The following is a 61,955-nucleotide window of genomic DNA, read 5'->3' on the forward strand; positions in this document are numbered from 1 at the left end:
TATATATAATGTCATAAGATATTATATATATACATAAGATATGATACACACACACACACAATGGAATACTACTCAGCGATCAAAAAGGGTGAAATCTTACCATTTGCAACAACATGAATGGAACTAGAGTGTATTATGCTGAGCAAAATAAGTCAGAGAAACACAAATATCCTATGATTTCATGCATATGTGGAATTTAAGATACAAAACAGATGAACATAAGGGAAGGGAAGCAAAAATAAGATAAAAACAGAGAGGGAGGCAAACCATAAGAGACTCTCTTAAGTACAGAGAACAAACTGAGGGTTGCTAGAGGGGTATTGGGTGGGGGATGGGCTCAATGCGTGATGGGGCATTAAGGAGGACACTTGTTGGGATGAGCACTGGGGGTTATATGTAAGTGATGAATCACTAAATTTTATTCCTAAAATCAGTATTATACTATATGTTCACTAACGTGGATGTAAATTGCAAAAAAAAAAAAAAAAAAGATATGTAACATTGGCCAACTTGCATGGCTACCAGCAGTTGCCAACTTATGAAATTCCAGAATATTTAACAATCAACTTGCAATAGTCAGTGTGATCCAACCTGAACATACCACTGGGTCACCTGGAATGCAAGAGAGAGAGACGGAACCAAATTACGAGGGTCAGGGCCTTCCAGGGAAAGTGGAATTTAAGCTGAGGCGAGCAGTAGTTAGCCACAGAGAGAATGGAGCAAATACTTTCCAGGCAGAAGGAATCCCTCGGGCAAAGACCCTGAAGTTTGAAGTAACAGGAGAAGACATGTGGCAGAGCCTGGTAGGCCCTCAGACCGGACGAAGCACACACTATTCTCCTTATCCCCATTTTAGACATAAGGAAACAGAGTTTCAGATGAGATAAGTAAGCACGTAAACTGCTCAAGGTCGTGTCACTGCAAAGTGGTAGGGGATGGAGTTGAATCCATTAAAAGCTGCCATATTACGCCCTCTTTCTGCTGCCCTTCAGCTGAGGCTGGAGGGATAGGCAAGGTCCAAATTATGCAGCAGCTAGTGAAATTTGGAGGTCACTTCTAGGAGGAGCAATGTCAAATCCACGTCCTTAAGACACTGCTCTAGGCTGGCAGTTCTTAACTCCTTTGGTTAAAAAACCATTGGGGGGGCACCTGGGTGGCTCAGTCGGTTGAGCGGCCGACTTCGGCTCAGGTCATGATCTCGCGGTCTGTGAGTTCGAGCCCCGCATCGGGCTCTGTGCTGGCAGCTCAGAGCCTGGAGCCTGCTTTCGATTCTGTGTCTCCCTCTCTCTCTGCCCCTCCCCTGCTCATGCTCTGTCTCTCTCTCTCTCTGTCAAAAATAAATAAACATTAAAGAAAAAATTAAAAAAAAAAACATTGGGAAAGCTGATGTAAAGTACAGACACCCTCATCGTAATGAATGTGTTCATACACATACACAATTTACATGTGGTTTCTAAGGGTTCACAGACACCTGAAGTCTATTTATAATCTCTGTAGTGGCCCAAAGACCAAAGAAGAACCTTTCTAGGCTCTACCTCCCCCCACCCTGCTCACCTGTTGCCTGCTTTCTGTCTTAGGTACTTGTTTGGATCGAATTCTTTTTATATGCCTGCCATCTTACAGAAATACTCCTAGATTCTCTTGCTGTTCCTGGAACAAAAGATTTCATCTTATATTGGAGCCCTGGAGCCATGTCATTTAAAACATCTCTAGCAAGAATGTGGGGCTGAGAGTAGAGAGATGCTGATTCTTGCTTTTCATCTCAATCTGCTTCCTGGCAATTACCCCATCATGATGTGGAAATGTGTTAGCATCCATGTTTAACGCTCTCCTCAAAGACCCATCCCCATCCCTTTGTCAAAAACATGCCATAAAAATGTCCATCTGTGTGTGTCAATAATTCGATTTCCAAGAAGTCCACTTGACATGAATTGAATGGTATTTCGGAGTAAAATTCTACTATAATTACATTTTGCTCTGCCTTCTTCAGTAAATACTTTTGAACTCAAAACAGATACTTAGAAAAGCGTTGTGAGACCGTGGGAAAGAAAGCATCATTTATATGCAGAACATTACAATTATAATAATAATTGTGTCGCTGCTGTTCTACCACGGATGCTGACATTGTCCTTTCTATCACTTCCGCCCAGCAATTTTCCTCCTGCCATCCCAAACAAGGAAAGACAGCTTTAAGTGAGCTAAAGACAGAACAATAGATCTTTGGGGTGCTGCCTGCCATGACAGCTTTATGAGGTAGAAGATAGCTTTTGGATGCTGTCTCACATAAATACAATGGCTCACACCGGCTCCTGAACACTGATGTTTGAATATTCTGGAATTTTGTGAGCTGACAACAGTTTCAGATGACAAAAACCAATAGGATGCAAATGTCCTGATTTCTTTCTGAGTTCTTGCTATAAGGAAGACACGGAACTGGATGCTCTTGGGCAAGCCAGATGCCTGTTTGTCCTACATAAACATATGGTCTGAACAGACCATCTGGGAGGATTTGAGCCCCCTGACGGGTATAACACTGATAAGCCCTTGTCATACCTTGGGCCACTGTAAGATATGAATAAAGCAAGTGTTTGTTGAGTGAACAGGTAAGTGGGCAAATGGTGAAGGCACAGTGCTTCTTAGCTTGGGAAGATCACTTTCGTGAGAATTCTCGCCACTCGTGTCCACTTTAGGAGAAAGGAAAGGTCTCTGCGATGACCCTTTGGGAAGTGAAATATAAGAAGCAAGAGCTAACAGATCCATAGTTGTGTTTTCTTCTCTTCTTTCGGCCTTTGCCTCTGCCTCTCTGGCTTCTCCTCTTAATGTACTAGAACATAAGTCATGTAAAATATTGCTCAATGGATGTTCTTGCCTCCTTTGTCATAGATTAATTGGCCATATAGGTGTGGCTTTATTTCTGGACTCTCTATACCAGATAATTTCACCATATGTGGCATCTAAAAAACAAAACAAATGAGAAAACAAACAAAAAGCAAATAGACTCTTCAATGCAGAGAGCAAACCTGTGGTTGCTAGAAGAGAGGGCTGGGTGAGGAAATGAGGGAAACAGATAAAGGAGATTAAGAGGTACAGACTCTCAGTTAGAAAATAAGTAAGTCATGGAGATGCAAAATACAGCACAGGGAATACAGTAACTAATATTGTAACATTGTGTAGTGACTACACTTTCGGGGACCAGCGTTGAGTAATGTATAGAATTGTCCAATCAATATGTACACCTGAAACTAATGTAACATTGTGTGCCAATTACACTTCGATTAAAAAAATCATAAATGAAAGTATTAGTCCGTGGGTCCCCCAGTGATTTAGCAGATGTAGGAAAACTGAAATCATTTTCTTACAAAAAGTCTCATCTGGGGCGCCCGGGTGACTCAGTCAGTTAAGCATCCGACTCCAGCTCAGGTCATGATCTCGCGGTCTGTGAGTTCGAGCCCCGCGTTGGGCTCTGTGCTGATGGCTCAGAGCCTGGAGCCTGCTTCGGATTCTGTGTCTCCCTCTCTCTCTGCCCTTCCCCTGCTCGCACTCTGTCTCTCCCTCTCTCTCTCAAAAATAAGGAAACATTAAAAAAAAATTAAAAAAAAAACCTCTCATCTAGAGAAGTAACATTTATCCGTCTTCTAGATTTGTGTTAGGACCACACTAGGTGCTTTGCCCACATTCATTCAATTCATTCTTACAACCACGTGAAGTAGGAAACTAAGACTCAGAGATGTTAAATGAGTTGGTCAATGTCACACAGGACTTCTGACTTCTAGGCCTAAGTAATTTTTTTTTTTTAATTTTTTTTTCAACGTTTTTTATTTATTTTTGGGACAGAGAGAGACAGAGCATGAACGGGGGAGGGGCAGAGAGAGAGGGAGACACAGAATCGGAAACAGGCTCCAGGCTCCGAGCCATCAGCCCAGAGCCTGACGCGGGGCTCGAACTCATGGACCTCGAGATCGTGACCTGGCTGAAGTCGGACGCTTAACCGACTGCGCCACCCAGGCGCCCCAGGCCTAAGTAATTTTTACTACACAAGAGGAGTCCTTAAGAAAAAAAAAAAAAAATGTAGCGTTTGGTATTCCAGACCATTTCAGTTGACATTTGTCCTGAAGAGAACACACTTACCCTCTAAGATGAAAATAGTGGGGATGAAGAAAAAGATGACTCTTATCCTTTGAACTTAGGGTTTATCCACTCATAAAATAATTCAGAAGGAAACATAATTTAAACATTTCGTAAAGGGATTGTATGTCAAATATGTCTGCAGAGGGGTCAGCAGCCCCTTGAGAAACACCTCAACCTTATCCTGGCACCCAAGACAACTGATTTCTAGAGAATTCTCTTCAACCACATCTTCCCACTTACCCTCGCCACCCCCTCCCCCATACACTCCATTACGAAGGAGCACTGGTTTTAGTGAACAAGGAAACCTCGGAAACAAGGTGCTGAATGGTTCATGCGCTGACTGAATGAAAGGTACAGGGAAAGAGAAAAATAGAGTGTCCAGGGCCTTGGGTCTGAATACGTAAAGAGCCACTGATCAGAGAACAAATATCCTTTGGAAGTAGACTGAGATATAGCAAGTTTAACTCTTTTTTTTTTTTTAATTTTTTTTTTAACGTTTATTTATTTTTGAGACAGAGAGAGACAGAGCATGAATGGGGGAGGGTCAGAGAGAGGGAGACACAGAATCTGAAACAGGCTCTAGGCTCTGAGCTGTCAGCACAGAGCCCGACGCGGGGCTTGAACTCACGGACCGCGAGATCATGACCTGAGCCGAAGTCGGCCGCTTAACCGACTGAGCCACCCGGGCGCCCCTAGCAAGTTTAACTCTTAGCAAAAAGGATGAGAGAGAAATGAGAGAAGAAATAGAATGGAGGATATAGGGTCCAATTAGTAAATAGATAGACAATAGATAGATAGTGAATGAAATAAGATAGGAAACAAACATTCTGAATTTCTGAACTATTATGGGAAGGTTTCCTACTCTTCTCTAAATATGTCTATTTTCACTGGGACTCAGTAGCTGGCCAAAAGGGCAAGGAACCCCAAGGAACCAATCGTCTGCACTGCCAGCTATGGGGCCTGTAAGACATGCACACAGTCAGTGCTCTCCCTTATTCCTTGTCACTTACCATTTCCAGAAGAGGCCAGCCTATCTTTTAAATGCCGGGAACTGTGACTCTTTGCCCAAGGGCTTCCTCTGGTCCCTCTGCCTTCTATGACTAGAAGTGCTGGGTAATTGATGCCTCCTCCCCCACCCAACTAACCTTCATCTAAATTCACACACTCCTTCACTCCTTGGGAGGATAATTCTGAGTTTCATCTACCCCGGAGTTAAGCTCTACCACAATGACAACTATTGATAACTCATTCTTTATTGGCTTCTTTCCCTACCCCGTCTCCATTCCCCTCTCCCTTACTGGTTTTAGCAGAGATTACCTAACTGACTACTTGGTCTGGAATCCATCCTCGTGGTCTACTTCTGAGTAAACCAAAGATAAAGCAGAAACTATTTCCAAGATCCCACAGTTGGCCAATAAGAATCCAAGCACCGAGGCACAAAGGCTAAAAGTTCATGCTGTGGATAGCCAAGTGGGGCATCCATTCTCCCAGGGGTGAGGAGTCATTCCAAGTTCCAATACCAGGCCAGTAGTTCGGTCACTAATTCTTTAGACATTTTCTAATAGCACATAGAGATACAACAGATCTGTGGATTTTTTTTTTCCCTTGAGGAACATTCAGGTTTGTCTTTATAGTATATCAAGCTGAAGGGAGGAAAGGCAGTTCAGAGAATTAGCCATGAGTTATGGAATATAAAATTCCTCTCAAACCTGTCACTTCAAAAATGTATTATGTTGTAGAAGTTCTGCTCTGGGTGAAATAAGAATATGGTGGTTTAGTTCTTAGGAAACTGATACTCCTGTCAGAACCAGATGCACAAGCATCCACCAAATAGATCTCTGTCCTCCGGTGCCCTTTATCCCCATACCTCTGGGGTTTGGGTTTGGAGGACGGAAAAAGATAATCTTTGGGTCAAGAGTGGATTTCACATGTTAGCCTTGAACTCCAACACTATTTGAGGTACTTTAAGAAGGAAGTTAACGGCATTCCTCTCTTTACCGTCATTCACACATTACTGCCTCCTGCAGACTACTTTTCCATATACTGGCTTTATTGTGCAAGGAACAGTGATGGATTACAGATGGCTACAAATTCTTTGCCATTCTTCTCATTGAGAGATGGAGTATAATGCCTCTCTCCTTTAATCTGAACTCCTATTAGTGATTCACTGGGTAAATGGAATATGATAGAAGTGATATGGGACTTCTGAGTCTAGGTGACTTAGATGTTTTGCAGGTTTCCTCCAGGCCTCTTGAAGAAGGGCTGCCATGTTTTGAGGAAGCCCAAGTATCCCCATGGAGAGGTCCATGTGAGGAGAAGCCAAGATATCCAGTGGACAACCACGGCTGAGGTCCAAGCTAGCTATAAGAAATATTGGAGCACGACATCTTGGGAGTAGATTCTCCAACCCCAGATGACATTTCTTATCCTGATGAGTTCATCAGAGATGAGTTGTCTCTGTCGAACCTAGCCGAATTTCACATTAAGGAATAAAAAAATATATATACTTCCATTGTTTTAAGCCACTAAATTTTAGAGCACTTTGTTATACAGCCATCAGCTACATGCCAAAATAGTAAACAAAAAACAATATTAGACTCCCAAGGGGATTGTGGAGATTAGGGCCACCAACAAGGACTAAAAACAATGCAATGATGGTGATTCCTGCCATGTCCCCATTTATTCCTCATACTTGCTGTATGTAGAAAGCAGATGACTTTTGAAGAATGATAGTGGGTTTTAAGATCTCAGTCAGGTATTGGCTCCAATTAGAGCTGCTATTACCTGTGTGGTCTTTACTGATGGAAGAAACCAACACAGCTCCTGGCACCAGGCTAGGCATATTGATCTGACAGATGCGTATTTCTCTCTACCCATGAGTAAAGACCCGGAGCTGGCAAATTACGGCCCGTGGGCAAAATCTGGACTGCGGTGGTTGTTTCTGTTTTTGTTTTATAAATAAAGTTTTGTTAGAACACAGCTATATTCATTCATATATATATTGTCTCTGGCTCCTTTTGTGCTATAGCAACAGAGTTGAATAGTTACGACAGAAACGATACGCCCTGCAAAGTCTGAAATGTTTATTTTACGTGGACGAACAATCGCTGCTAAGCCTGCTAAAGACCATCAGAAGAAATTTGCTTTCAGCGGGCATAGTCAGTAATATACTCTCACTGTCCCACCTCAGAGCTAGTGTTATTCTATAGTAATCATAACTGTAATTTGTCATTATCTAGTCCACAGGAGCCATAAATGACTATCCATTCCACAAGGCATCATGCAGGTACATTATGTTAATGATATCATGCTGACTATACCTGGTAATGAGGATGAAATAACTATTCTAGATATGTTAAGATGCACACCTACCAGGGGATAAGAAATCAATCCCACAAAATGCAGAGGCATACAGCGAGTGAAATTTCTAGAGGTCTAGTGGTTTGGAGCATGCCAAGATATCACCTCATGGTGAAGGAGAAGTTGTTGCCCCTGACCCCTCCTATCACTAGGAAAAAGGCGCAATGTCTAACGGGCTTTGGGGGATCTTGGAGGAAACACTTACATCCTTGGGCATGCTAGCCCAATCCGTTTACAAGAACCCTGAAAGATCATTAATTTTGAGTGGGGTACAGAACAAGAAAAGTCTCCGCAATAGCTCAAGACTCTCATGCAAGCTGCTTTTCTATCTAGATCCAGTATATCCCACAGTGTTAGAAGTGTGTGTGTTAGACAGGGATCCTGTGTGGAGCATTCACCTGTTAGGTAAATCCTAGAGCATACCTTTAGGATCTTGGAGCTCAACTGTGATGCTTTCTTCAGAAAAACTATTCTCCTTTTGAATAGCAGTTTGAAACCGGAGGCTTGATCATGGACCATCAAGTTATAATGGACTCACCATGAAAAACTAAGTGTTGTCAGCCCACCAAACCTCTAAGCTGGGCGTGAACAACATGTCATTATTAAGTAGACACGGAATCTATGAGATCAGGTAGAAGTAGGTTGAACGAGCCAGTGATCCGGATACCCATGGTCTCTATTGTTGGAACTCACTCGTGGCTTCGTGAGATGTTCTCTGTGACCAGCAGACTCACAGAAAAAGATTTGACCTTGTTTCTAGAAAGTTTTATGTGATATCCTAGTTTTCATCCAAAACAAATGGCTATATCACTTCAGCCACACTCTGGCATGGCCCAGAAGAATAGTAATGGAGAATTTCCCCAGTGGGCAGAATGTCCAGCAGTGTCCCTGGTCATGCATTGTGTCTGGAAGGAGAGATAGCCAGAGGTATGAATCTATGTTGCCTCATGGGCAGTGGCAAATGGTTTAGATGATGATCAGGGACTTCAACATGACTGGAACACTGGTGATGAGAAAGTCTGGGGGAGAAGTAAGTGATGGAACTCTCTCGGTGAGCACAGCATGTCACATGCAAATACTCAGCAAAGCTCAGACTCAGCACAGAAGAATCTTGATAATGGTCGAGATGACACATTCCGTGGACCTGTCCGGTCCCTTTCTTTAGTCATTGTCTTTGACCAATGGGATCATGAACAAAGTAGCCATGGGGGCAGAGATGGAGAGTATGTTTGGGCTCAGCAACGTGAAATTCTACTCACCATGGCTGATCTGGCTCTAGCCACTGCTGAGTGTCCAACCCATCCAAAGCAGAGCCCCACACTGAGGCCCTAAAATAGCACCATTTCTAGGGAATCGCAGGCCTCTGATGGTGAGTTAATTACATCACATCACTTCTATCATGGAAGGGGAAGTCTCCTGTTCACACTCCATAGAAACTAACTTGTTACGTGGATTTGCCTTCCCTGAAGGCAAATGCCTGAAATGCTTTTGCCAAAGTCAGTATCTGCAAATGTGTAGAATTATTATGTCTTATTCACCATCATGGTATTTCATGATGCTTTGCTTCTGGCCAAGGAACTTATTTTACAGCAAATAAAGTGTGGCAACCAGCTCATGCGTGTGGAATTCACTAGTCTTACCATGTTATCCATCACTCTGAAGCAGTGGAACGGTCCTTTTGATAATTCAGTTACTGTGCTATGTGAATAAAAACACTCTTCAGGATAGGGATAATGTTCTGTAAGGTGCAGCAAATTCTCTAAATTGTCAACCAATAGATGTTGCTCCTTCTCCCTTATCCAGGATTGTGGGTCCCCAAATCAAGGGACAGAAATGGGAAAAGCTCCTCTCGATGCTACGCCTCATGATCCGTTTGTAAAATTCGTCCTACTTGTCCTGCAACTTTGGGTTCTGCCGGTCTAGGAGGCTTAGTTCTGAAGGGGCAGATGCTCCTTCTGGGAGATCCAGCAATAGTTCCATTACACTGAAAGCTGACGCTGCGTGCTGGCCATGCTGGGCTCCTCATACTAAAGAACCAGCCAACGAAGATGGGGTTCCCGAACTGGCTGGGATGATTGTGGCCACCAGAGGGAAATTGGATTACCACTAGACTATAGGAGTAGAAGTGTATCAGGATGAAGGGCAGCTTTTGTACTCTCACGTCCTGCAACCAAAGTGGAAAATGACCCAATGCACACAGGACAGCCTGAAGCTCAGATCTTTCAAAGGTGACGATGTCGTTCACCCCAAGAGGCAAAGAAGCATGACCAGGTGATGTACTTGCTGAGGGCAAAGGGTACATGGAATGGGTAGCGAAGGAAGGAGGCTATAAAATCAGCCAAGACCACATGATCAGTTGTAGAAATTCGGGTGATAAGAGTTACAAATATTTCTTACTTTCCTATAAATATATTTGATTCTGTGTTAACCAATTCTTGTTTTCTCCTCTAGCTCCCATCTAACATAGAACGTGGGAAAGGTAGTTATCCTTTGTTTTAGCTTTGTTGGGCTGCCATAACAAAGTCCCACACACTGGGTGGCTTAAAACAGCAGAAATGTATTCTCTAGAGTCTGGCTTCTAGGAGTCCAAAGTCAAGGTATCAACAGGGTTAGCCCCTTTTGGAAGCTCTGAGGGACAATCTGTCCCAAGCTTCTCTGGTGGAATCCAGAAACTTCTGATTATTTGGCTTGAGACATAGCTCTCCAATCGCTACCTCCCTCATCATGTGACATTTGTTCCTTTGTGTATGTCCAAATTTCCCTCTTTGTACGAGGATGCCAGTAATTGGATTCGCCTAATCCAGTATGACCTCCTTAAAACCTGATTACATCTGCAATGACCCTATTTCCAAATAAGATCACATTTATGAGGTCTGGGATTTAAAACTTCAAAAGCATATCTTTTTGGCATAAATCCATCTATAACATCCTTACATCTCAGCATTTAAACTAGAGGATATCAGGGGAGCCTGGGTGGTTCAGTTGGTTAATATGACTTTGGCTCAGGTCATGATCTCACGGTTTGTGAGTTTGAGCCCCGCGCTGGGCTCTGTGTTGACAGCTCAGAGCCTGCAGCCTGCTTTGGATTCTCTGTCTCCCTCTCTCTCTGCCCCTCCCTTGCTTGTGCTCTCTCTCTCTCTCTCTCTCTCAAAAATAAATAAACATTATAAGTGAATGAATGAATGAATGAATGAATTCGAGAATAGCAAAGAGAGAGTGGATCTCAACCACAGGAGGAACGAACATCGCCCAAAAATGGATAAAGTAACAACGCAGGGGGCTACGTAGCCTCTTTTGGAGACAGGGTTAGTGTGTTTTCAACTGTAGAAGTGTCAGTAGCATCTTCTTAGACAGAAACATCATCTTCTAACATCTTCGCTGGGAAGTTACGTAGAGTTAAAAGGAGTTGGCAAGGATGGACTGTGGCGGTTTCCTACAGTAGCAACTTAGCTGAATCGGAAACTGCGTTCTCCCTTCCTGTTTCACGCGGGGCTAGGGTTCCCCGGAAGAGAAATGTACATGAGACTTGCGAGGCAGAAGTGAAGCAGCCACCCGCTCGCTCTGCAGAGGGCACCGTTCTCAGGGATCTGGTGGCTCACCCCGGCTTCGGGCAGCAGCTGTGATTGCTGCCGATCCCCCCCTTCAGTTCTGCAACTCCTGAACCAGTCCGTGGTCAGCTCCCTGGCGAAGGGCCCCAGATCCTTCTCCAAGGTCACCCACATCATCAAGGTTGATAAAAGGCAAATGTGGGTTCCAGTTCTTCCTCCAGATTCCACTTGTTTGTCCTCCTCTACTTCATGGCCGGCTTTTCTCCCGGGCTGTTGGCTCCACTGACCCACAGGGACTTCAGCCTGTTATCAGACCTGGAGGCAACACACTCCCCTTGACTTCTTCACTAGACCCACGGCTAATTCCCCCCGACGAACCCCTCCTTTTCTCTCTCTCTGCACTTTGGCGTCTGATCGGACCTTGATACATGTGTCTTCCACTAAACATCGGCAAGGTTGTCACAGGAAAGGAAATCAGGAACCCTGGAAAACACCGGCATTCACAATCACCTCTGCACGGGCAGGCAGTCCTCTATGGACAGGTTTAACTTGGGACTTTTTATCTAAATACCTTATTCTTGCCCATTCTTCTGGGGGCCGGTGCTTAATACTCACTTTCTGCCCACATCCATACATAACGACTGTCTCCAGTTAGAGCTTGAAAGCAAACATCAACCCCCATTTCCTGAGACCGGATGTTGTATGTTTGGGGGCTAAACCATAAGTATAACGTGTTGTGGCTTATCTACAAAAGCCTGTTCACAAGCAAGGTGTTAGCCATATTGCTTATATCCATTCAATTTGGCTTGCCAGACATTTTACCTTCCAGGAGACCTAGTTAGAGCAATTTATCAGTGCTCTGTCTTAGTCAACTTCTGAAGTGTGATTCAGGTCTTAGTTCTTTAATATAGCTTTTCATTTTTGTTTTACTGTAACCTCCAATTTTCTCTTTCCCGTGCTTTATTACCTTTCCAGAAGGTCGCCTTTCCTCATTTACTGTCAACATGTGATTGCTGGGTTGTATATGTTTCTTCTTTCATATTTCTCCATCTGACAGCTTTCATGCCCCACCTCCCTCCTGCTTGTCCTGATCCCAAAGCAGTTAGCACAAGCTGATCATTGCAATGTGAGCTCCAGGGGCGCCTGGGTGGCTCAGTCCATTAAGCATAAGACTTTGGCTCAGGTCATGATCTCACAGTTCGTGGGTTTGAGCCCCGCATCGGGCTCTGTGCTGACAGCTCAGAACCTGGAGCCTGCTTCAAATTCTGTGTCTCCCTCTCTCTCTGCCCCTCCCCCCCACTGATGCTCTGTCTCTTAAGAATTAATAAACATTTAAAAAATTAAAAAAAGAAATGCAACCTCCATCTCTTGGTTAATATGCATTGATTGGAAAAGTATCAACTGTTGTAATAAATGTATATCGAGGGGCTAGACCCGTTGGGCTGTTCAACTAAAGGTTAACGATGGCAGCTGTATCTGCTGAATCTGTACATAACAGACTCCTGCTATTAAATCATTACACCCATTCAGCACAAAGCAACCCTTGCTGGATGCTGAGAATGACGCATGCACTGGTCGGTCAGAAGGTCTGCTTTCTCAGGAAGACAACACTCAATTCTTTCCCAGTCAGCTGAGGCACCTAGCAAGGCCCAGAAACCTGGGAAGTCTGGTTTTTAGAGCCATAGTTGGGTTAATCCACTTTATTTTCATGAAGTGGTTAACATTCCTCATGAAGAAATAGAGGCTAAGTGACTCAAAACAGATTAGCAAAAAAGTCCTGGGTCTCTCAGAATTCTTGGTATGTGGGTTGGCAGGATTCCTGTGGGCCCCAGGACAGTCTTTTTCTCAAAATCATCAAGTTCAAAGACCATCAATCATTTCCACGTAGCTAAAGAAGAGAAATTGTATTGATTCTTCTCCTTGTTTTGTTACAAAAAAAAGGGGGGGGGGGTGGAGAAAAGATAAAGAAATAAAGGGAAAAAAGCCTTACACTCTATCAGAAATTTAACTTTTGGATTTAGAGTAAACAAAAAGAAACGCCTAGGAAATCACCATGTATTTTAAATCACTAATTATATAACAACTTGACTCCTTAAATATGTTCTGACACCAAGAAAAGTACTAGTCTGAAGAAGAGAAAACACCAAAAGAGAAATTTACTTTTCACCTGATTAACACTTCGTAGTAAAAATAATTCAAACAGCTCTCAGCTAATTCCCATTAAATCCAGTGTTCACTTTCTTTTTCACTTCTAGTAGAAAAGCTATTTAAAAAAATAAATGGCAAAAATAGTTTGTTACAACAGTTCTAAGCAGTGTTCACAAAAATACGTCAAGCGTAGTCATCTAGAACAGGACATGGCAGGATTCTTCGATTCGGCGACTCACGCCAGGCATGTTTCCAATTTGCTGTGACTCTTCCCTATGGCCAGCTCCCTCTAGACATGTCTTTTAATAAAACGCAGAAAACCTTGAGATCGTGTTCTTCCCCTCCCCCGACACCCTCTTTTCTGTGAATTGGGAACCCCCAGGATACCAGCTATGGATTAACCAGGTGTGATGGGAAAGCCACTGTACCCAGGGAGCTGAGTTCAGTTTGCTGTCAAAAGAGCAGGAAATTGCACTTTGCTGCTCTGTACTCTCTGTGGTTAATGTTACCAAAGATGCCAAGTGAGAAAGTGGCAATGGGGCAGGGGAGGGACCGTCAAGACCCCTAAATGGCAGATGCTCACACATATTTATCAGATCGCCACTGCAAAAGATCACAGAATTCTAACTAATCAATCTAGCAGCGACCTGATCATCAAAACTCAAAGGCTGGAGTGGAACCCCCGCCCCCAAACCTCAAAGGTGACTTCACCTGACATTTCCCCTAATTTGGAGAGAATTTCGTTGGTAGAAGAGGGGGTGACGACTGGGCACGGCGGTGACCGGGGGTCTTTGGGTTCCTTGCTAATTCTCTGCGCTTCGCCCTGAGAACACAGAATGTTTTCCCTTCCTCATCTTTCTTTCCCCATATAAAAACATGTGTTTCTTTCCAAATTATGTTAAATACACAAGGTACCGGAGGTAAGAGATGCTTGAACCTGAGTTGAGGAAAAAAGACACATCCCCAAATGAGTTTCATTTATATAATGAAAATAAATTTTTACACAATCAACAGAAACACATCAAGTTTGTTTTGTTTTGTTTTTTGCGAAAAATATTTTTAAATAAATTTTTGTCTTTTTTTTTTTTTTTTACATTCTGATATACATATGTAACAAGGTTTATGGCACTGTAACCAGAATCAAATCCAAAAAATGATAATAATAATAATAATAAAGGAAAAAAGGTGGGGAGGAAAGTAACTGATTTTTATTGAATTCCTTTCTATCTCCAAGCTGGCAAATTTACACTATTTGCCTATTATTTGGCTGCCAGCTCTCACTGGTTTGCACACTCAAAACCCCGTATTATTGCACAAGAAGCCAGTAAAGGCTTATGGTAACATGGTCAGTCCCTTGCTATTTCAAAAAATCTCTTAAACCCAAGAGGGGGGGAAAAATAATCCAGAGTATGAAACACACAAAATCAACAGTATCTTTTGTCTCTTTAAAGAATGTGAAGGGTTCTTAGACCACTTAAGTTGCCCTGATTTTTCTCTTTGCACCAGTGAGCACGCCAGGGCTTGGTTTGATTGGGTGTTTGTTTTCTGCGTGGATGACCCAGACAGATGCCGGGCCTTTGTGATTCGATGTCTTTTTCTGCCGCTTCCTTTTGGTTCTTTTTAATTTGTTGCAATTGTAGTAGTATCTTCGGTCTATGAACCTGCACAGACTATTTAATCATAAACTCTACAAATAGCTTAAAAGGAAAAGGGGGAAGAAACAGCTTTTATTATATTTTTATTGTTGGCTTAAAAAAATTACTCCTTTAGCCTCCCTGCTTCGTCAGTTCATGGGAAGTAAATCTCAATGGGCATCAAAAGTTAAATTCTTCTCACACTTGTTAAAAATAAAGAGTTTTTAAACAAGTTTTGTTTCCATTCACAAACGTTACCCCCATCTAAAAAAAAAAAAAAAAAACGAGAAAGAAAGAAAGAAAAAGAGAGAAAAAGACAGAATCCATCCTCCTTTCTCTTCGTCTCCTAGTGGAGAACAGTAATCCTTTCCATCCAGACCTCTGTCACACCACCGTTTCCACACCCATCAGCTTTGGCGTAAGGATCCGTGGTGTTACACCGTTGTTCAGGTCTTCCTCAAACTCCAGTAACTGCCCCATGAAGTTAAGGTTTGGGGAAATAATTGGCCGTTTGCCTTTGACAAACTTATAAGCGTCAGTCATGGTCATCCGAGTGTGCTTCATCAAGTACGCGATGACGATGGTGGCGGACCGGGACACCCCCGCCTGGCAATGGATGAGAAGCCCCTTCCCACACTGGTGAGCTTCCTCTGGGAAAAGGGAGGGAGGCAACAGGTGCAGGAAAGAAGGGAGAGATGGGAAAAGAGAGATTAGCTTTTATCCAGACGTCACAAGGCTATATTTTGTCGAGAAAAGAATAAATTCCAGCGGTTGTAGAGCTCAGTTATAATTTGCTAGTTAATTGTGTGTGTTTATGGCACAACCTCCAGAACTGGCTGACAGCAATATGAACGTGAATAAGATGCCACACGTCTATACTTAAAGAGAGAACGAGTGGCTCAGCGGGTTAAGGGTCCGACTCCGGCTCGGGTTATGACTTCACAGTTCGTGGGTTCCAGCCCCACGCTGGATTCTGCACTGACGGAATGAAGCCTACTTGGGATTCTCTCTCTTGCTCTCTGCCCCTCCCTCACTTGTGCGCTCTCTCTCTCTCTCTCAGAATAAATACGTAAACTTAAAAAACAATAAATAAAGAGAGGACGAGGTAAAACAATCATTTAAAGGAACCGTTCACATCACAGGTGGTGACAACCTACTTACAGCCAGAGTCACAACACAGCTAACTTGCCCGTGAAGCAAGCCACTGATGAAGGACACCCTTTGGATCAAGGATGTTAATTCCGATCTCAAGGTTGTGTCGCTTTTCAACACTAGTGTTCTTAACAATGTCCGTCCCAGCTGTGACAGACAGGGGAAAAAAAAAAAAAAAAAAAAGCCCTGCATTTCTTTCTTTCTATTATAGGATTGATCTGTAGGAACTGGTGTTAAATCGATGAGGGTTTCCGTCCTGCTAAACTCCGAGGCCAAAGAAACAAAACGCAACGAGAAAGTTGCTATGTGCGGCTTCTTACCAGAAAAGTCTATTGTTGCAAATGTAGCTAAAGAGTTGCAGTGCTCGGGCACAGGGGGCATCACCTACGTGTGACTGTCCAATCCCTCCCCGCATCCATGTATGCTGTTCCAACATGGCGATGGGGAGCAAGATGGAGGAATTCTAGTGATGGTCCAGGACCCAGAACGATTGAAAGAAGCAATACTTTGTAAGTTTTCAGATATATTAGAAGCCTGGGAGAATAGCTTTGTGGGCACTGCCTACATGGATTCTTAATGACAATTCTAGACCAAAAGGCATCCCAAAGAAAGTTTCTCTGAAGGGATATCAATTAGATGAGGAGTAGAGGAGGGGTGTAAAGAGGAGTGATCTAACTTAAACCACTTTTTTTAAAAAAAAAAGTCTATTTATTTATGTAAGTAATCTCTACACCTGACATAGGGCTCGAACCCATAACCCCTAGACCAAGAGTGGCATGGTCTTCTGATTGAGCCAGCCAAGGCTCCCCTAATTTAAACCACTTCTATGGGTTACCCTCCGGCGAACTGCGAAAAGAAACCTCACACAAAATTCCATCTTAAACATCTATGAATGAAGCTTACTTCTCCTAGATGACAGTAGCTGAAGAAAGCAGCTCCCTTTTCTAGGTTCTGCTCCTCAGCACACGCTATTTATTCACCTCCACACCAAGACTGCGAAGCATGGTTGTAGGAAAATATGCTGCAAAGTGCTAGGTTTGACCACTGGTTTCACGGCATACTAGATGAACACCGCGTGTGAATCCCCTAACTCCCGAGAGCCTCAATCCTCCTGTCTGCGTAATGGGAATAATACTAACTAACAAGGCTCAGGGAATCTGGGAATAATATCCCCCAATTTAGGAATAAATAAGTTGGCACCGTGAAACCCTAAACTCTGCTCAGTTTATATGAGACTCTCAGTGAATGTTATTATGTTTATAAAGCCTATTGTTTTCCCCAAAGCAAGACTACACAATTTCAGGTTATCTAATGATACAAGGACAAAAATGAAATTGTGCCTCTGCAGGCTGTGATGCTGAGTTGTTCTTCAGGTTAAATGCTAGTTGTTATTTGCTTTGTTTTCCTTCTAAAAAATCAGATAAGCCTGAATAACCTGTAAGGAATGCAGGTGCTTGGATTGAAATCCTGTTGGAACAAGCATGTCTTATGCTACTCCTTAAATGGGAAACAATCTCTTAACTTCCCCCAACTGGAATTAAATCAGATAAAATTGCAGTCATAACACCATATATCAACCGGAAAGTTCCTCGTCAACTTGGTGACATACATTTCTTCCTCGGGTCTCAAGGTTTGACTCGAATATTATGAATAAAATATCTAAGACACCTTTGCATCCACAAGTGTTGCCATTCAGGAACCAATTGAGCAGTGGAAACATCGCCCTAGCATATTGTAGAAAGGCTCCTGCCTCAGCGTCAAGAGCCTTGCGTTCTGGTCCTTTCTTGGCCACTAAAATTCTTATAATCTTAGAGAAGTCACTTTACTTTTCTGAGTTCAGGGACCACTCAGAATTTCCTTCCAGACTGCATATTCCATGGTCCTGCATTGAAGGCACAATCGGCCAGGAAAACAGCTGGGTGATGTGGCCAGAACCGCCAAATCCACAGCAAACCTATCAGACCCAGGGCTTTTTTTTTCTGAAAAAGGATCACCAAATATGAGTGCATTCTTCCTGGGACAGAGGCCAGTAACAACCTGCTACAGTATTTAGGGAAAGAACTCAATCACCTTTTTGTGGTTAATGAAGGCTGGAGTCACTTGAAAAAAAATTGTTGGTTATGGGCTAGGTATTCCCCCAAATGATCATTAGAGCCTTAAAACAGTTCGAGGCTCTGGGAGCAGCAAAAGATTCCGTTGGGATCAGGGTGAGGCTGGCAATTACCTCCTTCTGGAGACTAAAGTCTGCTGTGGTTAGAATTCCCCTCCTTGGGAACTGCTTAGGCTACACAACCTGATCTTTCCTACTTTAGCGGGTTTGGGGTAAGCTGTCTCATGAAACCTAGTACCATTTTGCTAACATGTTCATACGCTTCCGCTACCCCGTGTCTACGAACTGACACAAAGCAAGTAGAAGGGGAAAAAAACCAACTCATCCCTCCGCTCTCCTCCCTCTCCTCCGCACCGATGTGATACCTGAGGATGTTCGCTACAGCACCGCTTTCCTGAAGAACATTCTTCAGAAGCGGCCTTTCAGCAAATGCTACCTGTGCCTCAACCTCATGTAGAGAAGCTATACCGACTGCAAATTCATTTAACCTGAGGTAAGGGAGGTGGGGGCGAGTTTGGAGGCGGTGTCATTTTCCTCGCACTTCCCGAAAGGCACCCACAGCCATGGTCGACCAGATGGCCATGGCAGCAGCTCTGTCCTCCTATGCTTTCCTCCCTGTTACTTCTTTTGAAATGACGTGCCAGAACCTACCTACGCCAAGCCCTACCGTCTTTTTCCTGGAGAACCACAAGGATGCAGCTTTCTGATTGACCAGATCCCGACCAAAGGGAATCACCGATTCGTTACAACCCATCCCAGGGGCTCCCATGCATTCCGTGGGCCATGACTTGGGAGAATACTTTGGCTGGTCCAGGTGGGGGAGGCCTGAAAACACCTCTGAGCCGCCTTTTTTTTTTTTTTTTTTTGCAGCCCAAGCATCAACCTTGGACTCGCTATCAAAGCGAAAGCTGGAGGGGGAAAGGAAGGCTGAAGACGAGCCGCCCCCGCGGGAGATAGTTACCAATGAACTCGAAAGCCTCTTCGAAGTACTGCCGCAGGTTCTGCTTATTGCTGTCGGTGGCCGGCAGCCGCTTGTAGTTGAACAGGCCTTTCTCGTAGTGGTAGAGGGGCAGGTGAGTGGTGACATTGATGACGTAGCCTATGTTCAGCCGCTGCATCGTGTCCAGGTCCTGAGCGTCCTGCTCGTTGCCGAGGAACAGGAAAGGCAGGATGGGCGTCAGCTCCGCGTTCTCGATGTCAGGGGTGGTGGGGAGAGACTGAGGTAGCACGCTGGACGCTGCAGACGCGCCGCCCCCCACCTCCCGGCACTCCTGGAGCTGGAGGGAGTTGTCACAGAGGTTTTCATGGTTCTGCTTAAAACTGCTAAGTCCACCTGGAGCAGACACACAGAAGGTGAGAGTGACCACTTCTAGAACTTCGGAGCCGGCGGAAAGAAGGTGCCACCGTCCCCCCCCTCCCCCTCCACCCCCCCCCCCGGGAAATAAACTATGCTTTGCTGCCTAGGCATCTCTTAGAAAATAAAATCGGACCCCAAGTGCCAGCCCGGGGGCGTCCCCAGTGGCTCAGCCGGTTGGGTGTCAGACTCTTGATTTGGGCTTGGGTCACGATCTCACCGTTCGTGGGTTCAAGCCCCCCACTGGGCTCTGCACTGACAGTGGGGAGCCTGCTTGGGATTCTCTCTCTCTCCTCCCTCTCTCTGTCCCTTCCCTGCCCATGTTCTCTCTCTCTCGCTCTCAAAATAAATAAACTTGAGAGAGAAAGAGAGAGAGAACAACAATGCGAGTCCTTTTGGAGATCCAGGACAAGCTTCAGATGATCCCATGGCAGGCAGTACTTTGGAAATGTGCTCTTTCTACAAACTGTGGCATGTTCCCCTGGAAAGAGTTCCGTGCAGCATCAGGCAATTTTATTGGCAGCAGATTTGATCTGCTTCAAAGAGCCATATGCTCAGTGGCCTACATAGAACCTTGTACTTCGAGAGCCAGGGAAAGCATGGCCGACCTCCCCAGGCACTGGAGGCACGTGCCTTGCACTCTTCCATATGCTTACCTAACCCAGAATGAGAAGTTTGCTCCCAACATGGCAAAGTGGCTATGAACAGGGACCTTGGAAGGCCCGGATTCCCTTGGCTATCATCCCAGTAACACAACTTCTTGGCTCTGTGACTTAGGCAAGTTAATTTCTCTCTCTGTGCCTTGGTTCCCTATCTGCAAACTGAGGGTAATGGCATCTACCCCCGAGCATGATTGGGGGTCTGGAATGAATGCACACGGGCAGTGTGCAAACGTCCCCATCAACAACTGCAGCGTCACTTATGGGAATGTATCTTAAGAAAATCACCTAACCAAACATATCCAGCTAGATGTGGCAAGACGTTGACCACAGCATTATTGTTTTATAGGAAAGGCCAGGAACCGAAACAAATTACAAAAAAAAAAAAAAAAAAAAAGGAAAAGTTAATATATTCATCCCAGGGAATGTGATGCAGCCATTGAAAGTTGTGAAAGGGATCTGAAAACAAAGAAATTGTTTCTGTTTAACGTTGAGCAAAACAAAACCAATCCAAAAACATTCACCATACACGTGAGGAAAAGCTAAAGGACCATGCAAAAAAGAATTTGAGTTAGGAAATGTATGGATCGCAGAGTATCGTTTAAGTTTTTCCTTTAATATTTGTTAGATACATCGCACACATGGTTAAGCCCAAAGGATTGTTACAACAGTCGAATTACATGATATACGTGTAAGGGCTATGAAACCTGAGTTGATATGATTACCGCCGTGTGGGCTCCCATTCTAATCAAACAACCAGATACCCTGGCCTTCCTTTTAAAAAGAGGGGGAAGTTAGAGACCTCCTAGAAGCTGAAAGCCTCCGGAACATGACATTTATGCCTCCTGATACAGGCCTTACATCTGTCTTGATAGTTTCAGGAGATAAGGCAGGAAACACAAAGCGTGAACAGGATACCGTTGTGTTGAAATAAACACAGGAAGTCTATCTGTCCTCTACTTTCTGAACCTAACATATGCCCTCCTCCATTTCAAGTCTCATCTTTGGCAACTAGGGCAGGGATCTCCAGGCCACAACCTAGACAGTCTCAGGTTGTTCTTGCCCCAAACACACACAGCCAGGCGTGACAACAGGCTAAGTCATATTTTCATCAAGGCCCAGCGATGACACAAAGATCATTCAAAGAGGGTAATATTATGGTCATTTCATTCATCTGTAAGTGTCAAAACCTATCTTTGTTTTTCAAAAAGGAAAACAGGGGCTACAGAGTCATTTTGGTGGATTTCTAGAATTAAACTCTGCCCTTACATATTATTAGCGTACTCTGCTACGAAATCATGATTAAAAAGTTTGGGCCCTAAGAGATTATTTGTCAACTAGACAGAGGAAATGGAAAGCCAGAAAGACTTCACTAGTGACAACTTAAAAAAAAAAAAAAAAAGCAAATTGAAATCACCCACTGTTACCATCACAAATGCCACGAAAGAGACTTTAAAGAGTTATTTTAAAATCTGCTCAGCTTTGCCTCCATAAAATCCAAGTAAATGATTTACACTGATTCTGTGATGGGAACCTAATTCACTTTGTTTTTCCCCTTAAGAAAAAGGCAGTCGTTACACTTTTTCATCTAAGATGAGAGGAAAGAACCAAATAAACTCAAAAGAAGTCTCGAAGGGGTGGGGAGGGGACTTTTCTCTGTTCTTATTTAGGGTTCTCAAGCTGTAATTTGTCTTAAAAGCGGCTAGTTTAAAAAAAAAAAAACGCATGCCAAAAAAGAAAAAAAAAAAAAAACCCACACACAGAAAAAAAGCACCGTACAGCTTTTTAAAATTCTGTCTCTATACCTCCTTTCCCAATGACATCAGCTGGAGGCTCCCCACCTGCCCAGTTGCCATAGCAGTTACACAAAGACATACAATGACATCAGTTGGCATGATATCAGCTCTTTGAGTACAAACAATACAAGAAGAACTACTTTGTTTAAGGCCTTTGGTGCAACTGTGTTCTGGGGAGCCAATGATGTAATGCTAACAGGTGGCATGGGCCTTGCATTTGCCTAATGGGGGAAAAAACCCATGGGGGAGGGGAGGAGGGAATGTGAGACAGACAGACACAGAAGGCTCCGACTCACAGGGGGTGCTCACGTGTAAAACTACGTGTATGTTGTATGTTGCAGCCATGTGGGGACTCCGTTCATAGAATATTGGAAGATGACGAGGCTAGAAAAGGAAACACCACGGACTCAAATACATTAGTTGGACAAGGGAATTCACATTGAGGGGTACGAAGAAATCGCCTCCTGTTCACTCGTCAGTCTGCTGACCAGCTTCAGCATCAGTCCCCCTATGGGTCATGCACATCCACATGCCGCAGTTACACAACTCTCCTGGGAGGGAGCTTCCGGCAAAATGAACGGGTCGAATCTCACCGTGGTGGTTCTTCAGAGAGATGTCTGCGGGGAGGATGGTTTTTCTTCTCTTAGGGAATTGGAATTGGAAGCCGGGGAAGGAGGAGAGGGAAGACTAAGGCTGATATGGTTTTCTCTTCCAACCACCTTCCCCGGACCCTACGCTACCATGTATCACTAGAGGCTGAACTGCCTGATCACCTAGTGAGGAGCTTTGATTCCATCCTGTTGGTCCTTCACTATGTAAGAACATTACAGCAGGATAACTGACAAGCAAAGTAGAGACAAAGTAGCTGGTGGTTAAGAGCAGTTGATAGAGGCAGACAGACCCAGGGTGTGATGTTGATTCTGCCCCATCAGAGCAGTGAGTCTTGATGCAAATCACTGCCCCTCATTAAGTTTCGGCTTACTGATCTGTAAAGTGGACATAATGTCACCTGCCCACAGGGCTGTGGTCTGAGCAGCCTAGGTAAGCATGTTGATATATAGCCAGGCATCTGATACGTAATGTCTTCTTACCCCACAATCATTACCCTCCTTGTCCTTATCTCCCTTTGATCGTCTGCACTGCATTTCGCGAGAACTCTAAGTGCTGTGTGTGGTCCTCAGGCCGGCCGCCTTGGGTCTGAGCGCCAGCACCGCCAACACTAGCTTCCGGACCCCGAGCAAATTTCTTTCCCCCAGATAGAAAACAGGGGCAATAAGAGTACCTCACACTACTGTTTTGAGGATTAAACTGCTTAGTAAAAATAAAGTACTTGAAAACAACTATCCATGGTAAGCACTTTTCTACATCTATTACTTTGGGAAACTGCCATTTTAAAGATCTTTAAAAAAATTTTTTTTAAATTTTTTAAAAGTTTATTCATTTTTGAGAGACAGAGCACTAGTGGGGGGTGGGGGAGCAGAGAGAGAGGGGGGGGGACACTGAATCCGAAGCAGGCTCCAGGCTCTGAGGTGTCAGCACAGAGCCCGACGCAGGGCTCGAACCCATGAACTGCGAGATCATGACCTGAGCCGAGGTTGGACTCTTACCCGACCCAGCCACCCAGGTGCCACCTCCCCCAAATTTCTTAATATAAAGATCCTACTGGGATGAGCACTGGGTGTTATAGGTAGCCAATTTGACAATAAATTATAATAAATTAAAAAAAAAAAAAGAAGACCCTAAACAACGATCAGGAAGCTAATATTCCAGAGCTTTTCCTTTTAAATTTTTACTTAAAAAGAACCAGGGACAAACATATCTGAGCAGTTTTAACACTGAAATAATATACTTTTATCATAAAGAAAACAAATAGCTCCCTATCCTGCCTAAACAAATATATCTGATTTCATTTGTTGGCCCTAGCTTTCCCAATAACGACTGCATAGTTTTTGACTTCCTGTTTGGTTTTATTTTATTTTTTCCAGAGGAGGATGGTGTTTTAAATAAAAGTGCTCTACACCCATCCCTGCCCCCACCCCCCACGCCTCCCCAGTCCCCACTGGGCTGAGCGATCTTGATCTTCTTATGCACACAATTGCTTGCAGTTAACCATGCAAATATTTTCTAGGCAGGAGCACCATTGCTGGGGGCAAACATTTCAAACCTTATGGGCAAAACTAGGTTCTCTGCCAAAATGAGCATGGTCAGCACTTTGATTCCGAATGGCAACAACCAAGAATACCCAACCCCTAGAGAAAAATATGTAGGAATACAGGTCGCCTTGGTTTCCCCCAACAGCAAGGCGACCGTCCCGCTGAAGCAATGGATCCCAGTGTGAGTGGGAAACCTCCTGGTAGATTTGTTTCAGTTCCTGTTGCCGTGTTGACTATCGCCGTCCTAGAAACAGAGGAGCCTTCTGTAATGTGATTCAGAAGCAGGACTCTAGGCGGCAAATTAAAGAACCACATCCAAATGCAGAATCTACAAGCAAGAGATTTCCGTATTCTGGGGATGGACAGCACTTTCGCACACACGCTTTTTTCATTTCATGCTAGCCCAGAAAGTGAGCACTTTCCAGAAATTGAAGGAAAACCCTCACTGAAGGTCGGCAAATGGAATTAACCCCCAAAGGAAGGTGGAGGGGGATGAAAATGGAACTCTTCTAGAAGCTTGCTGACAGCATGCTGATCACTCCTTTTTGTTGTCTACTTTTCCTTACTGGGTGATGAGTCTTTTAAAGCAAACTGGTGCTCTGATGACCGTGGTTAAGAACACAGACTCTGGAGCCAGGCTGCTTGGGTTTAAACCTCTGGCTGCCATCACTAGCTAGCTATGTTACCTTGGGCAAGTTACGTAACGTCCCTGCCCCTCGGTGTCCACATCCACGTAGTTAGCTCTAGTATCTATCTCATAGGTCTCTTCATATGGATACGATGCTATATGAGTTAGATATTACGACAAATGAGAAAGATATCGGTGTAAAATGGGCCCTAATGGATCCTATTTTGGGGGTCCTCCAAGGAAACTGCAGTATATCGAAGCAGACTCTCCAGATTCTATACACACAAGGATCCTTGTGGAAGAAACAAAGCTTGGAGAAACCAGAGTGGACGTCAGGCTTCTAGCACTGAAACTCTCATAGAGCGGAAGTCACAGTCAATTCATACTTTTCGAGGCAGAAAATTACCCACCCTCACAGGGGAAGTATTGGGGATGCCAGCTAGAACCACAGAGGTTACTGTCCCTGGCTTGTTTCACATGAAACAGTCTTCATAGTCCACAGACACAACTGAGGATTTCATAGTAGGAATGATTTCAAGTTCAATGCCAGGTGGTGTCACCTAAGCTGTCATATGATCCTATCCCCAGGCAACGTGGGGAGGCTATCTTAGAGAGGATGAGTCAAGTGAGAGCACTGTGTCACTAGGTAGACGAGGACACAAAGGGATTAAAAAACACTTTTGTTACCCAGGGAAGAGAGAGACTTAGGAGGTTGGGTCCAGCAGCCATGGTGGCCGGGACCACGAGTCAGAGATGAGTCTCCCTAGGATCCCTACAATCCTATCACATCATCGCCTACATGTGAAATGTCCAAGTGTGAAAAAAGAACACAACACATATACAAGAGGTACGTTAAGCTTAAAATTCTTAACAAATCAGTATCTTGACGCCAACTGAGTACATATTGATTATTTGGGTAAATACCGTTAAGTGTTCCAGAAAGATAGATACATGTTGCCTCACGGGTTTTTGTTTTTATCTGTTTGTTTATTGTCTGATTTCTTTGGTAGGAGATACACGTTATCTACAGATATATCTTAAAACCCAGCTCTAGAAGGCCATCTGTGATATATAAGGCAGAGGGGCAAAGCTTTGCCTTGATTCAGAAAAATGACTCTGTCGTGTGTCAGCTGTGGGGCTTTGTGAACGTTACTGGGTGCTCCTGGATGAGTTTTCCATAAGTATAAATCTGGAATACTTCTGTTCAGGTGGGTGGTAGGGATTCAGTGAAACTGTATGTAAAACATCCATCCTGGTATCTTTAAGAAGGTATTCAAACCCTGTGGCTATTTGGAGAAGAATTGTCATCGGGGGACAAAGATGAGGAGCACTTCCGGGGGGGGGGAGGGGAGACGTTGGAGGGGGTTTCCTTGCTCTAGAGCTGTCATAGGTTTAGCTGGAGGGGGGACCTTGAAGAAAGGTACGCGGAGGGAATCGGAGATCATCTTCCAACGCCAGTCCCAAGGGAAAGGGTGCTGGAAGATGCCACTGGGCTGCCAGCCTGCAGCTCTGCTCTTGTAAAGGTCATGTTCAGTGCTGTTGGGTCCCAGCTTAGACAAATGCAGGAGGAAGTGGCGTGCAGTGGCGTGCAGAACGGGGGCGGGTCTTGTGGTTGGTGGTCTCCATTGGAAACTTCATTATATTTAGTTATTCATGTTCTAAGATTTCAATAGAATGGGAGGGGGAGATATATAGGGTTGTGAAACAAGCATAAAATACATGCATTTCTGGCAAATTTTCTGGATATATATATATATATATATATATGTATATATATACACACATGTATACACACACGTATATGTACATATATACACATGTATAACCTACCGGCAAGACATTGCTTGTATAGTCATTATAACTCAAGTAATTTACTTATTTGTGTACCCCTCAGATGACATGCCATTGCTCCCAGCAAAACAGCTTGGTAGATTATAAAATCTAGCATTCTGCAAATAAGCTAATACTTGATTATAATATATACCAAGAACGAAATTCCACTTTTGCTCCTTCCTAATCTTTGTATAATTGGCAACGAGCTCTTAGCTTCATTTTTATCTCTAGATACTTCTGTATGTAATTTGCTTGGGGGCTCTTCTTTCTTATGTTTTAAGACACGCTGCTCTCTTCTTTGATTGATAAAATCTTTGTAATGTCCTCAACAGAAAGAACTTCTAATAAATCCCTGCCTAAATATTTACCTCAAAAAAAGTGAACGGAGTCGGAAAGATCCAATGACTGAGGAACTGCGACTTCCGACAACTGAAGAAGAAGGGGCGCCTGGGTGGCTCAGTCCGTTAAGCGTCTGACTTCAGCTCAGGTCAGGATCTCACGGTTCGTGAGTTCGAGCCCCGCGTCGGGCTCTGTGCTGACAGCTCGGAGCCTGGAGCCCACTTCGGATTCTGTGTCCCCCCTCTCTCTGTGCCCCTCCCTCGCTCGCACTTTGTCTCTCTCAAATATAAACATTAAAAAAATTTTTTTTTTTAAACGTTGCAGACGAAGCTTTGGTTGCACACCTTCCAAGAAACGCTGATCCCGGCATGTTTCTGTCCAGGTTGAAAAGATTCTCCCTGTGTCCCCAGCACCCCACACCGCCTAGCTCGGAAGTGGCCTCTGGTGTAGACACGTGCCCTCGCGCCAGAACCGCCCAGAAAAGGGCTGCGGATTCCACTTCAGCCCGCTGAAGTCCCTCAAATGCACCAAAGGGGCACATTCTCCCAGGAGGGGAGGCGCCCTTCTCATGTCCCCTTCCTACCACCCCCAACTTTAAGGCTTTCAGGGGACCCAGCGATCAGGATACCACCAGTCTCATTTGTGTGTACTTGAATACCACAGGCAGCTGGTTTGGGAGGCCGCTTCACAAGTATGTAAATACAGCCTGTTTCTTTAAATCTGTTACCTCATTTATTTACAGTAGAACAGAAAGCACCGCCAGAAGCAACAGCTGATGACAGTCATGTAATTTTCCACAAAGACAACAATTAAACAGCTTTGTGTTATTTTAGCGAGCAGATGACTTTTCGGAGTGAGTGGGAATCAAACTGTAAGATTTCAGACTTCCCACAGCCGGGACCCCCCTCAGGTATCTGCCAGAGTCCCTGGGACTTGAAGGAAGACCAAGCTTTGGGTCCCTCTCCCTCACAGCCAGCTCTCTCTCTCCCTCTCTCTCTCCTCTCCCTCTCTCTGCCTCCCTCCCTACCTCCTCCCTCTCTCAGAAACCCGACGGGAGAACAGGGGAAGGAAACAGGAGAGGGAGAGGTTCTACCCAGAACTGGTTTCTGCTTGGACTGCCAATGAACCCACAGAATATTTTTGAAACCGATTTTTATCTTTATTATGTTTTAAAACTTTATATTTTTATTTTGAGAAAGAGAGCAAGCCCGTGGGAGAGGGGCAGAAAGAGAGAGAGGGAGAGAGAGAATCGCAGTCAGGGTCTGCACTGGCAGCACAGAGCCCAATGCAGGGCTCGAACTCATGAATCGTGAGATCGTGACCTGAGCGGAAGTCAAGAGTCAGACGCTCAACCGACTGAGCCACCCAGGCGCCCCTGAAACCTATTTTTAAAGAATCCAGGGTAAGGGTGGGAAAAGTGGTCAGGCCCCCTTACCCCACCCCCACATAGCGAGGCCCTGTTAATGGAGAACCCCACCTTCACACTCACTCTCCCCATTCTGTCGGAAGAACCATCTGGAAGGCAGGGGTGGGCATCATTGACTCCTAGGGGTCGATCCCTTTGCCTGAGGGGCTGGGAGAAGCCTTCTGTTCACCCTTCAGCCTGGTCTGGACTGGTCTGAGCAGCCATGCCTGATGGGTCCGGGTGCCCACTCTGGCACCATGGGAAGACCAGCCTGTGGAATATCATGTTCATGGGGAGTTCGCCTGCCTCTACATCGAGCTTCACTCCCACTAACAAAAATGCCAATGAAAGAGAGTGAAAGTGATTGTCTTCTTTTCATGACAGGGCTTTGGAATCCAATCAAGTGAATAGCTTTCCACGAAGAAGTGTGCCTATCGGGGCGCCTGTCTGTTGAGCCCAGTCTGTTGAGCGTCTGTCTGACATGGACTCAGTTCATGACCTCGTGGTTTGTGAGTTCGAGCCCCGCGTTGGGCTCTGGGCTGATGGTGGGGAGCCTGCTTGGGATATTCTCTCTCCCTCTCTCTCTGCCCCTCCCCCCCCCCTTGATCGCCGCGCCTGTGTGCTCTCTCTCTCAAAATAGTAAATAACTAAACCTAAAAGAAAAAAGAATTGTGCCTATCAAAATACAGGCTGGGTATATGGAGGGAAATGCACAGGAAGAAGGACAGCCAAGTTCGAGCCCCATGTCCCCGGAAACTTGCAAGTTCAGATTCCCTTCTCGTTTCTCTGACCGTCCAGCCCTGAACTGTGTCAAAGCCTCAGCACAGACCAACCGGTTCCCAGGGAGAAAGGCGCATCGCAAACACTCAGCTCAAGTCTCTGGATTGTTCTAAACGGACACACCAGAGATATTATGTATGTTTCACTTTTATAATCTCTTTTATCTAAGAGCAAGCCCTCCCAAACATTTTGGGATTGGAGAGATGTGCCACAGATACCCCTTCCCTCTCTCCACCTCTCTCCCTGCCCACAGGTCAGGGTCCAGTGGGAAGAGATGGAGGATAAACATTAAAACACACAAGGAAAAAGGTAATGATTAATAATGATGAGGGCATGGGGCGCCCTCCAGTTCCCGGGTGCTAGGAGAGGGAACTAATTAGACGGGGTCCAGGGAGGGCCTCTCTGGGGATGAGAAGGCATTAGCTGGTTTGGGAAAGGGGTAGAGGGGAGGGGGCCCAGAAGGGGAGACGAGGCAGGGAGAACCACACCATTGGCAAGGGCAGGACATTTGCTAGGTCTGCGGTGACTCAAGGGAGCCCAATGTTTAAAGCCTAATGAGCAGGTGGAGGGATGGGGGGAGGGAGTGACCAGTGGAGGTCAAAGAAGTCTGCAGAGGGCCTCTTAGGGACATTCAGCAGCGAAGATTTTATTCTAAGTTCAGTGGGAAGCTCTTGAGTGTTCAGAAGTCCATAATAGGGGATTAACATGTGTTTGAAAAGAAAAGGGGATCAAAAGAGAAAGGGAAAAAAATTAATTTACCAGATGGTGCAATTTACCTATACTCTAAAACCTGGGCCCAAATCATGACTTTTCATTCCCAAACTACATCTTTTGCACCTACTGTGGATTGAATTGTGTCCCCTACCCCACCCCACAAATTCACATGCTGAAGCCCGACCCCCCAGCATGGTGGTATTTGGAGATGGGGCCTTTGAGGGAAAATTTGGTTTAGAGGAGGTTACGGAGGTGCCGTCCTCATGATGAGATTAATGCTCTTGTAAGAAGGGGCACCGGAGAGCTTGGTGACTCTCTTGTGACCACTGAGGACACAGCGAGCATCTGCAAGCCAGGAAAAGAGGACCCTCACCAGAACCTGACCATCCTGGCCCCCAGATCTCAGACCTCCAGCCTCTAGCACCGTAAGAAAATACACTTCTGTTGTTTAAGTGACTCCGTCTGTGGTATTTTGCAGACTAATACAGTATTTTAAATTCCCAGTAAGGCTTTCTTTTTAAAAATATAAATTATAACTCCTACTTTTGAAGAACCACACCCAAACCTATCAATTACCTGAGACCCTGGCCCCTGGGAGCCAAACCAAGTTGGTACCATATTTTAAGATCTTAAAATCGAGCCAGAAATGTTCCAAGGTCAGGAGGAGGACGGTGCCTGAAGAACCAGCATAGCCATCAGAAGCAAGTCCATGGAGCCTCCCAGAACCTTAGTTCCATGAACCAGCTGCAAGCAGAGAAGCCCATTCCTTTCCCAAAGATACCGACCTCCCTGCAGATCAGCATTGACCCAATGCCCTCCGTGCTACATCCTTCTGGGCCAAAGAACATTTTTGCTGGAGAATTTCCGTGTATTTGGGAGGCTACTCTATACCATGCGAGGGCTCCACCTTCTCTGTTCCCTAAAAAGCTCAATACCCGTGAATCCATCAAGACGGATTAAGGGAGGGGGAAAAAAAATCCATGAGATCATACTGGAAGGCTGCAGAGGGAAGAATGTTAATAGGAGAGTGCTATAAAACACAAAGCCATATTTTTCCCAAGAGCTCAACCAGATACTCTCCATTATTGTTTAATTCTCTGAAGAGAGGGAAAACATTCTTTGCTTTTCAGTGCAGAAGTTTAAATAATGAAGCATTGCTAAACAAACAAACAGAGGAAAGCCCAGTGAAGCTATTCATTAAACAACCCCACTGGACATAAGGAACACGGCTGCTTAACGGTCCACCTCCCCTGAGGACCGACATTTGTCTAAGACCCCAAATTAAACACATCACAACTTCACAGCAAAAGTATGTTTCCCGATGGGATTTCGGTAGAGTCCAATTAAATAAACCTCTAGAAATATCAAGAGCAAGCCTCAAGGGAGAGCATATTTCTACTGTGAAACATTCTCATTGGAAATTACATTCACAAAAGGTCATCTGGAAACATCCATGACAAGAGGAGGGGAGGAAAGGCAGGAAACAAGGCAAAGTTACACAAATAAAGCCCCAGGGGGGTGGGGGTGGGGGTTCACTATCATCTTGTTTGGAAGAAGTGCCCGGCCAAAAATCCTGTGTGCCTCTTAGCTTGCTTTGAATGAAAGCCTGCGTCCGGACAGCTTGTATGACGATGCTTTAATACGATCTGGAGGTCAAAGGCTCTAGCTTAGGGAATTCAGGAAGTGGTAGGGGAAAAGATTGAATGTCAACATCAAAATCTGAATTGTTTTACAGAACCAATGTTTTCAGTTCGCGAAAGGCATAGCAACAAGTTCCTCAAGTCACGGAGCCGAATTCTATATTTGGCAAGGACACTCAGCAAGCCTGAGCATTAGCGACCAACTGCCAGAAAGAGCAGGCGTGAGCTCCACTTGCAATGGATTCACCCAGCCGCCCATGCCCAACAGTTAGATCACAGAGTGAGGGCTGAGCTTGGGAAGGTCAGCCGGAAGCCAGGGAAGACCTCATTGGAGCACTGAGAGACACAGGAGGTCACACCAGGTCAAAAGCTAGCACGTCTCCACCTAGTGGACCACCTTCTGAAATTAAGGGGGAAACAACCAAGAGGCCAGTACATCTCTGAGGAGGTGGGCTGGGAGGGTATAGGGACGCGGACTTGCGGCTAAGTGGAGGGCCAGCCGAGTAGTGGTCGGTTCGACCTGGGACATGTGCAATGGAGAGCCAGCCTGGGATGCCCCCCACATTGGACACCATCGGACTTCCCGGCCACACGCCCTTGAATGCGATGCCAATGCCCACCACTGCTCGGGGCGACAGAAGTCCCAACGGCCAGCGCTCAAAACGCAGCCCTTCTTCCTGAGCTGAAGTGATCCTGGGTTCTAGCTTGGGGCCCCTGTTGCCACTTCTATGAAGTTGGGAGTGTGGATAATCTGTGCCCCCAAATCTGGCACTCTATAACTTCAGCACAGCTTCCATAAACCAGATATGGATGGACGATGGCAAGGACGAGGGCAGCGGTCTCGGAGTGTGCCAGGCCTGGGGGGTCTGCCTCCCTTAGCACACACTGTTCCCTCCTCCCGGAACCCTCTTTCCCTCGTTTCTCACGTAGGTGGCTCAGAACGCAGGTCGGATGTGATCTCCTCACGGGGGTTGTCCCGGCCTCCAATTTACCGCCGACCTCTGATGGCACTCTTTCGTGACATCATCCAGTTTCAAAGTTTTGTTGTCTTCAAAACACTTATCACAATCTGAAGTTGCTTCTTATTTCTTTGCCGGTGGGTTGTTGTTGGTAAAATGTAGTTTCTCCCACCCTCACCCCCACCCGAGAATGTCCATATGCTGTTTGTTTTTGAGGAAACAGAGCCTAAAAGTTCACTGTGCCGGGGCTCAGGCTGCCTCCACTACTTTCTAGTATGATCTTAGCAAAGCTGCCTTATCCTTTTTGTACCCTAGTTCCCTCATTTGTCAAATGGGGCTAATAATAGTGCCAACGGGGAACAAGGGAGTTACTGCGACTCTTAATGAGCTAATACTGGGAGTTATGAAAAGAAATTATAAAGGCGTTGACTGTTTAGCACCTGGAGCAATACCTGATTTGTATAGATGCTCATTAAATGTTTCTAGATTACATGACCTTTGGCTTGAGATGAGAAAAGGCCGTTTAGTTGGCAAGCACCTATTATGGGTGGTTCAGCATAATGTTAGGGATTCGAGGGATGAAAAAACAGACATATGTCTCTGAAGATAAATCTAATGAGACAAAGAAAGAAGGATAAAGGAACAGTAGAGAAAACAAAGGGACGGGCAGAAATCTTAAGAACCTACTAAAGAGTAACCTGAAATGACACCATCAAGCTGTGACTCATGGGAGGCAGTGTAGGACCAAACAGGTGAATTCAGCATGAGGACACAGAAATCTTGTCACTCTCTGGCTAGGAAGGAGGGCCAACAAGTCTCCTGGAGATGAACAGCCTACGGGGGACTGGCTATGATGTGGGAGGGCTGGGACCCAAGACAGTTTATATCTGGTGGCTTCTAACGCTTTCTCCTCTCTCCATGCCTCTCCCTTGGACATTCTATCTGAGTGATGAGAAGTAGAGAGGACGGGGGCACCTGGGTGGCTCAGTCGGTCACGATCAGTCATGATCTCACGGTCCGTGAGTTCGAGCCCCGCATCGGGCTCTGTGCTGACAGCTCGGAGCCTGGAGCCTGCTTCCAATTCTGTGTCTGCCTCGCTCTCTGCCCCCCGCCCCCGCTCTTACTCTGTCTCTCTCTCAAAAAGAAACAAACATTAAAAAAAAAGAAAAAAGAAAAAAAAGAAAGACGAAGTGGAGATTGATGGAAAGGAGGAAAAAAGGCTCAGGAGGGCACAGCAGCCTGTGGGACATCGTGGGACAGTGGAAGGGGTCCCCAGTTCAGTTCTACACACGTTCACTAAGCACTGAATATGAGCTGGAGGCTGGTACTGAGCAAACAGACTGGCCCTCCCACTGGGGCACAGTGAGCAGGAACAGATAGATGGTGCAGACAGAGAGTTCTCACCACCCCTGGGGGCTATTTCTTCTGCTTCCTGTTGAAGGGAGACAACGCTGGATCTAAAATCAGGAATTCTGGGTTCCTCTTACCCCTCTCATTAACCATGCACTTTTGGGTAAGTTACTTAATCTTAAGGCCATTGTAAAGCATGATTACATCACAAGAGCTTTTTCTTCAAACATAGGAGCTTCCTCTTCCCTAAAAAAAGGGGGGGGTCTCTCCCAGGAATAACATTGTGGGTGCTCTCGAAAGGCAGACAAGGGGCCTCTGGTTTTCTGGAAGGTGAGAGGCTCAGGGGCAGGGAGTGAGAATGGAACGCCTAACTTTCTGTACCTCTTTACTTGTTTCTGATGAACCCACTTCCCTTTTAGAAACCAGGACTGGCGGACACCCCCACAGTCGCTGAGAGCGGCAGGGAGAGGTGCCTGAGAGTAACCTGTTCCCCGAACCACAAACCTGAATGTATATACAGGCAATATATATAGGCAATATATATATATATATATATATATATATATATATATATACATACATATACATTGCAATATAACAATACAGAGTTTAAGTTTGTCTCTTCTTAGAAATGTGCCTTTGAGGGCAGCCCCAAGATGCCCTTGCAGGATTCCACTTTCCAGGAGCTGGTGACCTCAGAGGGCCTTGCAGGACTGGGGCCAGGCCTGAGTATGAACAGAAGGGTAATGGTTAGTAGGACCGCAGGCAAGAGACAGGGTCTATTTTAGGCAGGGGAGGAGAAACCAAACAAAAATCAGTAGATAAGACACACGGGATCGTGGCTTAAAAATCCAAACAAAAGTTTCCAAAGAAAAGACAACAGCTGATTTGAGCACAGCATTTATGAGATGTAGCAGAACACAGACTACAAAAGTATGGTTCTAGACGATGCAAACTGTTAAAAAAAACATGCCATGGAAAACACTTCTTACTCACAGCATCAACCTACATCAGTTTCCAAAAGGATCTCCATCCCAACATCAATATTTAAAAGTCTCCAGCATCAAGGAGATGCCAGTACGTATGTCCCCAGCACTCGAGTGGTGCTGTCTGGGAAATGAAGACACAGAGGGGACCCTACGAGTTGCAGGCTGGAGGGGACTGGTTGTGCTGGTCTCAGAGACTTCCCCGTCTCCCGTCTCTGGGCTGAACCTAGTGGTCAAAAGCATTGGCTAGTGGTTAATGACTCAAAGGCTGAGTCATTCTGCGTGTCTAGAATGGAACTAGCCACCATCACCCATGAAACGGGGTTAGGGAGATCAGCAAGTGAAGGTACGGAACCTTGCTTTCCCAGTCACTGTGCCCCGAAAATATATATCCAGATGAAAGGTGTCTATTCTTGTAAGGCTACAGCACAACTCTGACACTAACAACAGAATCAGCACAGATTCCACAAGTTAAGGGCATAGTCCCCCCAAAACTGCCCTCACTTCAGATGCCAGCCATAATTTTGGGAGTCCCAGGCCACTTACACTTCTGACCGATAGGCAAAAGTTGTGGGATTCCCACACTCAAACCCCACAGGTTGGATAATTCACTAGAATGACTCATAGGACTCAGGAAAAATGCCATACTTACTCTTACAGTTTTATTCTAAGGATGCAAATAAGAACCAGCCAAATGAAGAGACACAGAGAGCAAGGTCTGGGAGGGTCCTAAACACGGGAGTTTCTATGCCCTGAGGACCCCATCACCCTCCAAACACATCAGCGCATTCATTAATAGGGAAGCTGAACTGAGCTCTTGTGTTCAGAGTTTTTGCTGGGGTTTCATCACATAGGCCTGACTGATTCAACCATTTGGTCACATGACTGAACTCAATTGCCAGCTCCCCTTTCTTACCAGGAGGAGGTCTAACTAATACAAAGCCCCCATCCTCTAATGGCATTCTTTGTCTTTCCAATGGCCTACCCCTATTGTGAATCATCTCACTAGCAAAAACTATCCCATTAGCATAAGCTGTCTCATTAGCATAAGTCATCTCATTAGCATAAGCTTGGTTGCCATTAGAGGTTATGACCCAGGAACCAAGGACAAAAGCCAGACAAGTTCTCTATAGTATAGTTCACTAGTGGGGAAGAGCATGGGCCCTGGAGTCAGACGGCTCTTGAGTTTGACTTCCTGCTATGCGACTTTGGGCTATCGACCTAACCTGGCTCTCTGTTTCCTCATCTAAGAAGTAGATCCAGATAATACTGTTACTGTTATACAGTGATCAACACCACTCAAAAGAAATGTAATGCTGGCTACTATGTAACAAGATTCTTTTCTAGTAGCTGCATGTAAAAAAGTAAAGAGGAACTGATGAAATTAACCGTAACAATACATTTTGCTTACTTCAACATGCCTCAAATCGTATCATTTCAATATGCAATCAATGTTAAAACAGTTCGTGAAATATTTTACTTTTTTTCTTAACACAACGTCTTTGAAACCCGGTGTTATTTTACACGTGCAGCACATCTCAGTTTGGGCTATCCCCATTTCAAAGGCTCAGTAGCCACATGGGACTCATGGCTCCCGTAGTGGATAGCACAGACAGAGATAACAGCCGTTGTTATTTCCATTAAATGAGTTAGTGCTTGGTGCCATCCCATCCCCTTTTATAAATGTTAACTCAAATATGTATGTGCACATGCTCACACGTAGGTAGAGGCAGTGGCAAATGACTAAAATCTGAAATGCCAAAAGCCACACTGTCGGTCAGCTTCACAGAACAGGAAAGAGCCCCTCTTTTCTCAGAAAAAGAACCACTGTAACTTGGAGTAGAGAGGTTTTCGGATAGATCATCCCTAGTGGGCTCTTCTACTCCCATGCTCCCGTGTCTCCCCAACACGTGTTCATTGTTTTTTAAATATTTATTCATTTTGAGAGAGAGAGAGAGAGATTGAGAGAGAGAGCGAGCAGGGGAGGGACAGAGAGAGAGGGAGAGAGAGAATCCCAAGCAGGCTCCACACTCTGCCAGAAGCGTGACGCGGGACTCAATCCCACGACTGTGAGATCATGACCTAGCCGAAATCAAGAGCTGGACGCTCAATTGACCAAGCCACCCAGGCGTTCCCCCAACGTACGTTTCATACGGCAAAATCAAGGGACTGTGGGCAACAGCTTTCAATGGGGAAAGATGCCCAAAATCACGGCGCGGCCAGATGAAGAAGTGCCACTTGCAAGGGGCAAGTGTGAATGGCTGGGGACTAAAGGGGGGCAGGGGGAGAAAAACCATAGGGAGGAGTTTTGGCTTCTTGAGTCACTGAGCAGCCCCTCCTCACCCCAGGCCACCTCCCAGAGTCACTGCCCAGCCACCAGCTAAGTCTACCAAACCAGTTACCCCCCCACCCCCTTCACTTCCTAGAAAAAGCTGTGGTATGAACAGAAGGGTAATGGTTAGTAGGACCGCAGGCAAGAGACAGGGTCTATTTTAGGCAGGGGAGGAGAAACCAAACAAAAATCAGTAGATAAGACACACGGGATTCTTCTGTAAATCCAGAAGAATATCACTTAGCAGGAGACCGATTTCAAGCAATTATTCAGGCAGCTTTGTAGCAGGAGATTCTCAGGCCCCAAAACATTCTCCACGGTTTGTTTTTTGGTTTTGGGTTTTTTTTGGGGGTGGGTGGAAACGATGCCGATATTAATATGAAAGCTCTGTGTCTTAATCGTGGTGCCCCACATTCATCTTCTCCCAGCTTTTATAAGGGAGAGCGGCCGTCACTTTGGCATTCCTCCAATTCATTCAGTTCTCACTGGAGTTGCGGTGGGGGGTGCCAGCCACCCTCAAGGTAGGAATAAAGGGCCCCTAAGAAGGGCAGGCGAATGCACTTTTTACATAATATGCAAGATTAATTATAATAAATGCAATCCAATTCACATACCTTATCAAGGAAGACAAGCTAATTATCTGTTGGAGAATTAGCTCCTATTTAAAGGGCATTTTACCTCAATTTGGCAAAAAGAACTAATGGGAATAGTCTTTCCATTCTGATGCATTCTTTTGGCTGCACCAGCTTCAGGGCTCAGAAGACTTGAACACTGCCCTGAAACCCCAGGGCTTAAGAAAGGGGGAGGGAGGGGGGCGCCTGGGTGGCTCAGTCAGTTAAGCGGCCGACTTCGGCTCAGGTCATGATCTAACGGTCCGTGAGTTCGAGCCCCGCGTCAGGCTCTGTGCTGACAGCTCAGAGCCTGGAGCCCGTTTCAGATTCTGTGTCTCCCTCTCTCTCTGCCCCTCCCCTGTTCATGCTCTCTCTCTGTCTCAAAAATAAATAAACGTTAAAAAAAATTAAAAAAAAAAAAAAAGAAAGGGGGAGGGAGGAACACAGAAACACGTATCACTCAGCATCTCCCAAAGTCTAACTCTTTGTGCTGTTATTGTAATGATGTCCCTTCCAAAGTGTCTTATCAGCAGCATGAAACTGGGAGTGACTCATATTTATGACACAACATAGGGTTGGCCCTGCCGGACCGTTTGCGTCCACAAACGCTTCTGTTATTTTCATAGTGCTGAGTGGTGCCTCGATACTTCCTCGCTCTGCCCACCAAAGCAGAAGTCCAAGATTTACAACATATCCCTCTAGGGTGCGGGTGCCATACAGGCAGCTGGAATGTGCAGGGAGACCTACGATCGAGGACAAAGACCTCCCTAAAAATCAGTAACTTTGATAGGTAGTTGGCTCTTGTATCCTCAAGAGAAAAACAGGAATAGACAAGTGGAAGGGAATCACGGTAGAGGGGGAACCATAAAGCCAAGGTAGCTGGCCCCAGCCACCATTCCTCAAGGTGGGGGCAGGGGTGAAGAAGATTCCAGGCAAGGGAGTCTCCTAAGAGGTTTCTCTTATAATACCGAAAATTTGGAGATAACCTTAACCTCATTAATAGGCAAATTAGTTAAGTACAATGTGAGGCATCCATAAAATAAGACATGTTACAACATGAAAAGAAAATCTGATGGCCAATACAGGAATCAAAAGGACACACGATATAAAGGGAAAATGAATTTCAGTTTCTATACGAGAAATGCTGCAAAATATGCACATATATGGGTAAAGAATGAAGAGAAGATATAAAAATGAAACTAGGCCGGTCAGGGAGATTAGTAGATGATCTGTTTTCTCCTTTCTAAAACGTCCTTGATATTCCAACAATGGGTATACAATTGAGTCTCTGCTAAGACTTAATTTTGTAAGATTTCCTTACATAGAAATAGTATATAATTTTCCAGGATGGCACTGATTCAGAAAAAAATACGATGTAGGTATCTATCCACCCCACCAGAAACACTGGGTTGTCTCAAACCTTTAAACGAAGCAACAGAGAGTCGTTTCTATTTATACTGTACCAGTGGCAATGTCATTTTTCTGAATTATAGCACTCCTGTATCCCCTGGACACAAGTAGCTAATGATGAATTATTTGTGGGTATTTGATATTATAATCATGAAACCTTTTTAATAAATGCTAGTCATTATATGTCTGGCACTGTTCAAAGCACCTGTACATGTATTATCTAATTTAATCCTCCATTAATTCCACGAGGAAAGTGTCCTTGCCCTCCCCATTCCATGGATAAGAAAACTGAGGCACACCGCATTTAATGTGCTCTAGTGCATGCTTCTAATAGGTGGCCAAGTCAGATTTCCAACTCAGCCAGCCTGGCCGTAGGACCTGTGCTGTTAACTTCCATTCTACACTCTGCCTGCTGGAAGAGATATAAATTCTGAAAAAGAACAGTGCCTACAAATACAGATCAGCGGACCAACTCATTGAGAAGTCAGCTACCAAGTCACTGCAAAGGGAAAGGGAACGAAAACATGGAGTGATCTGGCCAAACACGTGGACCCCTGAGATTTTCATATTTAATAACAACTCAGATACAAACCAAAGGATTACATTCCCACTGGGGTTAAAAAAAAAAATCACGGGGCACCTGGGGGGGTGGCTCAGTAGGTTAAGTGTCTGACTGTTGATTTCAGCTCAGGTCATGACGGTCTCTCAGTTTGTGGGACGGAGCCCTGCGTTGGGTCCATGCTGACAGTGCAGAGCCTGCTTGGGATTCTGTCTCTCCTTCTCTCTCTGCTCCTCTACCCTCTCTCTCTAAAAATAAATAAATAAACTTTAAATAATAATAAATAATTTGTTACTGAACTAGAGTTAGGAAACACGAATCCTATACCAGTTCTGCGACCAGTTACTTAGATGCTTTTGGGTAAATAATCAGCGTCCCCATCGGTAAAATGGGATAGTTGGAACAAATGCTCAGTAGTACCGCCTGAATGAATGATGCTTCCGGCCCAGGTTCCCAGGGGGCCATTCTGCTAGCCTTCAAGGGTGTCAGTTATGCTTTTTCCAGGGTCCGTCCCTGCCACACTCCCTGATTATCTGAGCTGTGTTTGTACACTTAGGCTGTAGAAGGGAAGAAGAAAGATAAGAAAGGAGAAAGAAAGCAGAGGGGAAAAAGAATAAAAAGTAGTTTGGTAAGAACTCTGTTCCCTTATCCCAGAGAATTAGCTTCCCCAAAGGATAAGGAGAACCTACTAGAAGTTCCTTCTTCACACAACTCAGGGCGGGGGGTGGGTGGGGGAGGGAAATCTATAGTTAATGTTTATTATTCACACTAACAGAATGGATAATGGATACGTTAGGGTCTTTGGGCTGTCATCACACATTATCTCATTTTATACACACCTCATATCAGATAGTGTATCATCTATTCCTTCTTACTTCCTAGATCTAACTTTGTCCCCGTCTTTCTTCCTGCTCTAATTCCACTCTAGAAAGTGAATAGATTAATACTTGCAGAAAGAACATCACCCTCACATCTACAGGTATCCTAAGGTTCTCCCCATTGACAGAAACCCAACAGTGTTGTGCCCAGGCTCTCGCAGTCCAATGACCTTGGACAGGTGCCTGGGCCTCTCTGGGTCTCAGGCACTCGTATAGAAACTGGAGTGTTATCGTGAGCTATAATGCTTCAAGCACAGAGTCTGGTAGGCAATAAACATCGCATAATGTTGGAGATAATTGTTGCGGTTTTCAAAGTTTCTTTAATCAATCTGTTACTCCTTAAAAAGCTTCAAGCTTAAAAAGTTTGAAGTTGCCAAAAGCTGAGATAGAACCCAGGGTGAGGTCACGGAGAAGACGGCTCTTCTCTGAGGACACAGAGGGGGCCAATATTCTCACCAGTAGCATTTTCAATTGAGGATATACAAGCAAATAGAGGGGATGAGGAGGTAAAATATAACTTAGGGCGCATCAGAGAATAAAACACAGTTAAGGCGACCATTGGGAATGAGATACATGCTCCCTGATAATTAAGCATGTGGCCAGCTTGGAAGGAACTTGGGCCCCAACATTGTAAGAACTGGGTTTCTGTTCTTGTTCGCCAGCTCACTGGTCAATAACATGGGAGAAAATATTGAATCTGTTCCTCAGATTCTGCATCTGTAAAACTGGGGATCTGAAACCGCTCTGATGAAGCTGCTCTGAGAAAGAAATAAGACACAGAAAGGACGGCCTGATGCCCAGCACACAGAAAGCATTCAAGAGCTCTTAATTTTTGTCCCAGACTATCGGGAAAATCTTTTTTTTTTTTTTTTTTTTTTTTTTTAATTTCAGGGATGATAGATTGGCCAGACCCAGAGTAGTTATATGTGATTAAATGGTGTTCTGCGGTCAGATTAAAATATCACTTCATGGGAACCATAAAACCATCCTTATAAAGTCTTATCATAAAAATGTGCTATTTTAATAAGACTAGAAATACAAGTCCCAAGAAAATGTCCCCTATCCCTCCAAAGAAGCCCCCCTCTTAGAAGTCTGCGTCTAGACTTCCTCTCATAAGAGGGAAGCAGATGCTCTAATAACTAATGACAACAATTCACTGTCTTAAACACTAGAACCCAGGACTCAAGTCCAGGTCCTGGATGATCCTGTCACCATAACCCTCATACTGTCGTGTCCCCTTTTCTCCACTGCCTCTCCTTATGCACCTCCCAATCTGTGTTTTCTTTTCACCTGCCAGTAGCAACAGCTGCAGATATTTAGCCCAGTGGTTGTGGACCTTGGGGCCGTGATTCAAACTATGTGGGATGATTCCTTCCATAGAATAAATATGAAGTATTAAAGAAGTAGCTACTGATGTTCTGACGCAAAGAGGTGATTGCCTCATCACCTGGGGACACCACAGAAGGTGAGCTGAGCTCCCATTATGAGCTGAGGAGTGGATGTGCCTCAAAGGGGACACCAGCTGGGCGTTACCCCTGGACCAGACAGCTTTATCTATTTACCTGGTGGAGAAATTTGGCAACAGATGCCCCACGGGGGTCCTGTTGGGGTGGTGAGACAAAGAAGATGAAACCCTTTGGTGGAGCCCTGAGGATGTTCGGCCTTGTTTTGTTTTCCATGAAATTCGAGTCTTAGAAGGTGAATTAAAAAAAAAAAAAAAAAAAAAAAAAAAAAAAATATATATATATATATATATATATATATATATATATATATGAGTAGGCCTTCACTGCAAATAAAACCTCAAAGGCAATGCAGATAATTTGATGAATCCACAAACTCTTTTCTTCCTGTTAGTGATGTTCCACTTTGCCAGAGGCAGGGCTTGGGGTCACAGCCTTTATCTTATATGTAAGTACCAGGCTGTGTGGCTCATTTCCTTCTCCAAGAGCAGAGGCTCAAGGTTTTTTCCCTTTCATTTACATATAAAATAGGGGTCTTGCTGGGGTGAAAGATTGGAAAGTGTGTGTGTGTGTATGTGTGTGTGTGTATAAATATATATATATATATATATATATATATATATATATATGTGTGTGTGTGTGTGTGTGTGTATGTGTGTGTATACACTTATAAGTAATAGATGAGATGAGGCACATGCTAGAAAAAAAAGATATTATCTTCCTCTTGGCTTATGGATGAAAACATCTCAAGAGTTAAAGACGTCATAATTAGAAAACACACATCAACTTCAATATAAAATGTACATTTCGAAAATGTACGGTAAAATTCAGGCTGTGATTCATACTCGTCATTTTCTCTTCCCTCCAGTTTTTCTGAATTAGTAAGGTCATACAATATGAATGAAGAGTAAATAGTATATGGAAACGCAGCCAATGAACATTTGCCCAAGAGGGACCCATATGGTTTAGGGGAAATAACGCAGGCTTTGAAATGACAGAGACTTGTGTTTTTACCCCAGCCCTGCCTCTTAGAGTGGTTTTTTTTTTTTTTTTTTAAATTTTTTTTTTTCAACGTTTTTTATTTATTTTTGGGACAGAGAGAGACAGAGCATGAACGGGGGAGGGGCAGAGAGAGAGGGAGACACAGAATCGGAAGCAGGCTCCAGGCTCCGAGCCATCGGCCCAGAGCCCGACGCGGGGCTCGAACTCACGGACCGCGAGATCGTGACCTGGCTGAAGTCGGACGCCCAACCGACTGCGCCACCCAGGCGCCCCTAGAGTGGTTTTTAATTGTACTTGCAAACTTCTTCTCCTCCTCCTTCTTCTTCTTCTTCTTCTTCTTCTTCTTCATCTTCATCTTCTTCTTTTTTTTTCCCTGAGCAGGCTAAAACCTTGTCTTTGAAATATCATTTACAATGCTTGTTTGCTTAGCATGCCCTCTTTTCGTTGAGAGCATACAGGAAAAAATAAACACCAGTCCATTCCTATCAGCAACATGTCCAAAATTAGGTCCAAATTACAAAGTTCCACTCTAATGCTTGGAGAAGGCCTGTCAGCCCTGAGCTCCTAAGGCAGAGAGAGAGTGCATATTCCCTTTTCCATTAAAAACCAACACATTTTTTTAAAAAGTCATTTCTTTTTGGATCAAGTCTTAGAAAGAAATCCTGTTGGCCCATGAAGATGTGCTTAGAAAAGGCCAGACTTTATCTTGCAAAGGAGAAATAAAGGAGAAAAATGCCAAATGCTTCACAAACATGTACTTCCCAGGAGAATGGCATTTCTAAAGATGAACTGCTCCCTAAACAAGATTGTGTAGCACGAGAGGATGAAGAAAACAGACAGGTGCATGATCTTCAAGGTAGAAAGGATCTGGAATATACTGGCCTGGTCTGTATATTCTCCCATGCTAGCATTTAGATTTTGAGGGTTACAGCTACAGATTCCGCACCTCAAAAATTAGTGCCCAGCACATAGAAGGCATTCAGTAATATTTGTTGAACAAATGAATGCATCTCCTCTACCCACGGGCTGTATATCCATGGAGACCAACACATCAAAAAGTCCCTAGAAACCTGAGATACTTTGGGACAAGGGTGCATTTTGATACATGTTTTCCAGCTCTTTCATAAACCATTAAGTTCCCTAGAAGATGGGTTTAAGTCAATGTCAATATTTGACCTATTAATCTAGGACCCAGGCAAATATCGGGCCCATGAGCTGCTGGTTTTCAAAAGAGCTTAGACTTAGGTCCCTATAGTTCTAGACTGAAATCTCAAAATTCAACAAAAATGGTATCAATAGGAAAAATGAATGATTAAATGTTACTTCATATTTGTAAGCTATACAGTAGATCCTGTTATCATTAGGTAACCACACACACACACACACACACACACACACACACACTCTACCAACCTGGCAAGACCTATTTTAGCACTGAGGACCAAGGCTCTAAAATTAATCATGCATGTGACCTTGGGCAAGTTAAATCTCTCTAGGCCCCATTTCAGTAACTGCATAATGAGACTGGACTAGATCAATGGTTCTCACACTTTCCTGCACGTCAGAATCACCAGGGAAGCGTTATGCACAGGCTGTACCCCAGACCAATTTAACCAGGATCTCCAGAGGTGGGAACAGAGCATTGCAGGTTTTAAATCACCCCAGTGGATTCCACTGGGCAGCCTGCAGGGACGACTGTGGGACTAGGGGTCGTCTAAAGTCCCTTCCCGTTCGAAAAACTGGGATCTTGAGCTCAAAGAACATGAGAAGACCTCTCCTGGGTTCAGAATTTCTCTCCCTAATGTGGAGTGTATCCTTGCCTACCTACTTGAGTTAAATCGCCAAAGCACTACAAATCGACACATTTTTATGCCCAAACTGCTCCCCCAGGCTGGGGCAGGAGGGCCTGGCTGGTGGCAATGCTGAGCCTAAGGAGTGAGGAGTGGGTCTGCTCCTGGTCAAAGGCTCACACCTAGGCTGTGCAGAGTTTTTCTGCTCCTGTGATTTTGTCAAAACTCCCTCCCCTTACCCTCCTTTTTCTAATCTAAAATCATGATCTACTACTGCCAGGAAAGGAGTTTCTTGAACTTGTCCTTGACAAGCCAGATGGTTAACTTAACTGATCTGAATTGGTAAGGACAAGTGGTTGATATTTAACATGCTCCCATAGTACCGTGCTTAGAGCAACTTGCCATCCTCCCCAGTGACCAGTGTCTAACCTCAGAGGATCTGCAAGGGCACAAGGGTAGGGGAACAGGGCCCAGGGGCTGCTTGATTGAGAGCCATGCACCAGGCACTTGATTTCCGCTGTCTCAGTTCATCCTGTGATGTTGGAATTACTCCTGTTTCACAGCAGAGAGACAACCGGGGCTCTGGGAGGTGACCTGAGCTCCCTAAGGACACCTACAGTTGGTCAATAGAAAAGCCTAGAACTGAGCTCAGGTGTAAGTGGGCTAAACCACACTTTGCTGAGCACACAGTGAATGGGGAACAGATAAAGCAAGGACAGGGATGGGGGGCGGGGAGCTCACTTACATCCTTTCACTTACATCTTAATTAGGAAGAGGGACAGGATATCCAAGAGCTCAAAATACAGGCAACTGTGAACCAGTTGAGAGCAAAGACCCAGGTCTTGCTTCAAGAACAGGCCTTCCCACGATTCCCTGCCTTTCCTTCACATGCCATCTCCTCACAACTCAAAGCTTTGAGAACCTTTGAAAATGAAGCACATTCCCCCCCTCCTTCCACCTACCCTTATATAGTCAGACTACAATCCTTCTTCCAAAAATAAATCAGCCCGAGAGGCCAGAAAAAGCGACGCTTAATGGTTTTATACTTTCATCATTTAGTTATGGGACGCTAGTTGGACAGATTTATCATCACATTTTTACAGATTCCCCTACAAATAAATAACTCTAGGATATGCCCAAATAACCCTGGCCTCTTGACCTAACATGTTTTTATAATTATTTGGCACTCCAATCGTATGCTACTTAAATTAGGTAACAGTCACCAAGTTATTTTTAGGCCATAACACCACACACACACACACACACACACACACACACACACACAGTCTCTCTCTCTCTCTCTCTCTCTCTCTCCCTCTCTCTCCCTCTCTCTCCCTCTCTGTTATATCTAGTTTGCTATTTGCACTCCTTTGCCAAAGGAGCACAGACTGCCTTTTTACTGGCACCACCATTTCTCCCCAACCAATAGTAGTAACAATGTGAAGCCACATTTACTGAATGCTTACCACATATGAAAACCGGTCTAGACAGTTTGCACACATGAATTCATTCGATTCCTAATCTAACACTATGAGCTAGCTACTGTTATATCCTCTTTTATAAGTGCAGAAACTAAGGAAGTAAGGGATTAAGCAATTTGCCCAAGGGCGCATGGCCGGTAAGAGGGGACCAAGACTAGCTTCAGACAGACCGGATCCCAAATCCCGCCTGAATGTCTCCACCATTTGCTACAAGGCAAACGTTCGGCACGTTTGGATGGTAAGCGGAGGTTCAGAATAACAACGGTAAGTTCGTGCATGTAGGTATGTCTTGATTTCACATATCTTAAAAAAAAATCCTCCTAACACCCTGAGAGACAAGAGGAAGACTGTTTGTTCCCCCCAAAAACAAAGCAGGAATAGAATATTGTCACAGGGTCCCTGATTTCCAAGCACAGGTGTTTATTTTTTTGTCAAACTCAGTATTGCCCAGAAGTGTTAACTTCAGAATCCTTTGTGATTATGGAAAAATGTGCAATCTATGTTGTTCATTCCTCAGGAATCATGATGGAAGGTTTTATGGTATAACAATCTAACTCTCTATGTTATCAAATCTTCCTTATGGATCAGCCTTCCTGACGTGATTTCCTCTCTTCCCCTGCTCCCCACTCAACACCTGTAGCCAGGGCAGCAGGCCTGTGGGGGACCGAGGCAGTCGGTCAGTCTTTGTATCCTGACAGCACAGAGCAAGTATGGGCATGGGCCCTACAGACCCCCAAGGAAGTGCCTAGAGCCCCCTCCCCCACTCGCTTCTCCACACACCTGAGAGCTACCTAGCCAGAGTGGAATTCTAAGTTTGAAAAACTCTCAAAAATGGTCACACGACCCTGAAGGTTTTAGGAGTGCAAATGTTGTCCACGCTAGACTATAAAATATTCCCAGCCTTCTCAAGGCTAAGACACTGAGTTCCAACGTGAAACATATTTGAATACATTATGGTCTATGCTAGGAAATATTTCAGCAACCGAAAAAGGAAGAGAAAGCCAATTGGGAAAATAGTGACAACTGTTTACTCTAGGTGATAGGCATGTGGGTGCTCGTTAACCTCTTGACTACTTTTCTATCTATTTGAAAATCGTTACTAAAGTTTTAAAGGCACACACCGTCTTTCGAGAGGAGCAAAGCCATAGACTATCCTTTCCAACATAGGCCTATCGGTGATAAAATAGTTCCCTGAATCCAGCTTTCCTGAAAAGTAAGGGTACCCTATAAACAAAGGCGGTAGCTCCCATTAAGGAAGGGACCGGAACGGTCTAGTCTTCTTACTCCGTTTGGTTAGAAATTATACCAAAAAGCAACTTGGGGTGAAACAGATTGTGGCCCTTTCAGAGACTTTGCAAATCCCTACGTATTTATTCGTTTGGATCATTTTCACCAGGATGAGCAGAAGCTCATGGTCTGATGCCATTTATTCTTCGGAAGCTGAGAATAAAACATAGATTCAGACATAGGTCACCACAGGGAGGGGACTGTAAATTAGAACAGTAACTTAATCCCAGGGGCTTCTGCGCCTCTGATCGGTTTCTTCCCAACCTGACACAGCATTACTAAAATGGTAACTGAGCAGCCACTCTATTTGATAGCACCAAAAATGGAGAACATGTCATTGAAATAGGGGGACATAAAACTTGGACAGGGAGGGTAGCAACCAGTGTTTACAAACACAACCCGGAGAATCAGTTGGGCCAGCCATAAATTACCCAAGATTGTACGGAAATCTCTGAAGAGAAATTAATGAGGCCCCAGAAGTTTCCACCTTAGACTTGCAACCACCTTCACCCCCATAGCTTCCCTGCGAAAATCGCTCATTCCAAAATGGTACCGCTCCCACCTCGCTAAAATAAAATCTTACATCACCAAGGGAGGGATTAGTAGAATGAACCCCAGCAGAGAACCCAGACCAGAGTGGTCGGCTTGACCCACTCGAGAACTTGGGAGAAGTTGCTGGCCATGCGCTTCTGAGAGAGGCCCACCCTGTTCTTCACCTCAGTGGTGCTACGGGATTAACCTTTGGTTTATTTACCCAGATGAAAGCGTAGGTGGGGGGGGGGGTTCTCATCGCGATCGCTTTCCTTTCTTTCCCATCTTGGTCCCAATGTTAAGCCGTTCCCCCAAAAGAGACCAAAACGGTAATGACGACAATAATAAATTAATTAGATTACATGCCCTTTTGCTCCTAAGCTATGTATTTTCAACCAACTTCCCAGATACTTGAAGAAAAAGCCCCCAAAACTACAAATAATCCAACCTCTACCACCAGCGCGTCTTCCAGGTCGACCGCCGCTGTGTCTCACCAACCCGAAAATGACGAGCCCTCAGGGCGGCCGCCCAGGGTGCCCAGTGGTGAGGTCAGCAGCATGTCCGGCCCCGCCCCACTGAGGCAGTCTTACTCAGTGACACCGAGGAACAAGCCCAGGCTGCTTGGACTCTCAAGCTGCATCCACCAGAGAGGAACCCCACTTCCATCATAGCACCCAGGAGACTCATTTCCCAGCGATCGACAAGCGACCCCCAAACACAACAGTGTCCGCTGCAAACGAGAGGGTAGGATCTACAACTCCTCCTAATCACCCAAGTGTTCAAGGTCAGGGTCATCTTCATTTCTATTGTTTGATGCCTGCCCTCAGATCATACAGACGTAAAAGGTCTACTGTCTCTTAACAACATCTCCTCTACGTGAGCAAAGAGATGCCCCGCACGACCACCGGCTAGCCCCTCTCTTTGCTCCCCACTATTACAAATGGGAAATTTGTAGGTCGTATTTTTTCCCACCTGAAAAAAGACAAGACAAGCCATGACCATGGTGAGAGAACACTAGCTGGGTAAGCCTACTGGGAATTACTCAAAGTCAACCAAACCAGAATAGGAAACGATAAAATACACAGATTTTCCTCCACAGAGGAAATCTGAATATATCCGTAACCCTGAGAAAACCCATCAACCACAACAAAAAGGTCTGGGCCCTGCTGAAACTCTCTGGATGTGACCTCCATTATGTTCTTCTTCCCACCAGACCCCACCGACCCTAAGAAAAGTTGTGCCTTTGTGGGAGCACAATGACAGCAAGCTTGAGGAGCTCAGGAGAGGATGGGATCGGGGGACAATATCAGAGCCATTCAGAACTGTATTTCCAACAACACTACTTAAGAAAAGGCAGAATGCGTCACTGGGAAGACAAGGAGAACGGCGGAACTGTCACACAAAGACAGAACAACCGACTTGCTCGTCCCAGTGGCCTGCTGCAAGTGAAATATGGAAGGTATTTAAAGGGACCCAGCAATGCCTTTGGTCAACACACTTCAGGAGACTTGGTGGTGATGTGGCCCAGAAACCGTATACCTTAGCTCTAAATACAAGAGAAGAAAAGAGAGAGGATGACTGTCTCTCACGACCACCAAAGGACAGAAGACACCTAAGACGCACAGCAGTGCGTAGTGCCCCAAAGGACAATATCGGACGCCAAGGAGGAGCAACCGGGAAAGATCCCAGATGAGGGCTCCCCTGCTGGGTTCGGCAACCCTGGGTGAAAAGGAGCTCAGGAAAGAGTGACTCTTCCTGCCAGGGCTCAGCAACGCTGACCTCACAGTTATTCCGCATCCAGGGTACGTGGGCAAGTGACCCACCACTCCATCCTGGAAGAAGCCATGATGCCAACGGTTGCCAGGTGAGGCCAGAAAGAACAACGGGCTGGGGAGGTATTTCATAAAAATGTCTCTGTCCCCCTGGAGCTTTGGCAGAAGAATGCATGTTTTGGCTACACTTAACGCTTTCTGTGGGGCCTTATAATAAGGGTCTCTGCCCTTCTTGAAGGTCACTTTATAAACCACCTAAAAGCCCAGCTGGCCAGAGAGGTGAGGAAGAAGCTTCCCCACCAAAAGAACCGGTACCTGTAGGTTTACTTGTAGTTCACCATAGTTGCTGCTGCCTCCGTTCCATCAACTTGGGTTAAATCTGAGAGACAATACCTTTCCAGCTGGTTATTGACTGGAATGGTGCTACCAGCCAAGTTAGGACTTGAGAAACCATCTGGTGGCACAAAGCCCCTCTTTAGAAAGATGAGAAAACAGTCTCAGAGAGGTGAGATGCTTGCACCACGCAACTGAGCGGCCGAATCGAGACTAGAACCCAGGGCTTCTGGCTTCCAGTTCTGTGTTACTGGGCTTTTCTCACTCTTACCAGAACAACGAAGGGCAAAGAAGGGAAGACGAGAAGAAGAAAGTCTGGCTTGGCCTCGGGTCGCCAGGGTAAGGAGGCTGCCGGAACTTCTAAGACCGAACCCGCACTGGACCCAGGCTGACCGGGACTGCGCTGGGGAAGGGGGCAGGGAGGGCATTACCTTTCAACACCAGAGGCTCTTTGCCTTCTCTCTTCAGGGATTCGAGGACTATGTGAAGAGGCTGGGAGGGCATCACTCGGCTCGGCTCATTGGTATTCTCATCATAAACTATAATTTCTTTGGAAAAGATCCTCTTGAAAGAGTCCTTGCCTTCCCTACAGGAAATCAAGTCTAAGACAGTGATCTTGCCCTGCTGCAGTCGCCGCCGGCTGATCTTGTCGGCACAGTTAATGTGGACAGCTCCTTGGATGTGACTCTTGTTGTACTCCATGAAGGGCCTGCAGTCAATGATGACGGGGCCCTGGCTCGGCAGGTGGCTCTTGCTGCCTTTGGCCATCTTCTTCGCCAGGTCATTGGGGTAGATTATTTTGATGCTGGCTAGCTGCTTGGGGGTCCCTGACACAGGGCTTCCCACCCCACCTGACGGACTTAAAGGGCCTGCGTTCTCATTGCTGTTGACCATCTGGCTGGCAGGGCAGGCGGTAGAGGTTCCGATGGCAGCGGCGACGGCCTGGGTCGGGGCCTGACTGTCCTTGTCGTAGGTTGCCACAGTGCAGCAGCTGGCACTGCTGCATCCACAATTCAGGGAGCGGGCAGAGCCGCTGGATGAGGGCATATACGTCAGATTCGCAGCCTTGAGGGACACGACGGTGGTGGCAATGACCGGAGGGCGGCTGCTACTGCCGGGGGCAGCAGGGCCAAGGTAGCCTGAGTCTAAACAAAGGTTGAGGTCCTGAGGTCGGACGGGCCTAGACAATGCCACCACTAACCTGTCGTCTAAAGGAGACGGAGGCATGAGGAGGCTGAAAACTGGCAATTCAAGAAGAACTCAAGACAGTCTGTAAAGAAGGGGAGGGGGGAAAGAGAGAATAAAGTCACGTGACACAAAAGGCAGTCGGCTCCAAAACCTGGGCAAGGTCTCCGCTTCCCTCTGAGGGAAGGGGTCCCAAGGGCCCTCTACCGCGCCACTCTCCAAGCCTGGAGCTCGTCCTTAGAGCTGCCAAGAGGATGTCTACCTGAGGGCCCCCGCCTACGTGGTCACCAAGCCCACGGCTGCATGGACCATCTACACCAACGCTGACGAACGACCTTCCGCGGACCCACAGGAAAGGTCAGCCTCGGAGACAGCAAAGGCACGAAGACTCAGACAAGCTGAAGACAGAAAGGAAGGCTCTTCAGAGGCATCTGTTCTGGGCCTCATCTCCTGGGCAGAAGCATCGGGCAGCCATCTGAGAAAGAGCCACTTGTCCACCCTTACATACTTTCCATTTCATCCCCTCACCCGCTGCAAAGGCAAAGCAATGACCAAGAGCGAGAGCGCTGGCATGGCTCACCAAAATATACAGCAGCTAAATATACATCGGGGGCGGATGGCAACTTTCTGCACATCAGAATGAAAGTGTCCCCCTTCGTGAATCTCTTTAACAGCAGCTAGTCTCGCTTCCCACTCCTTTGAGAGGCACAGCACGGTCACATTACCCACCCCCCCCCATGTTTCCTGTCAGTATCCTATAAATTAATCTGCATTTCCCCTTTTGTTACGAACGAGATGTCCCGAAACAAAGCCTCGGGCCAAGGAGCCAAGTCTTGTAACTCCCCAGCTCTGGCGGACCCATCACCCTTTGCTCCTCTGCTGCCGACCTCATCACCCCCCCCCCCATCCCCACTCCTGCCTTTAAGGAAAGGACCACTTCGACTCTCCTCCCTCCTTCATTTCTCTATTGGCACACACTGTGCCTCCCAGAGCTTCTCTCAGTGGCAGGCAGCCACCATAGAGGACATTTCAATCCCCCACAGATAGACCCTTGCCCCTTGAAGAGGATGAACTCCGTAGAAAGGACTTCCCAATTAGCCGGTCCCTGTTAAAGGGCGCAGGGAAGGGTTGCCCGCTAGGTCCACCTCCTGTTTCATGAGAGGATGCCTGCAAAGGAACAGTTCCTTCCTTCCCGTGGGCACAGGGGCACTCTCTGACCAGACCCTCCTGGGTCCTCTGCTATTAGACATGCACAGAGAAAAGAAACCAAACCCCATGCAAGAATCGCTCACCTAAAGGAACTTTAAGAGATGGCTGGAAAAATGTCATCTATCATCCCTCTACACACGACCGTCACCATTCTCTGACACAGAGCCAAAGTGTCACAGGCAGAATCCACACGCGCGCGCACACGCATACACACAGAGGCACCCACCCAACACGTCCACAGATCCCCACCGACTCAGGTTTCTCTCTCCCACCTTTGGATGGGAGAGAAGGTTCCATCCCCTTCCCTCCCCCCTCCCTCTCTTCTTCCTCCCTCCCTCCCTTGCGTAGTATTTTTTTTTTTTTTTTTTGAAGAGCAAGTACTATTCCAGAAGCTATAACTGTTTCCCAGCTGGACCAAGCTGGGAAAGTCTTTGCTATTGTGTTACCAGGTAGGGTTCGTCCCGGGATCAACAGCCCGTTTCCTTTGCGAGGGACGCAGAAGCGTGTTTCACGGAGACACAGGCTGGGACCCCACCTCCACACGGAGTGCGCGGCTCACACGCGAGCGCACACACACACACACACACACACACACACATACACACGCGCGCGCACGGAGTGTATAAAGAGATCTGCATCCCTGCAGCAGAGGGTCGGGCGTATATATTGCCCGTGAAACCATCCAGACTGGCCCAGGAAACCTCCCAGCGAAACACGGAGCTACCCCCTCTCCCTTGCTAGTCGTCCTTCCACCTCAAGGCAGGGGCTGGAAAGAAAATTAAGTCGTTCGAGAATGCTACTTCCCCACTCCTGGGCGCTTATCCCCCTTCGCAACAGAGCGCACGAACAAGCCCCTGGCATTTAAAACTGCCGCAAAGCATCCCAACAAACCTCATTTTTTCTTCTTTCCAAACCCAACTAGACTGCAGACAGAGTAAACGCACAGGGCAGCGTGAGCCAACAGCCGGAACCCTCTAACCTCACCTGCTGTGGCTCCCCCGTGAGCATCGCATCGCACACACTCACTCACACTCACACTCACACCGCCTTACACTCCCAGGCTCTCGGGAGCAGCCGCGGTGACTTCCACTTACTTCATAAATAAGCGTAGCCCTCCACCATCTGGCGCTCCGCTTCAGCTAGGGATTCGCCCATTCAGCCCCCATTCACTTGGCTTCATTGATCTCCAGCAGCAACATAGTTACTTTCTCTTTTGCTACACTGTAAATGTAAGGTTCTGGGGGGGCGGGCCGGCTGCCGACCGACGGCACGTTGGGCCAATAGGGATCCGGAGAAAGCCGACCGTGGCCTCACAGCGGCCCGCGGCCAATGGGCAGCCTGGGGGGAGGAGCCGGGGGCGTGGCCTCGTCTCTTTAAGGAGGGTTTATCCGACGCCGCTCCGGGTCCTCAGAGTTAGAACACGGGCGGTGATGTCATTGGCAACCAATCAAAAACTTAAAAGGGCCAGCCGGGGCCCGCGCGGAGCAGCTGCTCTCTATTTACATGTAAACCGAACCGGCTGGATGCGGTTAACCCTTTCCGGGGCTGAAGTGTCAGTGGGCTGGACTCGCCGCTCCGGCTAAAACTGGCTGGGTCCGTTTGCCAGGATCCCCCCCCACCCGCCCCCTGCACCCCCGCTCCCGGTGGACAGACCACGCTTTCCTTTTCCTTCTCACTCGGGACGAAAGATCAAAAGTGTCGGAGTAACTTTCTCCAGGCTAGAAACAAGAACAATCACCGTCCCCAGTGGGCAAACCGGGTTCTCCGAGTCGCTCGAGGTGCTTTGACAAACGCGAACACGAGAGCCACGGACGTCGCCGAGCCGCCAGCCGTGGGACCGACGTGAGCGCGCTGCCAGGGGCGTCGCTTCGGCGGCGGCCCGCGAGCACCCGCCGCGCGCTGGGGGCCGGGGCGCGGGCGCGGCTGGCGAGAGGGCGGGCGGGCCGACCCCGGGGAGCGAGGCCCACCCAGCCGAGCTGCGCCCCGCGTCTTCTGGCCGCGCGACTCGGCTCTGCGTCTCCGGGAAGCGTCGGCCGCCCGCCCGCCCGCAGATGTCGCTGCCCCTCCGGCTGCCCTGCTGCTACCCCGCGCGGCGGTGGCGCGGCGCCCTCTGGCTCGCCTGCATCTGCGCCCCGGTCACGCCCCCGCCGTCCCCCCGCCCGCGTCCCGGGGCTCGGCCGAGGCGGCGCTGCGGAGGGCTGCTCAGAGGTGGCGGCGGCCTGCGTCCAGGCCAGAAGCTACAGGGTGAGCGCCCACGAGGCCCGGCGTCGCGACCGGGCTCGCAGTGCCCTCGCCACACCCCCGGGGACCCGTCTGCCGCCCGGCGCGCGGCATCCCCGCGCCTTGCTGCCGCCCTTCTCCCCGCGTCCTGGGCAGCCACCCCGCCACCCCGCAAGGCCCCAGGCGAGCCTCGGACAGTCAGCCCGGCGCTTCTGGAACCCCGCCGCTGGCGGACAGGAGCTGGAGTTGAGAGTAAACAACCAGACTGCGTGTAGCTCGCGGAGCGTCGAGGAGGCGGCGCCGACCCTCTGGGTTTTCCAGACTTTTGCCGCCCGCGGAAGTCGCGGGCCCAGGCACGCGTCCGGAGAAAAAGAGTGGGGGGCGAGAAGCCGGCTCGCGCCTGGTCGGGAAAATATCAGGGCCACTGCGGGAAGGCTTTCTTGGGGTGCGAAAAGGGGTGGAGATGACGAAATGGACTGCGGAGAGCCTTGCGTCACAGAGCCCTAAAGAGAAAAGAGCTTTTTCCGTTCCCCTCACTGGTCTCAGACGGGAGCGAAGGAGTGAAATAATTACAGTGGAGGACATTGCATTAGGAGCACTGCAGACATTTGGCGATGATTTTTCTCTTAGGAGCTTGAAGGTGTTTGGAGACATTTTTCAGGCTCCAGGCCTATTAAGTAAGCTAAGTGGCGGTGACATATTCTTATAATTGCCTTAAGTGCAGATCGGAAATCAGAAGATGCCATACGATGGCCGGCTGTGCTCCAAGAGCTACTATGAGCAACCCCTTCGGGTTCCTCTGGAGGGAAAATACCTGTATAGTTTTTCACATAGGTGCGTCCACATACACAGTCCAGCTTTCACTCCAGGGTTTCAACGTGCAGTAAGTGAATATAATCATCTTAAAAAATCATGTGATCATCTTTTGTGTAACCCTTCTGCATTCACACACCAAGGCACCTACACCCTTAATGATAACTGAGTACTTAGGGCAAGCCCGTTCGTCCTTACACCTTGGGGATCAGCAGGTCCTGGCTGAGGAAGTTGGTTTTGGGTAATTTCCACAGACATCAGAGAAGAAGTTCCCAGAGGGTCTACCCTGGATCTATTTGGAGCTTTAATAGCTTGCTTTTCCCTAACCATAGACGACTATTGAATAAGCGTTCACTAATTCAGGGTCAGAGAGTTCCGGATAGAAGTCCTGATTCGGACACACATCTGTTGTGTCTGTTCGTCCAGAGTCACTGTGTTCATTTGTTTATCTGTAAAACGGTAATACCCCAGCCCAGAAGGAAGAAGGAAAAGTCCTGGTGGGGAGGGGCCAGGGAACCGAACACTTGTGCTGATAACTGGGTGCCTCTGTTTCAAAGCACTTGTGATCTCTAGATTATGAATTCATTGCTAATGCCTCACGATCTAAGCCCAAACAAAGTAGGCTTTATACAATTACAGAGGAGTTTATAACAGCTTCTCCCACAGGCCCAGAAGGGGAATGTCACTTCAAAAACAAATGTAACCCATTTAATGAGATGATTATTTTATTATAGTTTCAAACTAGTGGATTATTATAATTTAGTTGACTAAGAATCGAAGCCATCCAAGTTGCAAAATTAGGAAAAATGGCAACATTCCTCCTCATTTATCAAACTTGAAACATGGAAGAATTACCAGATCATTCACACACAAACATGTAATTTTTTTTTTTAACTAAGCATCTCTGAAGGTACAGCTTATGTTCAAATTATAGAATGGTAGGAAACAGTTTACAGGTGGATGTTGTTTCAGTCGTTACACTTCTGAGCTTCTTTTGTACAAACAGAGGTGATTGTGTTCCTTTAATTTTTCGTTTTGAGTCATAAATGTGAGAACGCTCTCTGTAATACCAGCCAGTCGATGGCTATGAATCTGATCCGTACACAAATAACCAGCAAAGCCTTAATGTTCAGTTTTAGTCCCAAAGAAACAGCAAAACATCTTCGCCATATTTGAGTGTTCTAACGTGATTATGCCGAGCCATATCTTTGTTCCGACAAACATCATAAGGAAAATACTGTTTCAGCGCAAAGCACTATGTGTTAAAGCCAAAAGATGGAGATGACTTAGACTGACACAGAAGATATAATATGGATAACGTCGGGAAAAAAAACACGTACTAATTAAACGACTTCCTTAATGCGCACTCAAATGGCGATGAGTGTGAGATGATGACGGCAGAAGGTAGGGATGGGTGTGACAGCCGAGTTTTCAAAATACCCCTCCGGGTCAAGGTGGATTCCTGGAAGTACTAGAATGAAGGTAGAGAAAGGCTTAAGGAAAACTTAGAAGTAATAAATCCCAGGATAGAGGTGATAGCGGATCCACAAGAGGTGGAGCATGAGCCGAGTGGCAGAAAGGTGAGGTGTCGAGCAGCTGAGGTCACCGAGGCCAGCCTGAGGAAACGTCGTGCAGCACTTTCCAGGCCCAGAAGAAGAGTGGCTCCCGCAGCATCTGGTGCGGCCGTGGAAACACAAGCAGGACCATCTGCTTGTCTCTCTCCATGAGTTTGGAAACGGGGAGCCCGCAGATGTTTCCCGGAAAAGTCATGGATAGGATGGACCTATGCCCGAGCCATTTAAGATTCTGTGCTTCTGTGCTTTCTGGTAGGGTAGCCATTTGCCACATGAGACCACTGAACACTGGCGACGTGGCAAATAGGAATTAAAATGTGCTGTGCGTTTAAAGTAAATGCCGAGGGTGCTCAGGCGACACTGTTGGCTAAGTTTTCAACTCTTGATTCCGGCTCAGGTTAGTATCTCATGGTTGATGGGATCAAGCCCCAAGTCAGGCTCCGTGCTGAGTATGGAGCTGCTTGGGATTCTCTCTCTCTCTCTCTCTCTCTCTCTCTCCCTCTCTTTCTGCCCTTCCCTGTCCCTCTCTCATGCTCTCTCTCTTCTTTCCCAAACAAACTTTACAAATAAAATAACAAAGTACATGCCGGATTTTGAAAATTTCACGTAAAAATGTGAAATATCTCAATTATTTTTATATCAACTACATGTGGAACTGTGCAGATATGTTGGGTTCAATAAAATATGTTGATGAAATTAATTTTCCCTATTTTTGTATTTGTTTATTTTCCTTCTTAGAATAGAGCTATTAGAAAATTCAAAAAGACTTATGCACTTGACATAGGTTTGTGGGCAGTGCCGTTCTAGAACCTGCAATTTCTCCTTTGATTTGAGGTCACTTTGGGGCCAAAGTGACCAGAACCACTCAGTGTTAGATCTGAACCGGACTTAGAGCTTATCTAGGCTGGTGTTTTTCAAACCGTGTGAGGATGAGCCACATGGAATAGAGACACCCAGGCCAGGGGAAGATTAAAGAAAGAGCCCTGGGGGGCGCCTGGGGAGGGCTCAGTCGGTTAAGCCTACGGCTTCAGCTCAGGTCACGGGCTCGTGGTTTGTGAGTTCGAGCCCTGCGTCGGGCTCTGTGCTGACAGCTCTGAGCCTGGAGCCTGCTTTGGATTCTGTGTCCCCACCTCTCTCTGCCCCTCCCGTTCTCATGCTCTATCTCTCTCTGTCTCTCAATAATAAATAAACGTTAAAAAATATATACATATTAAAAAGAAAAAACAAAGAAAAGAAAAAGTCCTGAGGGGTGAGCTGAAGGAGCTCTGGGACCACTCCTTCCTCACACACTGGAGATGTATTCTTTTATTCCTGAGACTCCAAAGTAAGATTGCTTTTGAAGAAAGGATTCTGGCTGGTGTTTTGTTTTCTTTTGTTGTGTTTTACTCAGGACCCATCACTTTGCCCGTAAGGCAATCTGAGGTCCGGCGAATGGCAATAACCGAGTCAAAGCCATGCTTGACCTCAGGACTTGACCTCAACTTCACTTGAAGGTCCAGCGTGGTCTCTACAGTGCAGGCAGCGAGTGCCCCGTTGGGGGAATTAATAAACTCCCTGTGTCAACTGAGGCAAGCCGGTCCCCTTCCTGAGCAGTTACCTGTTCGTCCCCCTCGGCTCGTCCCTCCGTTTGTGACCTCAGAGATGTCTACTGCTCTTTGTCAAAAGAGAATTCTGGCTAGGCCCGAGTGTGTGGATCACTGACACAATTTTCCTTCTGAAAATACCAAACAAAAAACTCACTGGCGGTAGGTTTCCAGCAATGCCTTGCTCTGCAGTGGATGGCCTATTATTATTATGAGCTGCTACATCAAAGACTTCCCGTTTTCCCGTTTGCCAGGCTGAGCAATCATTCTCTCATTAGAAAATGCTCTTGGACCCACAGTGGCTCAAGCCCAGGAGGCTGTGAGTGCCGGCTGCAAAGACGAAAGGCAAACACTCCCGCTCAGCGTTCCTAGAGCCCCTCCCGGCTTGCCTCAGGTCTAACGAGTGAAGAAGGCGTTAATCTAACACCCTCGGTGGCTGAGGACAGTACCGCCCCTGGATAGAATAAACTCCTTTCCCTTTTGCCCAACGTGTCACGATGCACCTCGCTCTTCTTTACAATTCAGCATTGACCGCACTGACTTTCAGGATCTGGCAGTTGGAAACATAATCATAACGGGTTAACACGCACGGAGCGTTTTGCTCTGGGCCCACTGCTGTTGTCGGTGATCTACGCGCATCCACTCGTTGAAACCTTCCCATCCACCCTGAAGCTATAAGGAAGCACTGCTTTTATTAGCCTTAATTGGAAGAGGAGGCAACAGACATACAGACCGGGCAAGAATCTGCCCCAGGTCACACAGCTACAAAGCAGCAGAGGCAACATTTGAACCCAGACAACCGGGCGCCACAACATCTGCTTTTAACCATTCTGTGTGATTTAATTCACTCTCTCTGTGATTTTATAAACTTCTATCACATCCCCTTCAGCCTCCAGACTGCCAGCATACTTTTAATTGCCTGCTTGTGAGACTTCGCTGTTTTTTCCCCTGCTTTCTCCTGCACTGCTTGGAGTCCGTTATGTCCTCACATGGTCTCTCTCACTGCTGGATCCTCCATGTTTGGGACGGGATCAAAACCTCCGCTGTGTTTCCAGAATCCTCCCAAAGAGTGCTCTAAACTCAGTGTTTTGGTCCCCGCTTCAGGCTATGCTGCCAGAGTCCAAGAAGAGGCTAGGACAACTCCATTACCCCAACGGCGTCTCGCTCAGGCTCCCATCCCAGCGCCTGGCCCCAGAGCTAGCGCGCAGCGGGAGCGCAGAACGTTCCACGCGAGGGGACGGCCCCACTGCGCATTTTTCTTAACTCAGCCCCTTGAACTCTTTTTCCCTAGATGCACAGCTTGGCTGGGCTGACGCCTTTGAAGCTACCGATCTGGGCCTTCTGCGGTAGGGGGAAGTCAAGGCCCCTGTGAAGTCCCTAAATTCAGTCCTCTTTTGAAATACTTAACGCAGATATTAACCACGGGAGCCCCGTTGCTTGTGGATCGCCGCGTTGGCTCCTCAGTCTTCCATTCATAGTTTAACTTCAGTTTCTTTTTCTCCTGGCCTCCACGCAAACATCGGCATCTTTCTCGTGAGCGCACATCTCACTCTGGTCCATAGCGCACATCTCACTCTGGTCCATCCTCAAACTTTCATATGTGGCCGCCCCGTGTGTTGTGATATCTTTCACGCTCGGGAAAATTTCGCCCTTCCTGCTCGCTTGAGTTTGACCAGAAGGAAGGCACGTTCTTTTTCACTTTCAACATCTTCCCTTTTTTAGCATCCAAAGGCATCCGTTTCTGTGTGCTCCTCTCCCGGACCAGCCGCCTGGCCAGTGTTTATTTTCCAGCATGTGACTGATGCTGATGAATCGCTTTTTTCAGAAAGAGGCATTGCATCCAGACCGGTGCCTGGAGGCTCACTTTGCCTTCTCCTGGGAGTCGGTGATGTGCTCAGAAAAAAATAAATAAATAAAAATAAGAAAAAGAAAGAAAGAAAAGAAAAGAAAAGAAAAAGAAAGAAAGAAAGAAAGAAAAAAAGATATTCTCGCATTATTCCAACCTGAAAAGTCCTGGTTCTAGTGTTCTGTGATAATGTGGCCCATGTCCCCCTAGACACCTGCCAGAGGGGGCGGGTGGTGGGTGTTCAGTTTTGCCCCTGATTCATGTGGTGCATAAAGCAACCACTTTAGAATTACGCTCTTGGCTTCCGAGTGCCACGAATATAGAAATGTGGTGGAGAAGTCCCCTTCTGGGTGAATTGAAGCATCCACTGTGGGCTGACGACCGAGCCCACTGTAACACCCTGAATAATAATAATAATAATAATAGGTGCCCAAATGAATGCAGGTCAGGTCAGGTCATGTCACTTCAAGTTATTCAATGGGTCAGAGTAAGATCCCTATTGAAGTTGACTACATTTTTAGTTCAAGTAGGAATGTCAGAGAAGAAGAAAATGTTACCGATGCATACACTTCCAGTGTTCACAAAAATTCAGAATTCAAGGAAGATAAATGGATTGGATCCGAAGGCAGCCACACAGAGTCAGAGCTGCATCTCACTCACCTGCCAGAGCCCAGAGCGTGGGACGTAGCAGGTGCGCACGGCTGAGCGACTGTGTCCCCTTTCGAAGGAACACATTAACATGTAGTTTGCAGGGAATTCTAAGCCTCCTCCAGTGCTTCCTTTTGCAATTCCTATTGCTAGGAACCAGGAAAATGGATACTACTTGAAATTGCTGTTGTGAACTTTAAATTAGGTGAGTAACAACAACCCGTCCATTGAAGTGTTTCCTCTGTATTCTTCACAGAACAGAAACGCCAGCAGGCTCTGATTCCCTTTTCCATGCACAGTCCCAATCCTCATGTATTACATGCGTTCTCCAGAACATGCATAGAGACTTAGACATTTTACCCACCAAGATCATCCAACACATTGCACCGAGGGTTGCTCCCAGCCCATCTAGCATTCGTGACTATTTTCCAAAAGGTCAAACTTTTGCCTTCCCTCTTCCTGCCCTCCAATCATCAAACTTAGTTGTGGAAGAAAGAAGGAAGGACCAAAAGAAGGAAAGAAAGAAGGCAAAAGGAAGACAGAGATTATATACATATATATATATATATATGTGTGTGTCTGTGTGTGTGTGTGTGTGTGTGTATGTGTGTGTGTGTGTGTATCTATATGTGTGTGTGTATATATATATGTATATATATACATATATATTTTTTTTCTGCTTGTATTTTTGACTACAGGGTCGGGAAGGGTACACCTGGAGAGAGAGACAAAGCAAAGAGTGGACAAATAGA

At 46.2% G+C, this 61,955-nt stretch overlaps 1 protein-coding gene across 1 annotated transcript; it reads right to left on the bottom strand.

The window, feature by feature from the left end:
• Positions 1 to 13,074: 13,074 nt before the first annotated feature.
• Positions 13,075 to 54,093, bottom strand: DUSP10 (dual specificity phosphatase 10). Its single transcript, XM_058700033.1, has 4 exons — positions 53,614 to 54,093; positions 50,557 to 51,395; positions 19,042 to 19,413; positions 13,075 to 15,468 (listed from the first exon to the last, which is right to left on the bottom strand). Exons 2-4 carry the CDS (start codon positions 51,350 to 51,352, stop codon positions 15,203 to 15,205), a joined length of 1,434 nt encoding a protein of 477 aa, XP_058556016.1. The 5' UTR covers positions 51,353 to 51,395; positions 53,614 to 54,093; the 3' UTR covers positions 13,075 to 15,202.
• Positions 54,094 to 61,955: the final 7,862 nt, after the last annotated feature.

This window comes from Neofelis nebulosa, chromosome 15 (assembly GCF_028018385.1).
Source record: "Neofelis nebulosa isolate mNeoNeb1 chromosome 15, mNeoNeb1.pri, whole genome shotgun sequence".
NCBI classification, from domain to species: Eukaryota; Metazoa; Chordata; class Mammalia; order Carnivora; family Felidae; genus Neofelis; species Neofelis nebulosa.

Excerpts from the sequence above, each read along its gene's own strand:
- DUSP10 (XM_058700033.1), bottom strand. The coding sequence starts at position 51,352 with ATGCCTCCGTCTCCTTTAGACGACAGGTTAGTGGTGGCATTGTCTAGG. Across the intron at positions 19,414-50,556 it reads AGAGCCTCTGGTGTTGAAAG|GTGGACTTAGCAGTTTTAAG; the intron begins GTAATGCCCTCC and ends TGTCTGCTCCAG. Across the intron at positions 15,469-19,041 it reads AGAGGCTTTCGAGTTCATTG|AGGAAGCTCACCAGTGTGGG; the intron begins GTAACTATCTCC and ends CCCTTTTCCCAG.